At 58.0% G+C, this 69,885-nt stretch overlaps 1 protein-coding gene across 1 annotated transcript; it reads right to left on the bottom strand.

Annotated features, from left to right (window-relative positions):
• Positions 1-26,977: 26,977 nt before the first annotated feature.
• On the bottom strand, positions 26,978-49,396 carry CPZ (carboxypeptidase Z). The gene is made up of 11 exons (XM_069593276.1): positions 49,054-49,396; positions 44,386-44,418; positions 42,858-43,232; positions 40,482-40,694; positions 38,255-38,451; positions 37,368-37,529; positions 36,902-37,060; positions 33,090-33,225; positions 31,238-31,377; positions 28,102-28,201; positions 26,978-27,427 (listed from the first exon to the last, which is right to left on the bottom strand). Exons 1-11 carry the CDS (start codon positions 49,136-49,138, stop codon positions 27,093-27,095), a joined length of 1,935 nt encoding a protein of 644 aa, XP_069449377.1. The 5' UTR covers positions 49,139-49,396; the 3' UTR covers positions 26,978-27,092.
• Between the last annotated feature and the right edge of the window lie 20,489 nt (positions 49,397-69,885).

Genomic DNA, 69,885 nt, shown 5'->3' with positions numbered 1-69,885 from the left:
CTTTGAAATGGCCAGAGTTTGCTCGGTTATTTTCATGGTTGTAAGTTTTCTCGTGGACTTTAGCCTGCCAGTCGTGTCTGACCCTTGACAGCCCCATGGACTGCGGCCTGCCAGGCTCCTCTATCCATGGAATTCTCCAGGCAAGCATACTGGAGTGGGTTGCCATTTCCTTCTCCAGGGGATCTTCCTGACCCAGGGGTTGAACCCAGGTCTTCTGCACTGCAGGCACACTCTTTACCATCTGAGCCCCAGGGAAGCCCAGGGAAGGTCTTCTATTTCTTCTCAAGCAAAATTTGATAACATCGTTTTCTGGGGGGAAAAAAATCTATTCCTTCTGATTTTTCAAAATATTTGCATAAAGTTGTTTATAACCATTTCTGAGCAATTTACAACACGCTGCTTGTGGCTGAGTCTTCTGATTTCCATATTATTTACTTTTGCCCTGAGCTTCCCTGGTGGCTCAGATGGTAAAGAATCTGCTGCAGTGTGGGAGATCTGGGTTTAATCCCTGGATCAGAAAGATCCCCTGGAGAAGGGAAAGGCAACCTACTCCAATATTCTTGCCTAAAGAATCCCATGGACAGAGGAGCCTGGTGGACTACAACCCATGGGGTCACAAAGAGTTGGACATGACTGAGCGACTTAGGAGAAGCAGTCTTGGTAAAGATTTGTTTGTTTAATATTTCAAAGAACCAAATTGTATATTTTGTTGGTATTTATACTACCCACGGAGAAGACACTTCAGTACTCTTGCCTGGAAAATCCCATGGATGGAGGAGCCTGGTAGGCTGCAGTCCATGGGGTCGCTAAGAGTCGGACACGACTGAGCAGCTTCACTTTCACTTTTCACTTTCATGCATTGGAGAAGGAAACGGCAACCCACTCCAATGTTCTTGCCTGGAGAATCCCAGGGACGGGGGAGCCTGGTGGGCTGCCATCTATGGGGTCGCACAGAGTTGGACACGACTGAAGCGACTTAGCAGCAGCAGCAGCAGCAGCACACTACCCTAGGTTTTTTTTAATGTGTGTATTTATTTACATGGCTGTGCCGGGTCTTAGCTGCAGCACGCAGGGTCCTCATTGCCTCACGTGGGAGCTTTGCTTGTGGCACCCAGAATCTCTAGCTGTGGTTGTGGACTCAGTAGTTGCTGTTCAAGGGCTTAGTTGCTCCGAGACATGTGGGACTTTAATTCCCTGACCAGGGATTGAACCCGTGTCCCCTGCATTGCAAGGCAGGTTCTTAACCACTGCACCACCAGGGAAGTCCCTACCTTAGGTTTCTAACTGTTTTATTCTTGCTTGTTGAAGGCAGAGCAGGGCGGTGATGGACACCCTGGGTCCTGGACTGAATCTGGCTGCCACGTCAGCTGTGTGACATCAGGCAAGTTACCCCACCTTGCAGGGCCTCGTCTATCAGGTGAAGAGAACAGCACCCACTCTGTGGGTTGTTGTGGGAAAGTTAACAGGGAAATGCACATAACGAGTCACAAGGGTTCTTTCGGCATCTAAAAGCCAACTTGGCCAACCAAGACTGGAAGAGCACTTCCTTAGCCAATATTGAACACCCAACAAATCTGTGCAGACAGCCTGCTTAAAGGTGAACAATTCAAAACATTTTACACGTCTGGAACCAGGTAACAGAGCCTGCCTCAAGTCAGCACCACTCAGAGCGCCCAGCCAGTGCAGCAAGGCGAGACAAAGAAAGGAAACAATGAGTTTGGGGAAAGAAGCCAAGATGTCATTATTTTCATATGACATGATTGTTCTCTGCCAAAACCCGGATAATCTATAGACTAATTATCTGAATCACTACGAGATTAGCAAGGTTTCTGAAAACCATATCAGTATATTTTTTAAAAATGTTACTTTAGGGGAAAAAGTTTTTAAAAATAAAATACGTTACTTTAGGGACTTCCCTGGTTGTCTAGTGGTTAAGACTCCACACTTCCACTGCAGTGGGCATGAGCTTGATCCCTGGTCAAGGAACTGAGATCCCACGGGCAATATGGCCAAAAATAAAAATAAAAAATAAAAAAACGGTAGAGGAGAGAGAGATGCAAGCCCTTCTCCTTAAAAAACAGTAAATAAAACAAAATATATTACTTTAGGCTAGCAACAAACAGAAAATCTAATTTTTAAAATAGTCACAGCAATTATAGAACCCTTAGTAATAAATCTTTTAAAAAAGGATAGAAAGCAGCTCTGTGGAGAAAGTCGTTAAACATTATTGACAGATATTTTAGGAGACCTAATAAATGGAGAAATACATCATATTCAGAAAGACAAAGTCTCGTGAATTGCAAGATGTCAGTTCCCCCCAAGCCAACCAGAATCTACAAGATTCAGTACAATTCCAAACACATTTCTCTCTGTGTGTATGTGTGTGTGTATGTATCTTAATGAGCCAGTTCTAAAACTGTTTATGGAACAATAAACAGCCACAAAAGTGAAGACCCTCCAGAATAATACCAAGGAGAAAAGCTTACCCTCCAGATGTTAGAAAATTTCATGAGGTTACAGTTACCCAAATCGTGGTCCCAGAATTCCACTCCAAGGTATAGACCCCAGAGAACTGAACACATGTTACATACGAAATGTTGTATGTGAGTGATCACAGCAACCTTATTTGTAAGAGCCAAAAAGTGGGCCCAGCCCCAAGGCTCTCCCATGGATGAATGAATGAACAGTGGATGAGCGACATGGTTGGTCCGTATGGTGGAGTATTTGACCATCAAAAGGAGAGAAACACCGACTCAGGCCACAGCTTGGCTGAACCTTGAAAACGTGTTGCTCAGTGAGAGGGGCCAGTCACAAAAGGCCGCGGACTGTATGGCTTGATTTATATGACATGTGCTGAACAGGCAAACCCAGAGAGACAGGAAGTAGACTAGGGAGGCCGAAGGTGGAACAGGGAAGGCTGGGAGTGACTGCCAGCAGGGGTGGGTTTCTTGGGCGGGGGGTGGTTACGGTGTCCTAAAATTGATTGCGATTGTGGGTAGATTGCTGTTGTTCAGACGCTAAGCTGTGTCCAACTCTTTGATACCCCATGTACTATAGCACACCAGGCTTCCCTGTCCATCACCATCTCCTGGAGTTTGCTCAAACTCATGTCTATTGAGTCAGAGATGCCATCCAGCCATCTCATCCTCTGTCACCCGCTTCTCCTCCTGCCCCCAATCCCTCCCAGCATCAGTCTTTTCCAATGAGTCAACTCTTCACATCAGGTGGCCAAAGTATTAGAGTTTCAGCTTCAGCATCAGTCCTTCCAGTGAAGATTTAGGACTGATTTCCTTTAGGATGGACTGGTTGGATCTCCTTGCAGCCCAAGGGACTCCCGAGAGTCTTCTCCAGCACCACAATTCAAAACATCAGTTCTTTGGTGCTCAGCCTTCTTTATAGTTCAACCCTCATATCCATACATGACTACTGGAAAAACCATAGCTTTGACTATATGGACTTGTGGTCAGCAAAGTAATGTCTTTGCTTTTTAACATGCTGTCTAGGCTTTTCATAGCTTTTCTTCCAAGGAGCCAGCATCTTTCAGTTTCATGCTTCAGTCACCATCTGCAGTGATTTTGGAGTTCAAGGGAAAAAAAAATCTTTCACCGCTTCCACTGTTTCCCCTTCTATTTGCCATGAAGTGATGGGACTGGATGCCACGATCTTCATTTTTCTGAATGTTGAGTTTTAAGCCAGCTTTCTCACTCTCTTCCTTCATCAAGAGCTTCTTTAGTTCCTCATTGCTTTCTGCCATAAAGGTAGCATCATCTGCCTATCTTAAGGTTCTTGATGTTTCTCCTGGCAATCTTGATTCCAGCTTGTGCTTCATCCAGCCCAGCATTTCGCATGAGGTACTCTGTCTAGAATTTAAATAAGCAGAGTGACAATAGGCAGCCTTGATGTACTCCTTTCCCACTTTTGAACCAGTCCATTGTTCCATGTCCATTTCTAACTGTTTCTTCTTAACCTGCATCCAGGTTTCCCAGGAGGCAGTTTAGGGGGTCTGGTATTCCCATTTCTTGAAGAATTTTCCACAGTTTGTTGTGATTCATGCAGTCAAAGGCTTTAGCCTAGTCAATGAAGCAGAAGTAGATGTTTTTCTGGGATTCTCTTGCTTTCTCCATGATCCAACAGGTGCTGGCGATTTGATATCTAGTTCCTCTGATTACCCTGTGAATATCCTAAAAACCGCTGGATTGCGCACACTTTTGTAGACGAATTTTATGATATGTGAGTTTGAGCTGCACTTTTAGGAAAACAGGCTGGAGCGGGCTCAGGAGGGCAGCGCTGTGCTGGCTTGCTCCCCAGGCCCAGGCAGAGCACAGTGTCTGAGGCACGCAGACATGTGATGAAGGTTTGCTGACTGACTGTGCATGTTTGGTGGGTGAACGGGTGATTGAGCAAGGCCCGAGCAGTTCAGTGTCTGCCCGGGTCAGCAGCTGGTGGGTGGGCGGAAGGGCTGGGAGCTGAGTTCTGGCGTCCTGCCCTCCCTAGTCCGCCCCTCCGGACCCGTGGGAGGAGGGGAGGGCAGCGTGGGAGCTGGGGGTGCGAGGAAAGTCAGGAAGCAGGCTGCCAGCCCTGGGGCTGGAAAGGTGGTGAGCAGGGTCTGGGGTTTTCTGAACTGCCTGCTCTGTGCCAAGCCTGTCTGGCGTGGGTGGAGCTGGCTGGGAGGTGCCTGGGAGGGACCCCGGGGGCAACGAGGCTGGGGAGGGGAACCAGCGGTCAGCATGATGACCCCAGCAGTGCCCGAGCAGGGCCAGACCTCAGGCTGGGGTCCGGGCGGACACGGGATTAGAAGCGTGAATGCTGCCACATGGAATGATCTGTGGGAGCACGTGGCTGAACGTTTCCCTAGGCGGACGTGGGCCAGGCGGGGTGACCTCCCACCTGCACTGTTGGAGGCAAACCGGGGCCCCGGGTTTACTGAAGCCCCGACTCTGCATCCCCCGCCAGACACCGGAGCATAGGCATTCAGGGCTCAGTGGCTTCCCTCGGCCAGATCCCCTGATTTAGAAAACCTCAAGGTTGGCGAAGGAAACGGCAACCCTCTCCAGTATTCTTGCCTGGAAATGTCCAGGGACGGAGGAGCCTGGCAGGCTGCAGTCCATGGGGTTCCAGGACTGAGCATGCGTGCGTGAGGGTGGAGGGACATGGGTTGGTAGCAATAAACTGGTAGAACTAAATAAAAGGAAAAAACCTCAGGTAAAGGTCCAGGGCAGTCTCTGGTTTCCCCTGCGGCAGCTGGGAGGGAGGGGCTTTCAGGAAGGCCCGCGGACGCGGGCAGGCGGTTGAGGTCTGTGCAGCACTTACCCTCCCCGAAGGCCGGCTATTTCTGGCAGGTGCCAGGAAAGGTGAGGGGAGCCCTGCTGTGTGGTGAGCAGAGAGATCCCCTGGGGGCAGATGGCCTGGCTCTGTGGCTGGCCCTCAGGGGACCCCGGGTCGACCTCGTGGTCCTCATGTCTGGCTTTCCCCCTGTGTTGGGTTCATCTCACCCTGACCCTTGCCCAGGGTTTCCACCACTGCCAGGCTCCGTCTGGGATGTGAGCAGAGTGTGTTCGTGAGCCATTGCCTGGCCAGGCTGGCTTGCTGAGACCCTGCCATGATTTCCGCATGCGCATGCAGGGGGCTCGGGGTGTGGCTGAGGTTGGGTTTGGCCCTGGAATGTCTAATCAAGGCAGGTGTGGTACCTGCCGAGCTCACCCTCGCCAACGCACCAGGACACCACGGTTGGAGCAGTCGCTGCAGGGCAGCCCTCCTGGCCTCTGCAGGTGGGAGTCCTCACCATGTTAGAACCACCCTCGGGACGGCGTCCCTGGGGGCCCCAGTGGTAAAGAATCCGCCTGCAGTGCAGGAGACCTGGGTTTGATCCCTGGGTCGGGAAGATCCCCTGGAGGAGGGCACAGCAACCCATTCCAGTATTCTTACCTGGAGAATCCCATGGACAGAGGAGCCTGGTGGGCTACAGTCCATGGGGTCACAGAGAGTCAGACATGACTGAAGCGACGAAGCAGACAGCTCTCACGGTATAGCTCTCAGGACTCTGGATGAGCCTCCTCATGTTGGGGCTGGAACCTGGCCTGGTTCTGAGTGGTGCCAGCCTTGGGCCCTGTGGGTCCGCACAGCCCCCGCCAGCTGGCTCCTCCCACCCCCACCTCCCTCGGATCCCGGGCCCCCGATTCCCGCATCAGACCTCCCCCAACCCCACAGAGAACCCTCTGTTTCCCAGGGCTGAGTTGACGCGGAGGACTCTGGTCTATGCTGCTCACTGGATCATCAATAAATCTTCCCTGAGCCCCCATAAGTCTCTCCTCCAGAAATATTTATCACCACGAGCAGGCCCACGCAGGGGTCTCCCTTTGGAGGGATGCCTTCCTCTGATCAGTCACTTCAGCCAGGGTTCGTTCAGCAGTCAGACAGCTCATCAAGCTGCAGGCCCACCCCAGGGAGCGAAAAGAACACAAGAGCATCAGCTTCCTCTGCCTTCTCCAGTGTGGGGGCGTGTGTGGGGAGGCTGCTCCTTGCTTGCAGAGCTGGCCACAGCACCATGAAACTCCCTCTGAATGACACCTGCATGCAATGAGGAAAGAGCTGTCAATTTCACACTGAGAGCCTGGCCAGAGGTGGTGATGCTTCCGTGGGGCTTTGGAGGATGTGCAGGAGTTCATTAGAGGAAGCATATCCTAGGAACAAGAATGGCAGGAAAGCACACTGCATCTTGCCTTAATTCACTGCTATAACACACAAGCTGCTGTCACAAACCACCACTAACTTGGCGGCTTACATTTCTTCTGACAGCTCTGGAGGTGAGAAGTCTTCCAGGCCTAAAATCAAAGTGTCAACAGAGCTGGTTCCCTCTAGAGACTCCAGGGGCGGAAGCAGTTCTTGTCTCTTCCAGCCTCTAGAGGCTGCTGACCTTCCCCGGCTCCTGGCCACATCCCTCCAATCTCTGCTTCTACCGTCAGGCATCTTACCTGTGTGCGATAGTCAGGCCTCCTTCTCGTTGCTGTTTTTGTCACTCATCATGTCTGACTCTGGGATCCCACGAACGGCACCACGTCAGGCTTCTCTGTCCTTCAGGATCTCGCAGAGTTTGCTCAAACTCATGTCCACTGAGTCGTTGATGCCATCCAACCATCTCATCCTCTGTGTCCCCTTCTCCTCCTACCCTCAATCTTTCACACCATCAGGATTTTTATTAATGAGTCGACTCTTCCCATGTGGTGGCCAAAGTACTGGAGTTTCAGCTGCCAATGACTATTCAGGGTTGATTTCCTTTAGGAATGACTGGTTTGATCTTCTTGCTGTCCAAGCGACCCTCAAGAGTCTTCTCTGCCCCCTCTTATAAGGACCCCTGTGATTGTTAGATTTAGGATTCACTCGGATAACCTAGAACAGGGGTCCCCAACACCCAGGCCCCAGACTGCTACCCACCCGTGGCCTGCTAGGAACCAGACCGCAGAGCAGGAGGCGAGCGCTGGGCAACGGAACAAAGCTCCATCTGCAGTCACAGCCCCCGCCCATCACTGGCGTTGCCGCCGGAGCTCTGCTTCCTGTCAGATCAGCAGCGGCATTAAACTCACAGGAGCGCGAACCCTACTGAGGGCTGCACTTGCGAGGGATCTAGGCTGGACACTCCCTTGAGAAGCTAATGTCTGACGGTCTGATTCCGCATGACGGCGAGCTGGGTGATTCACTATGTATCACAAGGTAATAATATCAGAGCGCACAGTAAAGGCAATGCGCTTGAATCACCCCCGAACCATCTCCCCTCCTGGCCAGTTCCTGGAAAAATTGTCTCCCACAAAACTGGTTCCTGGTGCAAGAAAGGCTGGGGATCACTGCGCCAGGATCATCTCCAAATCTCAAGGTCTTCGACTCCACCTGGGAAGCCCCCTTCTCCACACGGGGTAACTCAGGTTTCAGGCACTGGGACCCGGCATCTTTGATGGTCCTTATTCACCCCCCACGCCAGTTCAGGGGAAAGGGTGGGAGGGGCTGGGGTGGGAGAGAAGCCTGGCCGGGATGGGGCTTGGTCAGGCTAAGCCTGCCCGAGGCTGGTGCTTCTACATGGCAGGGTCACAGCAGCCACCTCCCCTCCGAACTTGGTGGGGGGTGGTTCTCACTTCACTAAAGCCCCACAAGGTGACGAGCATCCTGGGACTCTTACCTCTTATCGCATCCAGAGTCTAGGGCTGGGGGTCCTTGCTCTGCCTGGGCCGGTGGCCCCAGACCCAGCAAGAAGCCAAGTCAACTTCCAGATACAGAGGAGTCTCACCTACTGCTCCCAGGGGTTCCAACCTGCACGAGTGAGCGGAGGAGGCTGGTCCTGCAAAAGGGGGACCGTCCTACAGGGACCTCTGCTACCCGCCGCCCAGGAGCTGGTGCCAGGGACGAGTCTACCTCTCCGCACCACACTGCCGGCAGGTCCGCTCCAGGCAACTCTGCCCCTGTGATGTGTATGTCACTCTCAATCAGGACGATGATCCCAAGGGGGAGGACAGGTCCCCTGGTCCTCACTCTGCACCACTTCCGGCTTGTGTGCGTGACCTCGTTAGTACTCTCAGCACAGGTAGGGTCAGAAGCACAGGGAGCCCGAGCCCTCTCCTGAGGTCACAGAAGACTAACTTTTCTATTTGCCGCGGTGAGGATAATGAACGCCCAGGTAGGGGCTGCAGCAGCCCCTCTGGGGCTCATCTTTCCACTCCAGATTTTGGGGAGCCACTTGTTAAATTGCCGCAAGGCTGTGTTGAGAGCGTTTGCCCCATGAAAATCTGCAAGTATTGCCAATCAGAGTTGATTTGTTTCTGCTTTCCTTTCTGGGGAGGCAGGCAGGCTGTCAGGCGTCCCCATCACACCAGCGCACACACGCAGACTGGCCAACCAGGCTCCCAGGGCCAGGCGCCCTCTTGGGGGCTGGCTTTGCATGTTGAGAATCATTCGTCCCTAGATCAGCACTTCCCAGCGTGTACCCGCATCACCCAGCCCGCTGCACAGAGCAGCTAAGTGTCTCTGCGGGCAGTGGACACAGCAGAACCCAGCGCTGTGCCTGGCGGTCAGACTGCGGAGGGCGTGCTCTCAACCACCACCCACCTGCTCTTCAAGGCAGCCTGCGGACCCCTGAGACAGTGGAGACCATGACTGCTCGCTCCAGGGGGGTCTAGCCCATGTCCCAGCCAGCATGGCCTCAGCTCACGTCACTTGAGGTCCAAAGGCAGAGAGGACAGAAGTGAGAGGGCAGGAGGGCTGGCCTGCCTGCAGATATTTCTCGGCAGAGAACTAGCAAGTTGGGTGGTTCTGGAAGGCTGGCTCAGGGGCCTAGTTCCCCAGGCCTGAGTCAGTCCTGCGTCCCCAGCTCCAAGACTCCAGGGCTGCAGAGAGCATCAGTTCAGATCAGTTGCCCAACTGTGTCCGATTCTCTGAGACCCCATGGACTGCAGTATGCCAGGCCTTCCTGTCCATCACCAACTCCCAGAGCTTGCTCAGACTCATGTCCATAGAGTTGGTGATACCATCCAACCATCTCATCCTCTGTCGTTCCCTTCTTCTCCCCGCCTCAATCTCTTCCAGCATCAGCATCTTTCCCAGAGAGCATGGCGGGATGCAAAGCCCAGGTCCCATCTCTTCCCCAACGCATGACCGGTGGAAAGTGAACTCAGCTCCCTGGCCTTGCCCTCCCTGTCTGCGGGAGCCATATTATCCACCTGAAGGTCAAGCAGAGTCCTGATGCTATGTGCGTGGCTCCCAGGAGATGCTGCTCAGCGCTGGATGGGGCTGAGACCTCCAGGCTGAGCCGAAGCGTTGGGGTCTACTGCCCCATGAGCCACAGGAACCTCAGTTCTCCTTGCAAACCAGCATTCTTCCCGCCCAATGCCCCGGAAAGAATTAGGCGCCTCCATCTTCTCCAGGAGGCTGGGCTTTATTTGTCTCCTCTCGCCGAGAGCTGCCTTTTCGGGTTTTCATCCTGCGGGTCCAGATGTGCAGAGGAAGTCCACTTTCTATTTTGGTAGTGCAGGATCGAGCTGGAGGCTGAGGAGCGTTCTGGTCAGTGGTCAGGAGGTGTTCGTGCTCGGCCGCTCACGGCCTGGTGGGCAGATGGCTTTGATGTGTGCTGGGCTGGGTGGGGCAAGACGGAGCATCAAGGTAGAGAAAGCTGTGAGTCAGTCTTCCTGGCCTTGACCGTCCACCTCCCTGGGCCTGGCCCCTCTCCTTCCAGCCCCCGAGACCAAGAGCACTTGGCCAAGGTCTCAGCCTTTTCATACTGTTCATGAGGTTCTCAAGGCAAGAATGCTGAAGTGCTTTGCCATTCCTTTCTCCTGATGCTGGGAAAGATTGAAGGTGGGAGGAGAAGGGGATGACAGAGGGTGAGATGGTTGGATGGCATCACCGACTCAGTGGACATGAGTTTGAGCAAGCTTCGGGAGGTGGTGATGGACAGGAAAGCCTGGTGTATTGCAGTCCATGGGGTTGCAAAGAGTCAGACACAATTGAGTGACTGAACTGAACGGAAGGTCTCAGCACATCCCAGGCACTGAGGTCCGGACTCCAGGCTCTGTCCACCCCCTTTAACTCTCTCCATCCGCTGAGAGTCGGTCAAGGAGTGAGGGATGGATGGCTCAGCTGCTGGGCACCCCTGCCAGTATCCAAACCCCAGAGCCAGGCCCCAGCCTCTCCCTGTGAGGGAGGGGGTTAGAGGAGCCTTGACTGTCCCTGAGGCCGAGCACGCGCGTGTCTGTGCTCCCCACGGCTGGGGAGGTGATGCAGCCAGCCTTGATTTCCTGCAGTTTCCGGGGGGTCGTGTGCAGAAGGGGGTCCTGTGGTCAAATGAGCCGGGGCCCTGCTAGGCTAGAGTGAGCTGGTTTCCTTGTGCAGGACTTCTCAGAGCCTTGCATGTGATGACGTGCACCAGGACTTCTCAGAGCCTTGCGTGTGATGACGTGCACCAGGACTTCTCAGAGCCTTACATGTGATGACGTGCACCAGGACTTCTCAGAGCCTTGCATGTGATAACGTGCACCAGGACTTCTCAGAGCCTTGCATGTGATAACGTGCACCAGGACTTCTCAGAGCCTTGCATGTGATAACGTGCACCAGGACTTCTCAGAGCCTTGCATGTGATAACGTGCACCAGGAATCTGCAGGTTAAGCCCAGATTTACTGGACTGAGGGTCCCCCTCCCCAGGCCTGGGCTCCGGCTGACACAGTGGGGCCTGCACTCCACACCTCGGCAGCTCCTCCACTTGCCCCCCGAAGAGCTCTGATGGTGCCTCTAAGATCCACTCTGGGCCTCTTCCTCTGGGAATCCCTCCCGGAATAGCCCACCCCACCTCAGACACACAGACTTGCTCCGTCTTTCGAGGGGGTGCACGGTGGACACGGCACAGAGTGGGGAAGAGGGGGCAGAAAGTGCACAGCTTGGAAGGTCCACTGAGGGAACCAGGAAGGGCCACGGTCAGGGTCGAGCTCACGGGCTTTTTCTCGGCAGGAGACCTGGATGCAGATTTCTTTGGGAGGATGCTGGAATGAGTATATGATTTAAAAGCCTTTCTGGGACTTCCCTGGTGGCCCAGTGGTTAGGACTCTGTGCTGCCACCGCAGGGGGTATGGATTTGATCCCCAGGGAAGGAAACTAAGATCCCACATGCCACACAGCGTGGCCGATAAATAAAAAAGAAAAGCCTTCCTTTGTCTTGCCCATGTCCATTCTAAGTTAGCCCGCGTCTCTTGATCCAGCAGGCAGACCTGGGTGCTGACTTTTGTCTGTGGGGTATTTCAAGGCAGTTTTGAGCAAGACTGAGGATGGTTATAAGCAGCTGTTATTATACTAGTTATCCCCAAGGGTAAGACGCAAAGGTGACGAACCAGGCTAATTTAAAATTTTATACAAATTGCAGGTTAAAAGGAGAGAATTCCGATGGGGGCCGCGGTCGCCTGGAGAGGGGGCTCCCATCCCGCCCCACCTGTGTTCAAGGGCGAGCAAGCAGCGACCACCTCCCAGGGTAAATGGCTTGCCCAAGACATCAGCTATGACACCCCGAGTCCCACCCACGAGGCTCTGACCCCACGTGGGAAATGGCCTCCTCAAAGAGGGAGCAGGAAGAACGCAGGGTTGTCACAGGGTACCCCCATTCCCCAAAACGCTCTGTGAGGTAGCGAGCTCCCCGTCACCGGGCTGGGGTTGGGGGCATCCTTCGGGACCTGGCCCCCCAGGATTCCGCCTCCTGGCCCCTCCCCCTCCCCTGCCCCACCTCTCGGCCCCTCCTCCTTCCCTGGCCCCTCCCCCTCCCCTGCCCCACCTCTTGGCCCCTCCCCTTCCGCTGAACATCTGGGTCGGAGCAGGAAGGGTGAGGGGCTGCAGGGCCCCCCGGGGGGCCAGGCGAGTAGCTGACACTGATGTGCTCGGGCAGCCGAGAGTCGGCCTCCCGGAGTAATGAGTCCGCTCCGGCCGCCCTGCCTCCAGCCGCAGCCTGGGAGCCGCCAGCCCGTGGTCAGCCTGTCTGGCTGCACACGTTTGACCCCGGTCCCCCCACAATCTTTTCTCACACCTAAAGAGCAGACCTCTGACCTGGGCCGGCAGAACTTGATCAGCGCCTCCAGGGTCTGTTTATCTTACGTATTAATTCTGGCAACGTGGGCTCGGCCCGGAGACGGCCTGACCCCTAATTCTGGGGGCAGCGGGGGGTGGAGGGGGAGACGGCAGACCCTGCTCTTTGACCGTCTCTCAACCCAGGAGCCTCCCTGGTCAACCCGGATGGGTCGGAACCAGCAGTTCTTTTCCTTCTTTCTACGGTTCACCACGAGTCCGAGGGGTGCCGGCTCTGGGCCAGCGCATGCTGGCGGCTTGTGGGAGAAATTCTGCACGTAGATGTCGAGGACGGAAGCCTCCAAAACCTGACCACTCTGTCTCACACATTCCATTCTTGACTTGAGCCGGATCAGAGTGGAGTGTTGGAATCCAGGTCAGGTCTGAGTCCCCTCCAGGATGACTTTTCCGAACTCTTTAGAGTCAGAAGCATTCGGATCAGAGAGAACCAGGAAGCCTCTCCCCTGGGTCGTGGGCGCTGGGGCCTCGTGCAGAACCACCAGTGGGACGGAACCTACTCCAGTTCTCCCACCTGCCGTGAGGTTTGGCGCAGGAGACACGTCACCTGTCAGGTAAGACTGGCGATCTCTGCCAGGTAGGATGGTTGCAAGGGTTAGAACAGCCAATGGACGTGAACAATACACGGACCACAGGGTCGCTCCCATCCACACACCGCGTCCTGATAGCTCGCAGCTGTATCCCCAACGCCGGGCACATCAGATGTCCTCGGTAAACATTTGCCCAATGCAGTCATTAATTACCCACTTTCTTTTTAGCCAGTTTCTCTCAGACCCTGATGCGAGGATGCTCTCTCTCTCTCTCCTGAATAACTGACATTTTAAATCTTGCAGACACTGAACCGGGCGATGATCCTATTCCCGTCTTTGGTTCCAAGTCCAGGTTTGAATTTCCAACACCCCTCAGGTGCACGCAGGGGCTTCTGGCAACATTTTGTGTGTTATCCTTACCTCTTGCTTCTTATTCTTCAGCTCATATTTTCCCTTTGTCCAGATCCCCTCATTGACCAGTTGCACCCCGCTTTACGATAGCATTTCTATCAACGACCCCAGACATTGGGGAGATGCAACAGAAATCCTGTATACACATGGATACATCTTCAGCGGGCAACTAGGTCTCAGTCATCACCTTGGATAAAGGGAAAAGAGACACGTAGCGAAGCGTCAGGCTCCTTCTCGGGCCCGCGCGGGGCAGTCATGCTCCTGGGGGCCCAGCACGTGGACAGCGGACAGCAGTTGCTAGATTTTGAGGGCCTGCTCTGAGTCATGCACTTGGTGGCTTCACCTCACTGAGTGGACGCTATGCCCGTTTGATGGGTGAGGAACCTGAAACCCAGAGATCTTGAGCACCTTCTCCAGGTTACCCCAAAAGGGAGCGGAGGGGTCGGGATCTGAACCAGAATCTCTCTCCCTGAGTTCTCCTCCAGTGTCGTCAGCGTCTCTGAGGAAGCCTGAAACCAGCGTGAGTCCCTAGCTTTGCAGGGGGACAGACTGACCCACCATCCCGCTCACAGCTCCCATTCAGAAACAGGCTATTTTCCACGTGAACTTAAGATAAACTCATCATTCCCCCTGATGTGAACTAGAGTACACGCCTACCATAGAGGAAGGCTGAGCGCCAAAGAATTGATGCTTCTGAACTATGGTGCTGCAGGAGGCTCTTGAGAGTCCCTTGGACTGCAAGGAGATCCAACCAGTCCATCCTAGAGGAAATCAGTCCTGAACATTCACTGGAAGGACTGATGCTGAAGCTCCAGTACTTTAGCCACCTGATTCAAAGAGCCAACTCATTGGCAAAGACCATGATGCTGGGAAAGATTGAGGGCAGGAGGAGAAGGGGGCGACAGAGGACTAGATGGTTGGATGGCATCACCGACTCAATGGACGTGAGTTTGAGCAAACTTCGGGAGTTGGTGATGGACAGGGAAGCCTGGCGTGCTGCAGTCCACAGAGTTGCAAAGAATCACACTACTTAGAGACTGAACGGCTGCCGTAGAGAACTGGGAACGTGCTGGGAGCGGAGATGCACGCGGTGAGCCTCACGCTCCCAAGCAGCCCTGAGGAAAGTGCGGGGGCCACGCCACCACGGGCCTCCGCCTTCCGTCTGCGCGCTTCACGTGGCCCCTCCATGCTCTGCTGTCTCCTGCAGAACAAGCGAAGAGGCTCTGCCTCGCATTTCTTCATGTGTTCCTTCTGGAAAACAGAGGAGCCCGCGTTTGATGGGCTCAGTGGCCAGCACGGAGGCGGGGCTGGATCAGAGCCACAAAGAGCCTGCCCCACGCCCACCCCTCCAGAAGGAGGATCGCGCTACCCTGACCTGCCCCCTGCCGCTCACTCTCCTAGCCCTCTCCTGTTGACCGTGGCCTCCGGAGGTTTCCAAACCATTTCTGTTCTTTGAGAGCAGTGCCTGGCCTTCCCCGTGGCAGCGGCCTCTGTATCACCTCCCGCAATGGTGTCTGTCTGCCTGGAGCCCAGAGCCCAGGTCAGGCCAGTGTGTGTGAATGCTCCTGCTGCTCTGGGGCTTTGTCTGTGGCCTCAGCATGCGCGTGCACACACACACACATACACACACACACGTGCTTGGCTGGGCTCAGGCCCACGACCAAAAATGCAGCCGCTCCGGAGGAGAGCCCCCCCAGCGGGTGCGGGCCCCAAGGCTCACGCCGCCTGCTGCCCCCTCGAGGGCTTACCTGGCGCGGCCTGCCACCGCCCGCCTAGCCAGAGCCCGCCCGTCCCATCCTCTAATGAGACAGCATCCCCCCAGCGACGGCCCTTGTCTGCGTACAGATCAATTCGTCTCCACTGAGGGGAGAGAATTGCAAAGCAAACCAATTATGCGCATTCCACTGCGCTCGGGGCATGCAGACTGAGGGGTCAGAGGGATTTGCTTCCTCCCATCTCAGCGGGATGACTGCTGACCACTGACCGCCCCAGGGAGAAACGTGATGCTCCAGGTCCTGGGGAAGAGCTGCCCAACTCCTCTTCCCTTGGATGGTCAGGTGGTCCCACTCGCAGATCCCCGACAGAGGACCAGCCATCGCTCAGAAAGTGTCTGCATTATTTCCTGGGGCGGCCTTAACAGAGCACTGCAAACTGGACAGCAGAAAGGTCCAAGCAGTCCACCCTAAAGGAAATCGACCCTGAACATCCATTGGAAGGACTGGTGCTGACGCGGAAGCTCCAATACTTCGGCCACCCGACGCGAAGAACGAATTCAATGGAAAAGGCCCTGATGCTGGGCAAGACTGAAGGCAGGAGGAGAAGGGGACAGCAGAGGATGAGATGGCTGGATGGCATCACCGACTTGTTGGACATGAGTTTGAGCAAGCTCTGAGAGATGGTGACAGACAGGGAGGCCTGACGTGCTGAGGTCCACGGGGCCTCAAAGAAGCGGAATCGACTGAGCAACTGAACAATGAACAAACCGAAAGAAACTCCTCTCTCTCGGGCTGGAAGCCAGGCGCCTGAGGCCTGGGTGGAGGCAGGCTGGACCACCTCAGAGGCTGTCGGGAGAGGTCCTCCGAGGCCCCTCCAGCTCCGGGAGACCCCAGGGTCCCTCGGTTCACGGCTACCTCCCTCCCTTCTCTGCCTCTCTTGTCACGTGGCCTCTCCCCGTGTGCCTGCGTCTCTCTTCTTTTTAGAAGGACACCAGTCACTGGATTAGGGCCCAGCCAGTCCTGCACGACCCCTACACCTGCAAGGATCCTCGTTCCAGATAAGTACCCAGGGCTCGAATGTCAGCTAAATTCCATGGGCACACACTCCCACCACCCACGAGAGCCAGCACCCTTCACCCATGGACCCTCCAGGGAGGGAGGCCAGGTGAACATTGGGGCCTCTCAGGCATCACCTCCGCTGGGCTCTCCAGGAGGGCCGTGTGACCAGGGGCACAGCCAGGCGGGGCACTCGGGGCCACAGGGAGACCTGCATCGCTGACTCCGAGCCCTTGGATGCCTCCAGATACCTGACGTTGCCCTGCAGTCCCCGCTGCAACCGCTGCACGGGGCGGGGGCCTCTCGGGGCCTAGTAGCTGCCCATAGCACTCAGCTGGGAGCCTGACATGTGGGGGCTGCTGACAGCAGAGGTCGACACCAGAAGACGCCCAACTGGAGCTCAGCTGGACACTGCGATGGAGCCCAGGCCTCAGTCTGCCCCCACACACAGCCTGAGGGATGAGAAGGACCAGGTCTGAGGCCTCCTGCCATTGCCAGCTTAGGGGGCCCCAGGCCTGGGCGGGAGCTCAACATGCCCCCCCCACCCCTGCCGTGGGACTCCCACTGATGAGGGCTCAGGCTGCCTGGTGGCCAGCTCTGCCCAGGTCCTGCGAAAAAGACGTGCTCCTGACGCTCATGCACGCAGAGGACCTCCGCCCGGAGGCCATGAGTCCACAGGCGGTTGGGGTGAGGAGGGAGGCTGTCTGAGCTTTTCTCCATTTCACCCCAGAACAGCCCATGAGGACAGTGTTATCATCATCCCATTTTCTGGATGAGTAGGCGGAGGTGGAGAGTCAGTTGAGTCACTCGCCCGGGGGTGCTCGTCAGGGAGGCCATGGAGCTGGCCCGACCCTGGCATCAGAGTCCAACCAGAAGGCTGCAGATGCGAGACTCAGCAGCCTCTTCTGCTGGTCTCAGAGTCTCTCCATCAGCAGGAAGCTGGGAGCCCTGCGGGCCGCTCCGCTCCAACACTGCACCGTGGCCTCAGCCGCGTCCCCGGAGACCCCCCCTCCAGGCATGCTCATCCTCGGAACCTCCCACGGAGCCTCCTTCTGGGGCTGGAGGCAGCTGACAAGGGGCCTCCCTCTTTGCTGCAGATGCCCAGCACAGAATCAGGCAGGAAGACACCTCTGCCCCCAGCCCCTCTCGGAATGCACGTTATCAGATAGTTAATCAGATAAGTAAAACTTCGGGGTCATCGGGGAAGGAGAAAGCCGCCCTGGCTAGGGTGGTGGTGAAGCCCCGGAAAGAGGCAGACTACACCGGGTCAGGGTTTCACAGGCCGCCACCCCCCTGCCCCGCCCCGCCCCGCAGCCCCATTTCTATTGACTATTCTTCAGGAGCCCTGACTGGGTGCAATGCAGCCAGCCCCAGACCTCTCCCGGCCGTTATCTACATCGTCCTCCTCCCCGAATCCTCCACCCAGGGAAACCAGAGCATGTTGTAAGCACCAGCTGTGGAGGCTGAGCTCCAGACTCCCAACCTCCCATCCTTCACGCCTGCGGTTCGGTTCAGCACCGCCAACCAGGTGGCGGAGCGAGATCACAGGTCTCGGTGGTGCTGGAGCCCCACACCGTCTCACGGGCTGGGCAGAGCCTGGCCGTCCCGGCACAGCTGCCATCTTGGCAAGACGTCATGGTTCCGGCTCAGCTGGCAGAGGCGCAGACTGGCTGAGACAGACTTTGATTCTCTTTATTGAATTGGGAGCTATGGGATTTATAAAACTCAACTTTCTGATGACAAAAAATATTATCTGTGTGTCCCAATAAAGACGAACGGAGCTCAGAGTTTGCTGCAAAGGCAATTTCGGCCACTCATCCAGCTCAGGGGCTGTTATCGCCCCCGGGGATGGTGTCATCTGCAGGGTTGGGATATAAAGTGCCCTTTTGGATTTTTCTTAAGCTCACATTAGAAAATCGTGGATAAATTTAATCTCGGCTAAAAGGTAAAGATAGTCCACAGCCAAAGGGCAAGGCTGGAATCACACGGCAACTGCTGTGCTTTATATCCAATCAGACACAAACTAAGAGGGGAAAATAGGGTTCTCCAGACTAATCAATTACATTTGAGTAATTGATCGTATATTATTATTGATGAAAGCCCGTAATATGTGAGTTAGAAGAAAGTAAGTTCTCGAAAGATTAGATTTGTATACGAAAATGGAAGGGAAAAAAATGACTCTCATAAAACCATTTGAGAGTGGTTTATGGTTTAATGCAGAGTGGGGAGTGGAGACTGGCCCCAGATTGCTCTCCCCTCTCCCCACGGACTGCCCACCTGGGAAGGAGCGAGCTAAACGCTTAGCAGAGGGGAGGGTGGTGAGCCCACAGGAGCGGCTGGGTGGTGGAAGCGTCCTCATGGGAAGATGTGACCCAAGAAATGGGTCCCCTTAGAGGAAGTGCTTTTTCATCATGAAAACATCGAGACAGCGATGGCGTTCCTCTAAGGGGGAGACTGTCCCACCCCTTAAGGTGTTAAAGCAAACGCTGGAAGGCTGGCCATCGGAGATGCTGGAGGGGAGGTTCTGCTTGGGCAGAGTTGTCTCTAGAAGACCCCCAAGGTCGTTTCCAGTTGTGAGTCTAGGATTCTGTTTATGTGGCAGCCTGGATGGGAGGGGTGGTCTAGGGGAGAATGGATACACGTGTGTGTACGGCTGAGTCCCTCCACTGCTCACCCGAAGCTACCACCAAGCTGTTAACAGGCTATACTCCAGGACAAAACTAGAAGCTTTAAAAAGGGGTCTGGGATTTAGAGTGGAGAAGAGATGGCAGCCCACTCCAGTCTTCTTTCCTGGAGAATCCTGTGGACAGAGGAGCCTGGTGGGCTGCTGTCCATAGGGCCGCACAGAGTTGGACATGACTGAAGCGACTTAGCATGCATTGGAGAAGGAAACGGCAACCCACTCCAGTGTTCTTGCCTGGAAGATCCCAGGGACAGAGGAATCTGGTGGGCTGCTGTCCATAGGGCCGCACAGAGTCGGACACGACTGAAGTGACTTAGCAGCAGCAGCAGGATTTAGAGAGGACCACCAACCTAAGCTGTGGGTGGGCTGCAAGGGGCCGTGAGCAGGCGCACACCCCTGGCATCAGTGAAGGCCCCCCACCGCCAGCCCTGAGCCTTGCTCAGCCCCTGCCCCTGTTCCCAAGGTGAGTCCCCCACACCCTCTCCTTCCCAGTGCCCGTCTCCCACTGACCCCACAGCTTCTCCTGCTTCACAGGGAAAACAGAGGCTCTGCCGTTCCCTGGGCTTGAGGCCGCCGCCCAACACACACACACTCCCCGAGCCTGGGCGGGACCAAGAGCCCTCAGCTCCGACACCTTGGCCCTGCCTTGTCCCCTCCTCCTCCCAGTCCCTAAGGCAGCAACCGACAGGCCAAGAGGGCTCGGGAGACGCTTGGTGAGGAATCAGGCCATGTCTCCTCCTCCTCCTCCTCCTCCTCCTCCTCCTCCGGGGAGACAAGGCCCCTCAGATGACCTCGCTCCATCCTCTGGCAAGCACCAGCACCTACCTAGGCGGCCCGGGAAAGGTCTGGCCGGCGCCCCAGGGCACCCCTAGTCCTGCCCCAACCCCCGCCACTCCCCAGGCATGTCCGGCTTTTGTCCTGTTTCCCATTCACTCATCCCTTGTGCCATGAGCATCACGGATGCACTGGCCTCTCCCAGGGGCCTGGGTCGCAGAGCTCACGGTCAGCAGGCACGAAAGGACATGTGACGGGCATCATACAACCAAGGATGGGGGTGCCCCAGGCCCCCTCCCACGGACCGTGAATCCCCTCAGCGCTCCACGTCCACCAGCGAGCACTGTCCACTGGCCACCACTCCGTCCTCAGGGCTCCTTCCCACAAGCCTTCTCTCTGCCCTTTGTGAAAAACAGAGGCAAAATTCAGATGCCGTCAAATTTATCATTTTAAAGAGTATGGTGGGTTTTGCTACGTTCCCAGAGTCGGACAAGCATCACCACTGTCTGATTCCAGGACATTCGCCTCAGTCCTGAGAACCATGCTCCTTAGCAGAACCCCCACCTCCACCCCCCCCCCAGCCCTTGGTACCCGTGTTTCCATCTTCTGTCTGGTATGTGATCTGTTCAAGTTATCGACTTCTCCTTAGGTTCTATCACTTATTTTATTTTATATCTTCAATTTATATGTTTTCCAGGACATCACCTCTTTCTCTCCAGGTCAGTTTATGGCCATCAAGTTACATGAACCTCTGGTAAAAAAAAAAACAAAAAAAAACAAAAAAAACCCCATATATATATATATAAATATCTTCCCATTTTTTAGTTACTGTATTTTTCTCATTTTCAATCATGTCTCTCTTACTCTCTGTATTTCTTGATCAGGTTTGTGAGAAATTTATATGTTTTCATTGGTCTTTTTAAAGAATCTGCTCTGAAAAAAAAAAAAAACAAGAATCTGTTCTGAGATTTGTGCATACTTTCTACTCTTCTGATTTCTTTATCTTTTTTCTCTATCATTTTCCTCTTCTTATATTGTTTTCTTTATTATACATTCTTCACGTGATAAATTAATCCCTGTATTTTTTGTCTTTCCTCTTCAAGGATCAATGTACCGAAAGCTTGTATTTTTCTCAGCTCTGTGTCCCACTGATATGCTTTCCTTGTCCCCTCTCTTAGATGAGTTAATAATTTCAGCTTTTGTTTCCATTTTCCTCTGAGAATGTAGTACAGAGTCTAATAGTCTTCCAAAATCCTTTTTCTTTCTATGGTAACAGAGCTCTCCGTTTTTACCGGACACATCCCCACCCAGGATAAAAACTACAGCTCCCAGCATCCCCTAGGCTAGGCAGCCACGTGACTGGCTTCTGGCCAATGGAATGTGAGCAGAAGTGATGCGGAACGTTGGGGACCAGGTGGTCGAGGGCAGCCCTTGGATGGTGGAGCATCAGGACCGTGGGGCCCGAGATATCGTGGACTGTCCTGCTGTCTGACCACCACCCAGCCCAGACTTCCAAATGACTTTTCTGTTGGTTCTCTGCTGTGCAGCTAAATCTATTCCCTAAGATAAAGCATAATTTGAGTGTGCTTCTTACTTTCCAAGGAGTAAAGGGTTGGGGTTTGTGGGGGCGGGGGAGGGTTGTCAAAATTTTATATATTATTTATAATTTTTCTAGAATATGGCTAGAGAAAATCTCAACTTTTCTAAAGGTTTACTCTGTGACTAAGTGCATTATCAGTTTTCATAAATGGTCAGCGGCTCTTGAAAACAAAATATAATCTCTGCATGAAGCATGAATGTTTTGTATACATCTATTACATTGCGTTTGCTGATATGTGATTCCATTTCTCTAAAGCTTGGTTCCTTTATTTACTATCTGCTAGCTTGGCCTGATTCTGAAATGGTACATTGCAAGTCCTATTGGAATTCATTATGTTCCATATTTTTAAATACCTTGGCTTTATACAGTTAGCTGCTAAGTTGATGCGTGTAGAATACAGATTTGATTATTTTATATTACTCGTAAATTGTTCTTTTAATCCTTCAAAATGTCTCTTTTCCATTTAATGTTTTTGATTTTCAGTTCCACCTGCTCTAGACTAAAAATGATGCCCTCGCTCTCCTTTTGTCTGCATTTCTTGGAAGCCTTTCAGCATCTCTTTATTCTCAAATATTGTTTACCACTCACTTGAAAGATGCCTGTTTAACAGAATGTAAAAAAACAAAGAATATATATCTGTACACATACGCTTGACACTGAATCACTCTTCTGTACGCCTGAAACTAACACAACATTTTAAATCAACTATACTTCAATTTAAAAAAAAATTAAAGAATAAACAAAATAAAATACATGCAGCCTTTCGACAGCCCGGATTGGTGGCCTCCGCTCTTTAGCAGGGAGCTCAGCCCGGGCGCAGCGCTGGGGCCTCTCGCCGTTCGCGTCCTCTGTGCTGCTCTTTCCCTTGCTGTGGGACGTTTTGCCTCTTCCTCTCTCTGCTGCTGTCCACCCCATGTCCTCTTCCCACCAGGGGTCACCCTCCTTCTCCTGCCTCCACAGTGAACGCCTGGTTCTGCGTTAGCACACGAAATCGAGACCCGCCACCAGTGACCCCTTCTGCTGCCTTTGGAGCCTCTGCTGGGGTGCCAACCCCGTGCAGGAGAGGCAGGAGCAGCTCTCACAGCCAGGAGCTACCGAGTTAGCCCTGCGATGACTTTCTCAGGTCTCCTTTTCCTCACTGAAATTCCAGGTCCCCATGGAGTGGACATGGGCTTCGGCCTCACAGTGACCAGGGCAAGAGGACCCCTGCCTTCAGTCTCCACCGTGCCACTCTGTCTCAAGTGGGTGATGTATTCCCTTGATCCTCCCCAAATCGGGGAAGCTCTTTCTCTGTGACCCATGAATTCTATCTGCAGGGAATCTAAAAGAGGGGCAAATAGCACAGACTCATCCCAAACCCTGGTTGTGTGACTGTGGGTAAGTTACTTAACCTCTCTGGGCCTATAAAACAGGGATGATTCTAATACTCATCAGTGAGAGGTGACGAATTAAGCTCATACACGTAAAGCAGTTTGAGCCTCACCAGCAGGGAAAGCTCTCTGTGGGCGTCACTATCATTATGATCACTGATCACAAGTATCCATGTCGTGTCATGTCACAAAGAGTAGGACATGACCGAGTACAATTATTCATTGTGGGAGAAATATCAAGATCGCTGGGAGAAATATCAGCGACCTCAGGCATGCAGATGATACCCTCCTAACGGCAAAAAGTGAAGAGCAACTAAAGAGCCTCTTGGTGAAGATGAAAGAGGAGAGCAAAAAAGCTGGCTTAAAACTCAACATGCAAAAAATGAAGATCATCCGGTCCCATCACTTCATGGCAAATGGGTGGGGAAACAATGGAAACAGTGACAGCCTTTATTTTCTTGGGCTCCAAAATCACCGCAGACGGTGACTGCAGCCATGAAATTAAAAGACACTTTCTCCTCGGAAGAAAGCTGTGCCAAACCCAGACAGAGTATTAAAAAGCATAGACATCACTTTGCTAACAAAGGTCCATACAGTCAAAGCTTTGGTTTTTCCAGTAGTCATGTATGGGTGTGAGAGTTGGACCATAAAGAAGGCTGAGTGCCCAAGAACTGATGCTTTCGAACCGTGGTGTTGGAGAAGACTCTTGAGTCCGTTGGACTGCAAGGAGATCCAACCAGTCCATCCTAAAGGAGATCAGTCCTGGGTGTTCATTGGAAGGACTGATGCTGAAGCTGAAATTCTAATACTTTGGCCACCTGATGTGAAGAACTGACTCACTGGAAAAGACCCTGATGCTGGGAAAGATTGAAGGTGGGAGGAGAAGGGGACGACAGAGGATGAGATGGTTGGATGGCATCACTGATTCAATGGACATGAGTTTGAGCAAACTCTGGGAGATGGTGAAGGACAGGGAGGCCTGGCGTGCTGCAGTTCATGGGGTCACAGAGAGTTGGACACGACTGAGCGACTGAACAACACCGGAGTACGGGAGTGCGAGCGGAGTCCTTGCCGCTGAGCTCTCTGCACACTGGCCCAGCGTCTTCTGGTGTCTCAGAGTGACAGATGAGAAGTCCAAGGGCAATCTGATGCCTTTTCTTTTTAATTTATATAGCTGCACCGTTTTTTTTTTTTTAATACGGCTTCGCTGGATCTTAGCTATAGCACGTGGGACCTTCGCTGCCACGTGTGGGTCTAAGTTTCAGCATGCAGGATCTAACTCCCTGACCAGGAATTGAACCTAAGCCCCCTGCACTGGGGACACAGAGACTTAATCACTGGACCACCAGGGAAATCCCTGCCTTTTAAGATTTTTTTTTTTTCCCTCTATGGAAGCTCGCAAGACTTTCACTTTTCCCTGAGAGTTCAGACTTCATCTGACTGTATCTGGCGTGTTTTCTCCACCAGTCTTGCCTTGAGCCTATGAGCTCTTTCAATCTGCCATCACAAATCCATCGTTAGCTCCGTTTTTTTTTCTACTACTTGGATTTTTCCCCTAGTATTTGCACGCGGGGCTGCTGGGTCTGTCCTCAACATCTTTTCCCTGCGGCTTTCTCTCAGTGATATATTTGTCCTTGGCCTTTCCAGACACTAATTCACAACCAAGGCCCCCAATCTCTCTCTCAGTTCAGCTGCAAGTTGTATTTTGGCTCACGAGTCATGGTTTTAAGTTCCAAATACTTTGCCTGCCTCCTTGAGTCTCTGAGCCACGCCCTCCCCCACCCCTCAACCGCTTCCCCGACATCCTTGGCTGAGTCTCCAGCAGACCAGTCTCCCGCCGTTTCCAAATCTGCCTGCCATTCTCTGCTGGCCCTCAGCTACATGGCCTCAGGATGAGTAAAAGCTAATAATCTGACCTTGTATCCTTAACAGGTTATTTCCCAGCACAAAAGCAACAGAAAAAAAAGGAAAATCTTAAACTGTTTTCCGTCATCACGTGGCCAGTGGAGGGGTGGTGTTGTCTGAGGTTAGCGTGTATGCGTTTGGAATAAAGCAAATGATTGATTCTAACAAATACAGACTTGATCTCTCCCATCGTTGTGGAAACCCAGGGTTCTCGAGGTAGCACACGGGGCCAAGTAATCCTGAGCTTGGATTGGAGCCAAGCACATGAACACATCCATACTCCCCCTACAAAGGAACCCTGTTTCCAGCTCTGTCCTCTTCAGGCTCTGGAAACTGTGATCCCCGCTCCCCCCACCCCCATGGTGGAGAAGAGGGCAGTGAGGGCTTGGCTGCAGAGCTGACATTTTCCAAACAGCATTTCCCACATTAGGAACCAGGAGACTTGAAACGATGGGAGGGACCCTGGCTCAGGGCGAGGCCAAGGACTCCCGGGCTCTCTGAAAGGACAGAGGAGCCATTGTGGGCAGACAGGGTGGGCACCAATCGGGGGCTGGGGTGTCTCCTAGAGGTCAGCCTCCCTGCCCTTGTCCTCACCTCCAGTGCCTGAAGCGTGAACTGGGCTCCAGGCAGAGCTGTCTCTGCCTCTCAGACCGACCCGGGAGGTGGCCGCGACCAGCGGAGCCGGTGAGAGACGGGGGGGGAGAGCAGGAACCCCACACGGGGTCCTGCAGGAGGGACTCAGCTGACACCACCCACACACCACCAGGTCCTGAACTCATCACACAAGCTCTCTGGGTGGCACCCGTATCTGTGCAGCAAGGATGGGGTGCCCGGGACACAGTGGGACCAAATAAACGCTGCTCTTCAGGACTGCTGGCACGGGGGGTGAATGTGGGGCAGAGGGACTCCAAGAGCCGCGGTGTCTGAGCAGAGCTCCGGATCACCCCCAGGACGCACACGTGCCTTGGTTGCAAACCGTGAAGCGCTGCATGGGACCCAGACTGTGTGACGGGAGGAGGCCCGCGCCCCCTCCTGCACACCCTCCCAAGAAACATCACCGCCTGGCACCAGAAGCATGCCCGCTCCTGTCGCCTTTGGTCCAGCCTGGCAGGACACGATCCCATAATGCTGATGGGCAAGGGCGGGGGTTGGGGGCAGGCTGATATTCAGCTGAAGTGAAGCTACTGCTCTGGCAAGACACACCTCCACTTCTGTACGGAGTCAACCCTGCCCAGGCCTGGGACTAAGGATGCAAGGGACCTCTAAGAACACAGCCAGGAGCCAGCAAGGAAACCACCGAGCTGTGGCTGGTCCTCCTCTAAGGGGTCGAATTGTGTTCCCCCACCCCGCCACCCCCCGCTCCCCAGAATTTATATGTTGGAGTCCTAAGCTTCAGTACCTGCAAACGCGACTGTATTTGGAGACAGCGGTGATCAAATCAAATGGGGCCCTCAGGGTGGGCCCCCATCCAATGACTTATATAAACAGAGGACATTGGGATAGAGAGACAGATAGGTGTGGAAGGAGCAGGATGGGAAGACACGGGGTCAGGACGGCCGTCTAGATACCAAGGACACAGGCCTGGAGCAGGAGGGGCCTGCCGACACCCTGACTCGGCCTCCCAGCCTCCAAGACCAGGAGATGAGTGCGCGTGGTCTGCGGGGCTTTGCTATGCAGCCCTAGCCGACTAGCACACCCTGTCCTCTGTTAGGCTTCCTCACTCCCCATCCGACAGATCCCAGGACGGACAGACGCACCGAACTTCAGATGTGGACCAAGAGGGGGCCCTGAAGGGACCTGAGATGCTTTCATCAGAGGATGAGGAGGGGGCTGGGGACGGAGATCCTTCCTCCCGGAGTCAGGCGCTTCTGAGGGTGACTGCTGGGCCGTGCTTCTTGCCAGCTCACCTGCCCTGGAGACTATGATGACCTTGTCACCTGCTGGGGCCTCAGCCAACTCCCCGCCCCCCAACCAGGCTCCCCCTAGCTTCCCCCCACCTCCCACCTGCATCCATATCCTCCCAGACACACAGCAGTCAACCACAGGACCCGCAGCCTCAGCTCCCAGCTCCCAGCTCCCCATCTCCGTGTGGCCTCAGGGCACCATGCCCCCTGCTGAACCTCGGCTTTCGGTCTATAACATCGAGGCCCCTCTGGATTCAAGGCCTCCCTTTCCGGGAATGGGCTGTGCACAGAAGGGCTGGCAGGGCCGCCCTGGGACGGCCGCCTGGGGGACAGAGGAGCCCGTGCCTGGGACCCCGGAGGCAGGCAGGACAGGCAGGCCTCTCTCCTCCAGCGGCCACGCTGGGCCGTGCACACAGAGCCTCTCATCACGGTGGGAGGGGCAGAGAAACACTTTAATGAGACGGAGGCGGCTTCGTGGGACGCCTCTGGAAGACGGATCAAGAGCAGGAGACGACGTGGCCTGCGCGTCTGGCAGGGCCGGGGCGCCTAGTACTTGAGCAGCCAGCGCGGCTGGTGTTGGCCCAGCGACGTGAAATAGGACCACCACCAGGGCTTGCTGCCGCCGGTCGTGGGTTGTCTCCGGGCCCCCAGGGGCTCCTGGTCGGGCTCCTGGGGCTCCCCTCCGAGCCCACCCCTCCGGGACCCGGGAAGGAACTTGTGGGGTCCAGTCCTCAGCGGCTGGAGAATGAAGTCCACGCGGCCAGCCCTCTTCATCCGGGAGGGGATGATGACTTTCTTGATGACCTTGGAGTAGCCGGGGGCTTGAGCGATGACGATGTGGGCCCCGGGGGGCAGCAGTCTCCAGTAGTCACCATCTGGGGCTGCAGACACATGGAAGGAGAGCGGCTCTCGGAGCTGGGCTCACACGGCCTTGCGACGGTGGGCACTGGGGGTCAGGGAGCATCGCCTGCAGGGCAGCAGACTCCAAGGGTGCGCTCACCTCTGTGTAGGCCTGGAACGCCCTTCCCACCGCCTCCCTCTGTCAGACTCCTATTCATCCCTCAAAGCCCTGCCTAGGCACACCTCCTCTCTGAAGCCTTCACAGTCCATCCCACCCCCACCCCAGCCCCCTACACACATAATTAACAAGCCCTTCTTTCTCTGGACTGTTTCCTCCAGGAGCACACATCACAGGGTAAGGTATTTTTCAAACCAGCTGTGAAATCCCTGAGGGCACCCAGAGCCCGCAAGGACACACAGCTGATCAGTGGGATAAAAGCTTTGGGATGTGAACCAACAGGCTCCCTCCATAAGGGTGGTGTTTGCCCAGCAGTCGCTTCTTGAGGAACACAGAATCCACGTCGATGGTCATTAGCAGTCAGGGCCTGCATGTGTTCCCCCCGCCCCCGCCCCCGCTGGGCTCAACGTTGCAGGAGATATAGCTTGAGGGGGACACAGACCCCCAGGGCTCCCCAGCCTCGCCCTCCCCCCAGGCCAGCAGTGGGCGGATGGAGCAGGGTCACGCTCTGAGCAGGAGCCCCCAGGAGATGCTCACCAGTGGTGATGTCGTGGCGAATGCCCTTGACTAAGATCCGGGCGTTCTTGACCGGCTTGCCAAACTTGTCCATCACCATGCCTTTGATGCCCCGGTGCACCTGAGGGGGCCAAGGACCAGGTGGGGATACGGTTCGTACCTGCCTGAGGGCTGACAGCCCACCCAGCCTGTCTCCAGAGAAACCCTCGTCTGTGAAGTGAGGGTGAGCAATGAGGAGCCCACCGCCAGGGTCCTCCTCCAGCAACAATCAACCCCATTCCGGGTTTGCAAACGGCCAACAGTGCCAGCTCGGGGGGTCTGGCCGACAACATCTCCTGAGCCCTGAGCGGCAGACCCCTCATGCCCACCTGTGAACACATCTGAGCCCCCTGCCTGGGTAACCAGGGCTGGTGGGGCCAGGGTCCCAAAGGCGTGGGGAGGCAGCAGGAAGACACGGGCCTGAAGGTTGGGACCCTGGTATCACTCCCGGCCAGGCACCAACCTGCTCTCTGACCTCAGGCAAGCCACCAGGGCACCTTGGCCCCTCTCCCCATCTGTAACAGAGGGTCGCTGTGCCCACCTTGGGGAGTAAGAATTAGTATAGCCGAGTTGGAGGCAGGGTGGCCCCACGCTCTCGGTGGGCTGGTCCTAAGCACGGGCAGTGTCTGAGCAGATGCCCCGCAGTTCACGCACACGTCACCATCAGGCCAGGAAGCCTTACACTTGGCAAAGAAAGCAGCTCCCGGACCCTCTGCACAGTTCTCCTAAAATGACGTGCAACGCACAAGCTGAGCACCTTGGCTCCATCGGCTGGAAACAACCAGAGGTTGATCCTCCTCGTGTTAGAGGAGGTTGGGACGCTGGGTGGGAGGGGCAACTCAGCCTGGGGGCTGCTCTGTCCCTGAAGGAGGCTGCTCTGTCCCTCTCTCCTCCAGGGCCACCCAGGACTGCCAGCCTCCACCCCGCCCTTCCTCTGCTCACAAAGCCTGACCTATTCCTCTCCCCTTTCCAGACACAGCTCACACTCCTCTTCCTCCAGGAAGCCCTCCCTGATGACCGGTCACATCGGGGGCCTCCTTGGGAAACCCACAGTCCTGGTTTCCCTTCTTCCAGCTCTGACCTCACTGTGATGTCACCGTCTGTCTTTTCCCTGCCCCCTAACCCGAGAGCAGAGGCCAGACACACAGAAGGACCTCCGGCGAGCTCTTGGTCCGTCCCTGCTCTCAGGCGGAGCTCTCAGGCAGAGGAGGAGAGACGCCCCCAGCCGCCTCCTCAACCAGAGGGAGGTGGACGCCACCCCCTCAGGCCTGGTCAGGATCACTTGCGGAAAGGCCTCAGTGGACATGACAGACAGATCCTTATCAGGAGGCTCGGGCAGCTGTCCTGGGGACCGTCCTTGGGGGCAGCCAGGCTCAGCCACAGGCTGCCCGGCCATTCGCAGTATCGCGCTTGCTATTAAATCTTTATACCCCGAACCTTCACATGCAATATCCATAGAGCGATCCCAGCCCCATTTAAGGCTCCTTAAAAGTCATTTCCACCAGACGGCCGTAAAGCGGGATGCGCGAGGGGGCCTGGCCGTGGGCCATTATTGATGCTGACCGGCCCCGGGCAGCGCGGTCGCTGGCACAGCCGCCAAGAAGGACCCCACGCTGACAATGTCCAGTTGTCATCCAGGGCTTTGCTCCCTCCCTGCTGCTGCAGCTGCTGGCTCAGAGGCTCTGCTCACTCCCCACGGGAGGAAGTTCCTGATCTTTCCAGAAGGGAGGGGCGCCGACACCGGAACTGGGGCTTGGGGCAGGCAGATCTGAGTTCGAGAGGCCGATGACATCGGACCAGTGCAGTCACTCTCTGACCCTCTCTGTCTCCTCCTCTGGCTATATCAGAGCCCCCGTGATCCCGGATGGGAGCCCACGGTCCCCCGACTGGCACGATCCTTCCCCAGCACCCTCGTTCTTCCGACTGAAAAACCCGGCAGCCCCGTCTCCCAGCCAGGCCTGGTGGCAGATTCGAGGCCGCGTGGCTGGGGCTGGGGGCAGGAGCACCAGCTGGCTCCCTCTGGCAATCCTCCTCCTTTCTTTGGACCTGCTCCTCACTGGCAGCAACACGCCATTTTTATGATTCTTAAAGATGCTCGGGAAAAAGAAAAAAGCAGAGGCTTCTCAAAAAACTCCCGTTATCACGCTGTTTTGAGTTCCCGTGTCCCTCACATGAGCGTTACCCTATTCAGAACAGCATCCCCTGGGAGGGGTGGGGAGCACGCGGTGGAGCCTGAGGGCTGGGGCAGGGCTGGGAGGGGTGGGGGGCACGCGGCGGAGCCTGAGGGCTGGGGCAGGGCTGGGAGGGGTGGCAGGACCTCGGCATTGGGTCCCCACACAGTCACTGGTCCACCGGGAGTCTCAGTTCTCCGGGTCTGGTGAGGGGTGACCTTAGACATACTATCTGAGGCCCCGCACTCAAGGCACCCTTATTTCTGGAGGCTCTCAGCCCACGATGAGGGGGTCACCCTTCAGTCCTGTTGCCCCACTCCCGCCCCAGCAGCCCGTGTCCTCCCCTCGGAGCCTGAGGGGCAGATGTACTCAGGCCCTGCCTGACGACCCTGCACCCTGCTGCCAGCCATGCCTTGCAGGCTTGCTCCCAGCCAGGGCTCACCCGTTCCCACGGCCACGCCCCTCACTCTGGCCACGGGACCCTCGGTGGTCTAAACACCCCCACGCCACCCCCTCTGCCAGAGGGTCCCTGTGCCGTGGCATGACCTCCCCTACTTCCACTTCAAGACACATCCGGGGTGCCTCCTTCCTCCAAGAAGACACCTGGCCCCCAAGGCTGGGTCAGGGGCTCCCCTGGGCTGCACCGGCCCCTGTATTCCCCTCACAGAGACCCCTGCTGCACTGGGGACCCTGATGTATGCCCCCCCTGACACCCCCAGCCACCCCGAGGCTGGGCCTAGGGGAGGAGAGACGTCTGCTGAGCCTTCACTCGTGAACGCAGAAGGTTAACGAAGAAGCAAGTGCAGAATAACTACGTGACCGCGTGGACATCGAGCCCCACCACTCGGAGCCCAGCCCAGGGGCTCGCGCGCCGCAGGGCCCCGGCCTGGGGCCCCCTCCCCACGCCAGCTCCCAGGTGGGGCCGGGGCCCCACGCCCAGAGCTCACCATCTCCATGAAGTTCAGCAGCGGCTCCTTGTTGTGCTGCCAGATGGTGTAGAGGGCCTCCTCCGGGGGGAACTTCACGCAGCCCAGCTCCACCGTGATCTCAAAGCAGTTGCTGTGCAGGTAGTTGAAGTCGGACATGCCTGCAGCACGGTGGGGTGGGGGCAGCTGAGCGAGCGGCCCTCAACAGCGGCTCCCGCGGGGCCCCGGGCTGGAAAACTGGGAGGGGCCGGTCCTATCCCGGCCTCCCAGCCGGACAGACGGAGGCAGACAGCTCCCACCCAAGGTCCCGGGGAGGGGGAACTGGCGCCCCTGTCCACAGACTCCCCTACCACCTGTGTGGCCTTCTGGGGAGTAAGGAGCAAGTCCACCTCCAGCAGAGAAGCTGGGCTCACGCTAGTGGTCACATGTGCCCCTGCCCCAGCGCGATCACTGATAACAGTGTCCATTTACCGGACAGTCCTGAGAACAATTTAGAGAGGAAAGTCCTACAACCTCCATCCCTGGGGGAGCCCAGCCCGGGGGTGCTGACGGCTGGCCTGGCAGGCCAAACAGCCTTTGGAGCAGGACTGGCTGACCATCGCCCCCTGAGGCTGCCCTCCACCCCAAGTGCTTGGGAGGTCTTGTCCAGCAGAAGCTTCTAGGCGGCTCTGGGGCCCAGACCGTCAGAGCTTCAGGGCCTCCTCCAGGCCCTGGCAGCCAGCAGCCACCCTGCATGAGTTACCGTTCAAGCCCGCAGTGAGGCCACACCCCCCACACACAGATGGCCCCTCTGTCCCTGGCCATGGCCCCTAACCCTCCTGAACTCATGCCCTGTGGGTGAGGAGCCTGGCTCACCTCTCCCAGGCTCAGCACTTTACAGACCCCACCGAAGGGTCATGATGGAGACTCGAAGCCCTCCCCCCGAGCGTCAGGGGACCCATGTGTCTGGGTCCTCGCGAGAGAGAAGATGCACTGCCCCCTCCGGGGAAGGACACACGTGCCGCCGTGGGCAGCGGGGGTGCTGAGCAGAGGAGAACATGTCTTTGGAAAGGAGCTGAGGGGCCGCCCTGTCCACCTCCCAGGAGAATTCGGGGGACAGGCAGGGTGAGTCCCAGCTCTGCCACAGGCTGAGGCCCTCGAGCTGGCCCTTTCCTTGTCTGAGTCCAATTTCCTTATCTGTCAACGGACAGGAATACTCAGCGTCGTGCCACCGTGGAGGGGTGGCCAGCAGCGCATGGAGGCCTGTGGGCTCAGCCTCGGGCGCCCCCATGACACAGGGAGTCACCTGCTCCCGCATCTCAGAGAAATAATGAATATAGCTTTAGTGTAAGAATATCCCACTTGTGTGGACTTAGTATGTATATAGTACACAACATCCTTCCTCACTTCTCTAAAACTCCAGCCTCACTGCCAATCCTGTACCCCATCAGGCAACCCTACAAAACCCCCAAAAGGCGAACTGGTCATGGGTGGGATCACGAGATGGTAAGTGACCATTAAATAAACCGCAGAAAAGGCAACAGGAAGTCTAGCGCTTCCCGGATATAGGAACTTTCTCTCTCTGCAACGCCAGTCCAGCCCCGACCCCTAGCCTAGCTCTTCCCCAGCCCAGCTGAGCCCTTGCCCAGCCCCAGGCCCCGCCCCCGTCCCACCCCGGGCCCCGCCCCCGTCCCACCCCAGGCCCCGCCCCGGGACTCTGGCCCGCCCGGTCCCCGCCCAACCTCCAGCCCCGCCCCGGCCCACCCTGCTTCCAACCAAAGCCCCGCCCCAAGCCCATCCCCCACCCAAGGCCCCGCCCCCAGCCTGCCCCAGGCCCCGCCCCGGGCCCGGCCCCTCCCAACCCCCCCCCGCCCCCCACTGCCGGCCAGCGCACCTCCGGTGAAGCTGTACCAGTCCGCCCCATTGATGATGCTGCCCCTCTTCAGGAAGTTGCCCCCACACCTGTTCTCCGACCTGTCCATCATCATAGGGTGCACGTCGGCGTAGGCTCGGGCCAGCAACTTGAACATCTGGAAGGGAGACGGAGAGGTCACCGCGGGGGCTGTGGTGGGCGCCCTGCTGGACGCCCTCTGAGCTGGCGGCAGAAGGTGAGGCAGGAGGTGCCTCCTGTGGGCGGGGCTGCCGCAGGGAACGCCTGCAGCTCGGGTGGGAGGGGGGCAGTGGCCTTACAGCGGGCCCAGCCGGTGCAAAGGACCGGAGGTGGCTACACGGGCACGTCACGGAGCCCTGCACACCTGGCTAGGGAGCGTGGGCTTCCCCTCGGGAAGGGGGCGTTCCCGAGGTAGGTCGGCATGAAGCATTTCTTGCTATTGTGCGGAGGGCAGGCCTTAGCGGGAAACAGGTGTGGGGGGGGTGGGGGCTGGGATGGTCCCATTTTTACCGCCTTCACCTCTCACGTGAACGTCTATGGTATTCACCACTTCATGTCCCCAGGGGACACCAGCCGCTGCAGGAGCCCACCCACCCTCATGACACCCCTCACCCTTGCAGGCCCCAGGTCCTCCTCCCAGACTGGACACAGCCACCTGTGTGTCCCAGAACCGGACACAGGTCTGACCCAGGGTGAAGGTTCCAAGCAAGGGCCAGATGGATGAGGGGTGCGCCTGCCCTGGGCCTGTTCAGGGCCCCCGGGCCCCAGAAGGGTGTGTCCCTGTAGGAGGACCCTTCTTTAAGAACAGGGGAGGTGGACAGGTGGGGTCAGCAATGAGCGGCTGCTCCAGGCCAGAGTGAGGTCTCTTCTGACGACTCAGACCCAGGGCCTGGGGTTTGGAGAAGGATGCGTCCAGTTTCTCGGGGTAAGGCTGCAGTTGCAACTTGGTCCCACAGACACAGCCCAAGTCCCCGAATACAAGCCCATGAGTGTCCTGCAGTCACCAAGGTCAGCAGTCAAGGACTGCTATCCTGCCAGCAGCCGCTACCACCTGTGGTCAGCATCAGCTGTTTCAGGCAGGCATCCAGGTGCTGACGGGGTTGTTTCTGGAACTCTGCCTGGGCCCCCACCTCTCTGGTACCTACTACCCATCTGAAGAGTGGGACCTAGGTTGGTTGGGCCTAGAAGGTTAGGCCAGCCCCTCTCCAAGGTCTGCACCCCAAGATCCTCCCTCCTGGTCTCTCTCCATCCTGCCCTGGGGCCGCCTCCTGTCACCTGTCAGTCAGCCCCTCAGGAGAGCGGAGAAAGTCCCCACCACTCCAGGGTGCTTGAGCCCCAGGCTGGCTGGAATCAGGCCTGCCCTGGTGGCAGGAGCTCTGCCCAGGTGCCAAGTGTGGGTGGGTGGGGAAGACACAGGGATCATGACCACTCCCAGAGAAACAAGGTGGAGCGCGGTGGGCTGCTAGGAGGGGCAGACGTGGACTGGCTGCAGCCCAGGAGCACGGGCCAGGGTCAGAGAGAAGGACCAGCCGGCCAGGGACCTGCACAAACTAGCTCCTTCCCACTGAGGGATGGGCTGGGCCAGGGAGGGCCTGGACAGCAGGATGGAGCTGGAGCCGAGCTGGGAGCAGGATTTTGGCAGAAGGGGCAGGTGTGTAGGGGGACAGAGGGGCGAGGCAGGCAGCCCTGGCTGGCCTAGGAGCCTTGAATGCTGCCCTAGTCCACCGGGCACCATGGAAGTCTGGGGGTGTGGCTTGGACACCCTGTTCAGGCCCTCCTCCTGCTCCTAACTCCCCAAGCCTCTCCTGGGACCCTGGTTTCCACAGAGACCACCGCTGGCTGCAGGTCTGAAGGATGATCGATCGGTGATTGATGGCTGGTGGGGAAGGCGCTCAGTGTTCTGACTCTGTGGGGACTCGTTGAGGTGAACTTCCCCCCTCGAGGCATCTTCATGCATTGCCCCTGAGAGCCAGAGAGTCTGAGCCTGCTGCCCAGCGGCTCCTGCTGGTGGAGGACACGGCTTCAACCAGATGCTGACCCTGCCCTCTGCCGGCACAGCCGCACCGGGCGCAGGCCAGGCACAGGGGAGACACCCAGCCACTCCGGAAGCGCTGGCAGAGCTCCAAGCATAGAAGCCAGCACCTCTCCAGGCCCTAGGGATGCGCTGGTGCAGGAGTGAGTGAGTGAGCGAGTGAGTGAGAGAGTGTATGAGTGAGTGATGAGTGAGTGAGTGTACGAGAGAATGGGTGAGTGCGTGAGTGAGTGAATGAGAGCGTGAGAGAATCAGGGAGGGAGGGAGGAAATGAATGAGAGGGTGGGTGAATAAATGAGTGGGTGAGTGACTGGGTGGGTGGCGGAGTGAGTGGGGATGTGAGGTGTGACAGAGGCTGAGGGCACCAGAACGAACGAGGGCAGGGACAGTCACCGGGGACACACAGGTGACGTACAGATGGTGCAGCCCCCCCCGGGGCTGCAGGAGGTGGGCTCAGCCCGAGCCCACTGGGCCCCCCCAGCTCCCACTGCCCACAGCCCTGAACCTCACTCCTGGGAGCCTGAGGGAGCCGCACCTGATCCTTCGGCTCCACGGGTTGGCTGGCCCTGGAGGACGCCCTTCTCAAAGTCCACCCTCAGGCTGCGGTCCACACACGCACACAGACACACACACACCCCATCCCCGCTTGTCCCCGGCCTCCCGGGCAGCCCCCGTCCTGGCCGAGGCCGCACCTCCTCGTCCTTGCCCGAGTCTGGCTCCGTCTCCCCCAGGAGACGAGGGCCCGCAGCTCAGGGCCCCGTCCTCTTCACGGCGGTTGGGGGGAGACCTGCCGCACGCTCAGGGGGCTGGGTGAGACGGGGGGACCCCTGAGGGACCACAGCACAAGACCTTAGTGACCCAGTCAGACCTTCCGGAACCTCCCCACGCTGGTCAGGGGAAGACCTGCAAGCTGCACCCTCCTGCAAGGGCAGGAAACTCCTGCTCCTGGCGGGGCACAAACGGCTCTGGGGGCTGGGGGTCATCAGGGCAGAATGCACAGCTCAGCTCCAGAGGGTGACCCAGCAAAGCTCACCCCCCCTCCCTGGCCTCGGTCTCCTCAGCTCCCATGCCCTTCCAGAAGGCCAGCTCTGGTGTCCGCCAGGGCAGGGGGAACCCCCAGAGAAGGGAAGAATGTGGCCAGAGAGGGGTCCGGCCAGCGTCCCGGGTCTCAGCCCCTGCTGCTCTGTCCGGTGGGGAAAACGGGCCTCCTACAGGCCCAGGTGACCAGAACTCCTAGTGGGACCCCACTGCTTCCCAGGGCACCTGAGAAGTGAAACAAGTCGCTCAGTCGTGTCCGACTCTTTGCGACCCTGAGGACTGTGCATAGGATTCTCCAGGCCAGAATACTGCAGTGGGGAGCCATTCCCTTCTCCAGGGGATCTTCCCAACCCAGGGATGGAACTGAGGTCTCCCACGTTGCAGGCAGATTCTTTACCAGCTGAGTCACCAGGGAAGGGCCTGACCTTTAGCAAGCCTGCCCTGCCCACAATGGGGGAGGCGCCCTCCCCTGGGACATAACACACGGGGCAGCCTGTGTGGGGAGGGCATTCAGCCAGGGTCCCCACCCCAGCAGCTCCCAGAGGAGACACTGATGGAAGGTGGGGTGGCCAGAGAAGGGAGGGAAGGAGCTGGCTGGAAGGCTTCCTGGAGGAGGGGGTTTGGAGCTGGGTCTGGAGGGCTCCGAATTGTTCAGAAGGCTGGAAGGTTTCACTCGCTTCAGGACCCGAAGGACTTCAGGCCTCCCCGAGGGCACCACCCACAGCAAACCCGCCCAGCCTCTCACCTTCTCGTCGGGCGTGGGAGAAAACATCTTCTCCTCCTGGGGATGCTTGGAGAAGTCGAAGGGATAGGACACCACCAGGTCGCCCCCGTGGAGGCTGGCCGAGAGCACGAAGGGAATGGCTCGCATCCACTTCATTACCGCCTTCGTCTCAGGGGCCACCTATCCAGGGTGGGTCGGGGGGAGGAGGAGACGGTCCTCAGGGCCAGGCACGTCCCCGCCGATCACTCAGCCCCACGCCCAAGCTTTAGGATTCCGCCCCGGCCCCACCCCACCAGCTGCTCCCAAGTGCCCATCCTGGGCCTGGAACTCTCCTCCCCCGTCTCCTGTGGACGCCACCTCCTCCAGGCAGCCCTCCCACACACCGCCACCAGGCACCTGCCAGGCTCTGGGAGCTTTCAGTAGGGGCAGGACCCCCCAAGGGTCCCGGAATAACCAGAGACCCTTGGGTGCGGCAGCAGGCTCCTACCTTACCCCACCAGTAGTGCTGGGGGATGGCGATGTGGTCGCTGCGCACGCCGCGGACCGAGGCCAGGCGGTAGTATTCGGACGTCAGGTCAGGGAAGTTCCGGTTCAGGTCCAGGTTTTGCGCATTCTGCCTGCCGCTGGTCCACCCGTTGTAGCCGGCACCCTGAACCCCAGGACGGCCCCCAGCCAGGGGTCAGCACACCCACCCTAATCCCCTGGGGGGAGGTGCAAGGCTGGGCTGAGAGTCATGGTGGGCAGCACCCTGAACCCCAGGACAGCCCCCAGCCAGGGGTCAGCACGCCCACCCTAATCCCCCTGGGGGGAGGCGCAAGGCTGGGCTGAGAGTCACGGCAGGCAGCACCCTGAACCCCAGGACGGCCCCCGGCCAGGGGTCAGCACGCCCACCCTGATCCCCCTGGGGGGAGGCGCAAGGCTGGGCTGAGAGTCATGGTGGGCGGGGTTCTCTCTGGTTTCTTGAGATGAACTGTGGAGCTCATCCGCCACCTCCCTGACCTCCGGGCTGACCCTCCAACCTCGGGCCCTGCGCTGGCCAGCTGTGCCCTGCCTGGGGTGCCTCACATCAAGGATGCATGGCCTGCTGCCCACCCCCTGAAGGCCTTGCTCAGTCACATCCTCCAAGAGGCCCTCCACTCCTGGCCCCTCCCACCCACCCATTTCATCCTGTTTCTACGGGGCATGTCACCTTTTAAGCCACCACAGAATTCCCAGCATCGGTCCCCATGCCAAGCAGGGCTTTGCCTGTTTGGATGCCCTCTGACTCCCGATGACCCAGGATGCCAGGTACACAGACCCTCCAAAGCCACTAGCGGGTGAACGGGCGGGGCATGTGGAAGGCAGCGGCTGCAGGGCCAGCGTGGGGGTGCTCACCTCTGCAGCCGCCACCTCGTAGCCGTCGGGGTTCATGGAGGGCAGCAGGTGGATGCGGGTGGTGTTGAGCAGGCGCTGGATTCGGAGGTTGCCCAGCAGGTACTCGGAGCATAGGTACTGGGCCAGGTAGATGAGCATCTCGCGGCCCGCCACCTCGTTCCCGTGGATGTTGCCGATGAGCTTCACCTCCGGCTCCACTGTGGGGAGGGGGATACAGTGACCCTGGGGAGTCATCTCCAGGGGTCCCCGGAAACTTGAGGGCCTGCGCGGCAAGGGCAGCCTGTTGTTCTGGAACCTAGTCACGCTTGTTCTGGCCCAAGGGTCTCTGTGATTAACGAGGTCTCATCAAGGCCACCACTTTCGCTGAGCTCATCGGTGACCTAGAGCCTTAAACACTAGCGTGATGGATCGATAACTGATTAATAACCCTACACACTGTTGTCGGTCTGTGTGAGTTTCATTCACGGCCACTCCTCGTGCTTGCACGGTGGAGGAGAGTGGACACTGGTGCTTAGACGGGAAGACAGGTGGCCCTTGAATGAAAGGGTGGATAGATGGAGGGATGGGTAGGTGGGTAGGTGGAAGGGAGGAAGGCAGATGGAAGGATGCATGGATGGGTGGAGGCCTGGATGGAGGGAGGATGGGTGGGTGGAAGGAGGGAAGCAACGAAGGAAGAGAGAAGGATGGGAGAGAGGCAAGAAAGAAGAAATGAAGGTGGCTGGAGTATACACGGATGGAAGAATGGGAGGCCACACGGATGGGTGGATGCGTGCAAGAGTGGACCGGGAGCCCAGCGGTCTTGCCAATGTGGACCCTGGGTGAGTCGCCTCTCCTCTCTGAGCCCCGCACTGCTCACATGGAAAACGGCATCTCCCTCCCAGGCTGTGTGCAGCCCCGTCCCTCCCACAGTCCCAGCGCACAGATGCCCCTGAGGCTGTCACAGCAGTCACCGCCCACGGCCCCTCACAGGGGACACCGCCCGCCCCGTTGTTCCACAGGTGCACCCACTCAACCTGAAAGCGAGAGTCCCGCCTTCAGCCCAGAGCAGGCGGGGGAGCCGGGCAGGGTGGGCCTTGGAGGCAGGGGCGAGGCTCGATGACCTCCGACCCCCGATGGGAGATGGGGCTCTGGGGACATGAAGTTCATGCTGCAGAAGCCACCCGGATGGAAACCAGGCTGAGCGCAGCTGGACCAGCAAAGGGGGCCGGAGAGCCACTTCGCCAAGACGAGGGCCGTGCTTGACTACTTGGTAAGGACCAAGGCCAGATGGGACTATTTCCAGACCGATCCTGTCTGACTCGCAGGGACTTGGGCACAGACCAGCTGAGGGGCCGAGGAGAAGGCCTGGGACCCTGTGCCCAGATGCTCTTGGTGCCCTGGAGCCGGGCTGGTATTCATCTTCGCCTCGCCACCCAGGAAACGGGTTGTCCCGCCAGGGCGCCGAGTCTTTGCCAGAACAGCAGGGTTCTGGGTCCAGACCCCCACGCCCCACCCCCGGAGCCCAGCGCCTTTTCCTTGACCTGCCCCTGACATTGCTTCACAGTCATTTTTTCCAGCATCTGCGCTGCAGGCCGGAAGGGCCTTCCCCGTCACAGCAGGTGAACCAGGACTGGGGCAGGGCCTGACCGCCGCTGAGCCCTGCAAGAGCGCGGCTGCAGGGACAGTGAGATCCAGCGCTCCCCACGTGGGGCCCCAGCTCGAAACAGGACGTAGCCTCCTAGGAGCTGAAATGGACTTGGGTTTTAAATAAATAGGAAGACGCTCTATGAATGCGGACCGAGCCACTGAGAGGAGGAGCTGTCAGGGGCCAGGGCCCAGCGCCCACATACCCGCCTGGCGTCCGGTGCAGCAGGGCAAGGTTGCAGAGACAACAAAACGCAGTTAAGTTTCCCACTAGAGACGCACAAGGCCAGACGGGCCTGCGGTCACTGTACACCCCTCACCTCAAGGCCCAGACGTCTGCAGCCCCCGGGGCCGTGACCCTCCTGGCTGCCTCCTCCCCAACCCCCAGCGTGGCTGAGACAGTGGGCACACACGCCTGGTGGGATGTGGCCAGCACCCCAGTGCCCCCAGCACGCCCCAAATCCCCACCCACCCCGTCCCCCAAACACAGGGGGCTTTGATTAGGACCGAGGACCTGCTCGTGTGCCCCAAGGCCAAGCAGGCCGGTGCCTTTTCCCAGCCCAGACCGCTCACCCCCCGCCGCCCGATGGCGGCAGCAGCTTACTCAGCTCGTGCTGGCCAGGCCGGCTCGAGAACTCAATGACCAGCAGGTCCCGGCCGTCGAAGCTGCGCCCGATGCTGTAGGTCTTGGAGATGTGAGCGCAGCGGGCTGCCGTCCGCCTCAGCACGCGCACCATCTGGGCGTAGGAGTGATGCGTGAACTGAATGAAGGTGGGCGGGTAGCCCGAGGGCAGTGCCTCCTCGACGTCCAGGCCTCCTGGGGGCGGGGTGGGGGTGGACATGGGCACCAGGGGTCAGCTCAGGGCTGCCGCTGCCCTCACCCCCAGCCCCGGCCCCGCCCTGGGGAGCCCGGGACGTCGGGACACACACGGACCCCTCGGACGTCTCCCCAGACATGACTGCGTTTGTAATTAAAGCTCCCTTTGTGAAACCTGACGTGGAGAGCTAATCACACCCCCCGACAGGCCTGCACAGCAACGCAGCTCCTGGCGTCAGTGAAGAACAGGCGTGTGGGGTTGGTTTGGAAATTTCGTAACATACGGAGCAGCAGAATACAGAACAGGCTCACACACAGGATCCTCAAAGAAAACCGTGGCCTAGCTGCCTTCTGACTTCGGGTGACTCTGTGTCCCCGCGCGTCGGCAGTGACGGGGGAGGAGGGGGGAAGGACGGGGGCTGCAGAAGGTACGCTTTGCCCCTACATTCGCAAAGCTTCCTCAGGAGACAGTCTGGGCTTCCAGGCGTAGGCCGGCTGTCTATCACGGCCATCCCCAGACCAGCTGGTGGGCCCCTCCTGCGCACAGGAGCACCCCAAGGCCAGCCCAGGGGCTCCCAGACCCCCTCCTGTGGGGTCTCTGCACAGGAAGACGCAGGTCCCAGCGGGCTGGTCTTGGAGGGCAGGGGCACTAACAGTGGACGCTTTTCCCAAGCGTCTCACTTGCCTTGTGGTTTCATTTCTGCTCAAAATGGTTTCTGAGGGAGAAGAAAGCAGACGGAACCAGCAATTTGGTGGCGGACTGGCCCAAAATAAACTCCCTCCAGCCCACTCTGCGGGCTTCCCTGGGGCCGGCAGGCCTGGCCCCACAGAGATGTCGGGTTCCTTTCCTCTGTCTCTTGGCTCCCACCCAGCCACGCTTCCTGCCTCTTCCCTGGCGGACGGCTCCCGTCTGCCTGCAAAGTGCAACCCATGGGCCACTGAGTCACAAAGAAGCTGCAGGTAGATGGCACCCTCATCTCCCTCCCAGATTCAGCTCCAGGATCAGCCCTGAGCTCTGCACAGCCAGTGACTGGCGGAGCGGGAAGCCAGGGCTCGCTGGGGGCCAGCCCAAGGTGCCCCTGGTTGCCACCCCCCACCTCCCTGGTTCCCAGCTGGGAGCCGTGGACACAGCAGGCATCTGAGAGCCATCAGGCGTGTGGACTGATTGACCCACCCGTCAGCGGCCGGCCTGGCTCACACCAGCCCCCTCCCTGCTGCTGGTGGCCTTCCCAGAGCCTCCACTCTGTCACCTGTGAAATGGCTGCACCCGTATTCAGGGTCACTCTGGGGTCTTAACAAGACAACACATGTGTGACGCTTGACCCCAGATCACGCGGACTTCCCTGTGAGCTTTGTGACGTCACTACATGAGACGCCGGAAGCCACCGTCCCGCACTGACCGATGTCACACACACTGGCCACGGGTGGCTATTTGCACTTAGGCTCAAATTCATTACCGTCAAGGAAAATCAAAACTTAAATCTCCAGTCACCTGAGCCACGTTCCCAGCTCTCAGGAGCCGCATGTAATGCGGGGGCTGCGGTCTAGGCCAGCATAGGGGGCTCTCCTCGCGGGCCACCAAGGGCCCCACGGCCACTAGGGCCATCTGTCTCACTCACTCTGGAAGCCCAGCTGGGGGTCAGGGAGGCCTGCAGAGGCACTCGTCACCCATCGCCCCACATCACAGCCACGTGGCCCCCAGAAGCCCTTTGCACACCCCCTGAGACGGGGGGCTCACTACCACCCGGGACTGCCCATTCCAGCTCCACTCATTCGTCTGTTTGAGAAACCAAAGCCCGTCTCCGCAGCCCCTCTGGGTGGCTTCCCTGAGCCCACGGGGTTCCACGGACCCCACTCTGAGGCGCCTGGCTGCCGCTCCAGTCAGTATCCCACGTGTGATCTTTCAGGAACGGCCACAGGTGATCACAGGATTTGCCAGGCAGGCCTCAAGAGAGACAGGCTCCCCACGCCAGCGCCCTGCAGTTCTGTGATGGGCGGGAGGAGTGCCATCCAGGACTCAGGCCCCCACCCTCTGCCCTCCCAGCCTGGCCCCTGCACCCAGGGCCTCCGCCTTGGCCGAGGCACTGCCCTCCTGACGCATGTCCTGTTCATCCACCCGGTCATCCAGCCACTCACCACCGTGGGGGCCCCCCCGGAACCCACCTCGCAGCTTCTCCAGAGGGTCGTAGCAGCCCTCCTCCGGGCCCGAAAAGTAGCGGCCGCAGTCGAGGAAGTAGGGCCAGGCCATGTCGATGGCGTCGAAGGCGGGCTGGCAGGCCTCGCGCAGCGCCCCGCAGACGTGGCGGCAGGGTCTCCGTACACGGCCGCCCTCGCAGCGCGGGGCCAGCACAGCGCAGCCCAGCAGGCGCAGGTCGGGGTTGCACTGGCCCTCCAGGAGGTGGTGCAGCACGCTCAGTAGGATGTACTCGGAGCTGGACTCCACGGCCGCCCGGGTCCGGTGCTGCAGCAGCGTGGGGAAGGCCGTCCGGTTGTAGGTGACGTCGCTGCAGGTCTGCAGCTGCAGGTCCACACACGTGGCTGCGGGTGGGGGAGGGGGGCGGGGGGGAACGGACGGCGGGGTCACCAGGGCACTCCCTCCCATGATGACCCCCCCAGGACGTGCTGCCTACTAAGTGCTGCTCTGACCGAGCTGACCCCACTCAGGACCAGAGCCCACAGGAATGGGCGGCACGGAGAGGCCTGGACAAGGCCCATGGCAGAGGGAGCCAGGGCCTTTGGGAGGACCAGAGATGGCCCCCAGGCTGACCTGTGAGAGGGCCTGGCAGGCTGCCCTGGGTCTCAGCTTCCACATCCGCAGACTGGGCCCAGGAAAGCCAGCCCAGCCAAGGGGTTGCCTCGTTAAGGCATTTGGTTGACTTCTGTTTGGCGAAAATATTGTCTTACTTAAAAAGAAAAAAATAATTCTTTACCAGCTTCCCTTGTGGCTCAGCTGGTAAAGAATCCGCCTGCAATGCTGGAGACCTGGGTTCTATTTCTGGGTTGGGAAGAGTCCCTGGAGAAGGGAAAGGCTACTCACTCCAGTATTCAGGCCTGGAGAATTCCAGGGACTGTATAGTCCATGGGGTCGCAGAGAGTCGGACATAACTGAGCAACTTTCACTTAAAAAAAAAAAAATCCAGTCCTGCTCAGAATACCCCAATGCCCAAATCTGGCAGGAGGAGCCTGGAAGAAATGCCTGCTCTGAGCACCTCTGATACGCCAGATCCACGTCCTCTCCAGCATCACCCCCAGGAGTTCCGTGCTCCCTTCCTCACTTTAGAGACAGGAACTCGGGGCCAGGCGGGGAGGGGCTTGTCCCAGCCCAGCACTCAGCAGGTGCTGAGAACACCCAGGGTGCAGAGCCAGCCAGCTCGGCACACACGCACGTCAAGTCAGACCCCAGACCTCCTCAAGCCTGCCTGGGGGGCCGCGGGGAGGAAGGGATGGAAGAGACCCCCGCAGGAGCCCAGGGCAGAGCCAGGGGTGGGAGCCCAGCTGCACAGAGGGAGGGGCCTCCCGCTCTTGTTTTGCCTGATTTCTAGCTCTTTTAATTAGGTCTGGATTTGATCGATGGGCCCTCCTACTCACCACCCACTGCAGAACCCCGGGTTCCTCCCCCTAAAAGGCTTTGACAGTGTGGAGGCCCTGCGTTCACTCCCACAAAACAAAGCCGGGCGGTCCAGGTACTTACCGCTGTCTGCAGCTGCAGGCCCGGAGCATGCACCTGCAGACAGAGAGGGCGACATCGTCAGGGGTGGGGACCCCTGCCCGTCCCCAGATCCCGCTGCTCCTCACAGGGCCGGGCCCCCAGCCCCTCCCGCCCTCCCCGCCACAGCCGCCCTCTGACGTCCACGTGGCCCGGGAGGGAAGACTGAGTCTCAGGTCTCAGAGCTTCCCTAACAGGAGGCGGAGCACTGGCTCGGAGTGCTGGCCGATCACCACGGTGTGAACACCTCCACTGTGGCCGACGCTGAGGGATGGAAGTGCAGGAAACAAGAAATCAGGAAGTGGGTGCTGGGCGGGGGCGGGGGGAGAGACAGGCAGAGCGGAACAAGCTGGGACCAGAGGGGAAATGTCCTAACCCCAGATCTCCATCTGGAACCCAGGCCTGGACCACGGTCCGACAAGGATGGAGGCTGCTTCTAGGGACTCACCTTACAGCCCGGGGTCACAGAAGCCTACCTGAGCACACGTGAGCCCCCCAGCGGGGGGATAGGAGTGGGGGGTCCTGTTAGGCTAGCTGAGCAGCCCCCTGTACACACAGTACCCCCACCAAGGACAGGGCAGCCACAGCCCCTGACCCCCGCGGACCAGCTCCCTAAGCTGTCACAGGAAGGAGACATTCAAGGTGCCCTCTCGCCAAGGACTCCAGGTGTCCCAGCCGGCCGGGACCACTCGGGCAACGTAAGGGGCAGGAGGGTAATTTTCCTGAAGCATCCAGGCAACAGGCCTGCCCCTCAGCATAACAGAGAGGGCTGCAGCTGCCCGCCACCCCGCCCTGCGCATTGGCAATTTCCAAGCACGTGCCGACTCCCATCACCTGACCCCATCACCCGACTCTGAGCCTTTCCGGTCTGAGCCATTGACAGGCTGTGCCCACTGCCCTCTGCAGCATGAGGAGGTGTGATGACGAACCAAAATGTGGAACTAAAGGAAGGGCGGGGAACCGCGCCAGTCTCTGCTTGGACGCTGCACTAACTGCCCATCTGCGTTCGGAGAAGAGACGAACGGATCCAGTTGGAGCAGGACCTCCCCGCCAGGAGCATCCGTGCCCAGCGCTCACACTCAGAATTCACACTCACCGACCCGTGCGACGCCACACCTGTCAGCTCAGGAGCTCAGTGGCTCCCGCCAAGGCCCCTTCCTCCCCACACCTGTGTCCCAATGCCAAGCCTGTGCCTGCCACGTGCCGACCCAGAACTGAGCACGGCAGAGCAGAGCTGAAAACGCACTCAGACTTGGTGAGCAGAACTCCCACTGGCCCTGGGGCCTCGGCTGGCCTCAGGAAAATGCGGGCGGAGGAGGCCGGAACACAGCAGTTACCCCCAAGCCAGCTCCTTCTAGGCATCAGACCCACTCAGCTGCCTGGACTTGAGTGGATTTGACAAGCGTATCCCTCCTGGTTGCACGTGGCTCCAAGCCTCCCCAAGTCACAGATGAGAAAGCTGAGGCTCTGGGCCTCGGTTTCCCTGTCTGTAAAATGGGGCAGTAGTGCCCACTGTTGCTCCCAGGTGGCGCTAGTGGTAAAGAATCCGCCTGCCAGTGCCGTGAGAGACACAGGTCCTGCCCCTGGGTCGGGCAGATCCCCCGGAGGAGGAAACGGCAACCCACTCCAGGATTCTTGCCTGGAGAATCCCATGGACAGAGGAGCCTGGAGGGCTACAGTCCATGGGGTCACAAAGAGATGGACACGACTGGGCGACTTAGCACCATTGTTGCTGGAGGGCCCCACGAGCTGGTGCTGATGGCAGGGTCCAGGGAGGGCCCAACACAGAGTGGCTCGGGGGCGCACAGGAAGAAGGGGGCCTGGTCCCTGTGACTCGCCCACAAGACTGCAGTGCCCGTTGCGATGGACAGGAGGGCAGCATCTACGGGTGTGCACCAGTGCTGCCAGCGTGGCTACCAGGAGCAAGAGAAAGGCGGTGGGCTCACCTCCTGGGACGGCTGTAACGAAGACCCACAGGTTGGTCGAACAGGCCTTGATCCTCTCCCGGTTCTGAAGGCCAGACGCCCAAAGTCAAGCTGCTGGCAGGCCACACCCCTCCGCAGGCTCGGGGAAGAGTCCTCCTGGGCCCCCAGCAACCCTCAGCTGTGGCCACATCACCCCAATCCCTGCCTCCGTGACTCCGTGTTCCTTCCGGTGTGCTGTGCCCAAATTCCCACCCTCTTCCAAGGACACCAGTCACGGGATTCAGAGCCCAGCCTAAGCCAGTGTGCCTTCCTGCTATCGCAGCCAAACCTGCAAAGGCCCCGGGTCCCAATCAAGCCACAGGCAGAGGCATGGGGGAGGGCGCCTAGGACTCCAACATATCTTTGGGGGACACAAAACAACAAGCCAGCCCCAGTGGGGGCCTCGGGGGAGCTCAGGCTGGGGTGGGATCGAGAGGACACACCATCCAGGGTGGTGCCCACCAGCCACGCACAGGCACCGAGCACCTGAAAGGCTGCAACTCGAAACGGACGTGTGCTTCGGGTGTAAAGTACCAACTTGCAGCTAAGCTGCTAAGTCACCTCAGTCGTGTCCGACTCTCTGCAGCCCCAGGGGCTGCAGCCCGCCAGGCTCCTCTGTGCATGGGATTCTCCAGGCGAGAACACTGGAGTGGGTTGCCGTGCCCTCCTCCAGGGGAACCTTCCGGACCCAGGGATTGAACCCGTGTCTCTTGCATCTCCTGCCTTGGCAGACGCGTTCTTTACCACTAGTACCAACTGCGAAGCCCCAATATTGTGTATATATCACGTTAAATAAGATTTGCTCTTAAGTTTAATTTCACCTGTTTCTCACTATCTCTTTTGAGTAGCTTCTGGGAAATGTTAGGCGATGTTTTGGGGGTTGGCATTAGCATGTTGGACAGCGCTGGTCCAAAGGCTGCTCTTGAGCAGTCCACACGTGACCGTTACACCTCTTGACCACAAGGTGTCAGCGTGTCTTCAACCAAGGGAGCAAGACTGCCCGGGGGGTCGTGGTATCTTAAGATGGGGAACAATAACAGAATGAGGTCAGAGAGGTCGGCCCATCTACACAGGGACATACAGTCGTCCAGGGAATACAGGATTTGAACCCAGACCTGCGTGGCCCCTCAAAGCATGGAAACTGCCTCAAATTCCAGGCTGCTGATAAGAAGGCAAGGGACAGGCCAGGGGTTGGGGCAGGGGGGTGTCTAGGCCTGCTTGCTCTGAGCCCCAGGACAGTAAGACAGGACAAGGACAGTCCTGGACATAGCAGCCCAGAGTCAAGCTGCCTGGCCCTGCCCTCATCACTGTGTGGTCTGGGAAAGGCACTGGGCTTCCACGGACCACACATGCTCACAAGGAGATCCCACCGGAAAAAGGAATTATTCTACAAAGAGGCACTAATGCCACACAGAGGGGAAGACAGAGACCCTCCCTGCCCAAGCCTCCAGGTGAGGAAGGGGCAGCCTTGGTCCAGAGGAGGGTCTGCACTTCTCCCTGGGAAAAGGGCAGGTCAGGGAGAGCTTCCTGGAGGAGGGGGTCTGTGCTCCCTGACAAGCCCGTAATAGTGGACACTTCCTGGGGTCTTGGGGGAGGCTCCATCCGTGGCACCCTCTGCATGACCTTCTGCATCCCACGTGTGCACACAGGTGTGGGCACACACTCAGACACCCAGACACACTGCCCGGCCCCAGGCCTTTCTGTAGAAAGTGGGGGAGGAGAGAGGGGAAGGTGGGGCAGAGGTGGAGAGAAAATTCAGCCTGAGCCGAGAGAGGAGAGGGAGAGATGGGCTCAGCCAACTGCAGGGGCCCTTTGCTCCTGGCACAACCCACTTGGCTGGTGCCAGCAAGTTCTCAGGTGTCCACAAACCTCCGGCGCTTGGGAGACTCAGAATCCGACATGCCCAGACCCCAGTGTGGGAGGGAACCCCCACCCCCACCGCGGTCCGGGTCACAGGTGTCTGCTGCTAAGGACCCTGAGGGCAGCGGACCAGACGCACCCTCACCTTTCAATGTGAAGGGAAACTGAGGCCCACCCAGAAGGTGTGGGGAGGACCACAGCCCAGGCCCCAGCTGGCCCCCCTTCTCAGATGCCTCCCATCACCCTCCCAGGCGCGCAGCCCCTGGACACTCCCTGAGTCCCGCCGTCCCCTGCCCCCAGAATCCTCCAGGAGCACCCCCTTTCCCAGGCAGGGGCCGCATCCGCTCCCTGGTCCTCTGCACCCGCTTCCGGAGACACTGTTGTCCACATCACGGAGCTGGGAGGGAGGGCTCAAGAGTCTGCAACGGGGTCCAGAGGCCGCCCCCTTCCTGGAAGTACCGGGGACCTCAGATGCCCTCTCTTCCTGCAAAGTCCTGGCACCTGCTCCTTAGGACCCCACCTGCAGGGCACCCCCCTGCCCCGGGCTGGCGGTGCCCAGATCGAGAAGCAGCCCCTGCTGGATGGAGCCCTGGGTGCTGAGAGCTGGGCACCTCTGCTGACCCCCAACCTGCCTGTGCACTCCACCCCGGGGTCCCAGCCTGGATGCGCTCAGCGAGTCAGGCGCCCCCTCCGGTGCAGACCCCCAGGTCCAGGGTTCACGGGGTGCCCATTTGGGGGACGTTCTCTGGAGCCCCGGGTCACGCGGGGGAAAGTTGGCGGTTCCGGGGTTGCCCAGTTCCACCCCCAGGGCCGGGCGGTCCCGCCTTACCCTCGGGGTCCCAGGCGGGCTCGCACCCGGGCCGGGCGGCGGCGAGGACCAGCATGGTGAGGAGCAGCGGCGGCGGGGGCCGCATGGTGGGCGGCGGGCAGGGCGGCCGGGCGAGTGATGTGGCACTCGGGCCGGGGCGCAGCGCCGCTCGGCTCCCGCCCCCCGCGGGCGCGGAGTCGGGTTACAGCGGCCGCGCCAGGAACCGCGCGGAGCCGGGAGCGCGCCCGCTTCCGGAGGCCGCCGCTCCGCCCCCGGGGGTAAGAGCCCCCCTTGGGGCTGGGTTCCGCCTCCCACCTGACCTCCGGGTCCCCCGCTGATGCTGCCTGCTAGCCCCGATTCCTGGACCGAGGGGGAGCCGGGGAGGCGGGGGCCCGGCCTGCCTTGGACCCGACTGGCGCGGGGCGAGGGTAGGGGGGAAAGGCCGGCTACCCCCAGCTGCGGGCCTGGGTCCCGGCAGAGGAGTGATGGAGTGTGCACTCCTCCCACCCTGTCACCCTGTCGCAGGCTGGAGGATGCACCTGAAGGGTCTCTTCCATGACCTTGGGCGCCCCCTGCCCCACCTCTGAGCCTGCACCCTGCGGAGAAGTCCTCTCCCCGCAGGACCTCGGTGGGGGGTCCGACACCCCATTTTCAGGGTGTCAAACGGTCTGCAATGAAACGTGGCAGTCCCAACTGGGTGCCTTAAAGCAGCCAGTGGACATCCAGATGGTGGCATACAGGTTCCCCAGGGTGTCTCCACCAGCCACACACACCCCAGATGCAGGGAGCCCAGCACAGACTCCCCAACTCCAGGGTGTTGGAGTGCAAACGCCTGTCTGCACCTGGGGCTGTGAGACAGCCCTTTCCCACTCCCCTCCCCTCCCGCCGTCTCCTGCCTGCATCACCTGGAGCCGGAGCCGGCTGGGCAGGAGGCCTGAGGGGCCTGGGAGGAGGGGGCCCCAGGGCCTCAGCCCTCAGGTGAGAAAAAAGGTGATTGCTAGAGCCCCTCTCTGCTCCCAGGGTCGGGATGGCTCTGAGGTTCAGCCAACACCTTTGAAACCGCGCCCTCCATGGAGCCGGACAGGTGCTCTCTCTGCTTTCCAGATGTGCACGCATCTGCCCGCCAGCCGCTTCACACAGCCCCACCTCTGTGGTCCAGCCAGCACGTGCATTGTGTACTGGTGCCTGAGCGGTGGGGCCAGACGCAGAGGTCCTCAGACCAGCACTGTCCCGGGGCCACGTTCATCCCGAGCTGGGCCACTGGCTCAGGCCACCTTGGGAGCCAGGAGCCTCTATGGGTCTCCTTTACCAACCGTCCTGGTAGGCGGGGAGGCCGGACCCTGGAATCCCATGACACGCAGTCCTGAGGCTTGGGACCAGCAGCTTAGCCCAGAAGCTGGGGTGCATGTGGGCAGAAGGCGTCACTCCATCCTGAGCTCAGAGAAGGAGCCGCTCACTCTAAGCATGCCAGCACCTCCGGAGTCTGGGAGTCTCCACGCTGCCCTTGGTCCACCAGGACTGCAGCCTCATCCTTCCAGAACCCTCTGGCCTTGCCCTGCCAGTCTCTGGACACTTTCCTTTGACTTTTCCTCTGAGGTTTGTGGCCCTGGGTGAATGCTGGACCCCAGGCTTCCTGGGTGCCAGCTGGTGGTGCCTGTTCCCGAGGAGGTGTGCTCCCTCCCCGCCATTCCCCTCTCCCACCCCTGTGTGCCAGCGTGGGCACAGATGAGCCCCCTGGCCATCCCCTCCTGCAGGTGGGTTCACTTCTAGTCCTGAGCCCTGAGCTTCACACCTCCGATTACAGCCTTCTCTTCCGGTTGGTCCTTCCGTCTGAGTGGTGCATAAAAATAGCAACACAGCTTTGAACCAGAAGCATTTCAGATTGGATGAGAAAGATCAGTGCTAGCTGTTGTTTTCAAAGACCCAGGGAGAGAATTTGGTAATCCCCTCTAGGATCACCCTCCTTCCTCCCCAGCGAAGTTGAAAGGTTCAACCTCTTGCAAAATCTTTTTAACCAAGAGAGTCTGAGCCCCCAGACGGAGCACTGGGGACAAGTCAGAGGCAAGGTTAAGCCTTTCCAAGGGCCAAATCCTCCCCACCCACTGAATCCCAGCCAGCCAACCCAGCACACTGGACAGTGGGCCAGAGGCGGGAGACCCGCGATTCCGAACGGGACAGGTGAACCAGAGGAGGCAATGGGGCCTGAGTCTGCACGGGCCCGGCTGCCCGAGCCACGGGACCAGCCAACGTGGCTGCCTGTGGAATAAGACGCCGTGTGGTGAGAAGCCACACAGGGCCTTGGAAAAGAACAGAGCCTCTGTTCTCGATGGCAGCGAGCCGTCACTCACCCGCCGCTTCACCAACTCTCCACCGACCCCAGCAAGGGGCTCTCTGTGACTAGGCAGGGTTGACCCAAGAGCCAGGAGTCTATGGGTGACTGGGGGCCACTCCCTGGTCAGTCCGGAGATCCTTTCCTGAGCGGCCCCTCTTTTAGTGCCCAGCTGAAGCATTAAGGTCTAGGGGAACCACCATGACCCCACTCGACCAACAGCCCCTCCCCATGCTGTGTCTGGGACAGCAGTGAAACTTACCATGTTTAATTCAAGCAAGAGGGCTCTCCAAATACAGGCTCGGGGCCACCCCTTCGGGGCCCAGAGAGACAACCCCACTCCCACGCATCTCTCTGCCTGGAGTTGCTGGCGGGGAAGCAGGAAGCCTCCCCCTGTGCAGGGGCGCATGGTTCCTGCCCTGTGGCTCTCAGGTCCTCCAGACATCGGAGAACTGAGTGCCCCTCCCCGCACACAAGGAGCAGGGTCCGCTCAGGGTCATCCCGGAGGCCCAGCCGGGGACCTGTGCTCTAGCCCATGGGCAGCTGGCTTCAATCTACGGCAAAGGCAGCGTCTTCTCCTTCCCAGAGAAGTGAGAGACCCTTTGAATCAAGTGTTTATTGGTTCACAAAGTTCTTGGGACAGGACGCCGTTTTGCAATACGTTTAAGTACACGTGGAAAGGATCTTTAAAAACAAAACAAAAAAAGACCACAAGCCTGGGATGAAGGACAACACAGTGAGTAAGCCACATCAGCTGACAGAGCGAATGTTCTAGAGTGCCAGGCACAGACACGGCTAACAGCACTCCTCCGGGAGGGGCCTGTGCCTGAGCGGCCTTCTAGACAATTCCACGGGGACTCCGGGGAAGGCAGAAGACGGAGAGGAAGACCCGCCCCTCCAGTAAGTGCTGTCTCTTTCCAGCTGTGGCATTTTCCACGGGACACGATACACACGTGTCCTCAAATGGATTTAAGGCTGTAAGAGCAGATTGTAACCTGGCAGAACTGTGCCCAAGTGGCACGGGGTCCAAGCCCCACCAGCTGGCATGCTTCTCCCACCCCAGAGAAGTTCCCAGGAAGAAGAGAGGGTTTAACCTGTAGGTTCACAGCCTGGTCATGAAGTCACAGACAAGGGGACTGTGCTCTCCTTTGCAAGCATTGGGGGTTCCCCAGGGGCCCACAAAGGGACTCTAGGTCAATGCGCCTACTATGAACCAGGCTGTGACCAGCGGTCACACCTGCAGCCACACACCCCCCAACCCAGCCCAGGGCTGGAATTATTATGGCTTTCATTGAACCTCCTGGGTGGTATATTTTTTAACTGCTCCCTGACCCTCCCTATATATAGTTATTATTCCCTCAAATAATTTGCTTTATTTGAATTGCATCTTATAATTTACAAAGCACTTAAATATATCCTGCTGTGGGGAGGTGCTGGAGAAGCCAGCCGCCAAAGACACCCAGTGAGTTGGAAACGAACTGCAACTAACTAAGAGCCTGGCTCCACCAGGCTCTCAACTCTTACTAACGCCTGAAGTGGCCAAGAGCGCTGACTGTCGAGTGTGCGTGAGGGAGGGATGAGCGCCTCCCCCTGGCCAGCGCTGCAGGCTGCGCAGGGGCCACGGATGAGGCGAACCGCTGCCCTCAGTCACACCTCCCACCCCTGTTTCTGCAGGGTAGGCATGGGGCCGGGAGGAAGGAAACAGCCGGGATTGAGGAGGGACTCCAGCCCATCCTCTCACTCATTCTCTCACTCGCCTGGTAGAACCGCGTCCTCCGGGGACCTACTTCTGTCTGAGCACCCTTCTCTCCTGGCACCGCGAACCGTGACAGATGGGCACTCAGCTCCTGGACACCATGCCTTGGGTCCAGCTGGAAACGATGACACAGTGGGTGGCTTCACCGGGGATGGCCCCCTGGACCACTGGGCTGAGGACGAGGCCGCCACTCAAACTAAGTCCCACCCTTGCTGGGCTTCGGGGCTGAGCCAAGGGGCTGCAGTCGGGAAGGGAGGCCTCAGCTCCCCCCGCTACCCCCCAGCTGCTGCCCTGGATGCCTGCGCTCTACCCACTGCTGAAACTCTCCTGACCACCTCGCAACCATCACTGAAACAGGGGCCTTGAGAGGTGGGGATGGAGCCCACATGCTCTTATATCCTCATCAGAAAAGACTGGGACCCAGGATCTTTTTATGTCCTTCCCCAGTCGAGCCTGGAGAAGGAAATGGCAACCCACTCCAAGATTCTTGCCTGGAGAATCCCACGGACAGAGGAGCCTGGGGCGGGGCTATAATCCATGGGGTTGCAAAGAGTCAGACACGACTGAAACGACCACCAGTCAAGATGCTGATCCTTTGTAGGAAACAGACCCCAAAGGAGGCAGACAGGATGCAGGTGTGACCTGTGAGTCCAGCCCCCACGCGTCACGAGGAATAGAACGGGAGCACAGGGAGCTGATGACAAGACTTCCCAGGGGACCCCACCCCTGCCCTCGCTGGAGCCTCCCACCATGACGTGAGGCGTGGGAGCCCCAATCTAGACTCCACGGAACTAGCTCCTGCCCCTGGGCGATGTTAATAACTAGGCTGGAAACAGCAGGCAGCTCGCCTGGGCTGGAGCAGGGGTGTCACCTTACCCGTAACGGCAGCTCTCACTTTACAGGAGGCCCACTGCTCACTGGGTACCGCACAGGCTGCCTGCTGACCCACCACCTTGAAAGCAGCACGACAGCCTCCGAAAGGAGGCGGAGAAACTGAGGCTCAGAGAGGGCAAGTCACTGCCCCGGGGCTGCCCGGCAGCCGTGAGCCCAGCCCACGTCATCACCTCCATTCCGCAGCTGCCACCCCCCATGGCCTCCACCCCAAGCCAAGCGGCCGTTCTGGGCTCCAAGCAGTGTTCCTGTGGCAGGACCCGAGTCCTGTCTGCTGGGCTCCACGGAGGCCTGCCGGGCCCTCAGTCTGCGTCCAGATAGCTGCTGTGGGTGGATGCTGGGCACGGGGATCTCCTCCACAGCAGCCCATTGGGTATGCAGCCAAGACTTAGGGGGACTGCAGGCAGAGTGGGAGGTCCACAGAGGGGGTCGGCCGCCTCGGAACTCGGGCACTTGCCCAGGATGTCGCAGTGGGCACCAACGATGGCAAAGCTTAGGAACTGATGTTGACAAAGAACACGCGCTCTGCTGGCCTGCTGGGCCGCTGAGTGGGTAGTGTGGCAGTGGTGCCCACCTTCAGACACGCACACCTAGAGGTTTGGAAGCTTCTAGAACCACAGACGAGTACAAATGGCAGACGGGACAGTTGCTGGGTGAGTGGCTCTGGGCCCCAGCACGGGTGTCCAGGGAGTGGCCGAGAGGGACTGAGTCTGGGAGAACACAGCTTAGTGTCTGGAAAGAGTTGCCACCTCCAGCTGTTGAAGCTCAAGCACCTGTGTTTAGTCGCTCAGTCCTGTCCGACTCTTTGTGACCCCATGGGCTGTAGCCCTCCAGTCTCCTCTTGTCCCTGGGGATTCTCCAGGCAAGAATACTGGAGTGGGTTGCTGTGTCCTCCTCCAGGGGATCTTCCTGACCTAGGAATCTAATAGGGTCTCCTACTTTGCAGGCAGATTCTTTACCAGCTGAGCTACCAGGTAAGCACACACACGCACGCACACGCATGCACGCACATGCATGTGCAAACACACACGCACACACATGCACACACATGCACAAACACACGTGCACACACACGCATGCACACACACGCACACACATGCACACACGCATGCACACCTGTGCACGCGCAGAGATGATCCCGGGTCACATAAACCGCTAACCCCCAGGGAAGCCTTCCTTCATTCACAAAGGCTCCCATGCGGTCTCCTCAGACTAGACCCCTCGCCAGGTTCCCTGTGAGGAAGCACAGCGCCCGGGGTCCAGGAGAAACCCACGCCGCATCCCTGAGCCAACAGCCCCAAGACTCAGCCCTGAGCACGGACTCTCACGGGAGCTTGACAGGGAGGAGAGAGCCCACTGCCTGCCACAGCAGCTCCACGGCCCCCCGGCTTGTGGAGAACGTCCAGCTCCTCCAACAACGCCTTGCAAACAGAATGGCCTGAGGAGACGGTCAGTCTGGACAGACGGACTGACCTTGCGGGAGATCCCAGGAGGACTGCGTGTGAACGAAGCCCGGAGCTGGGACCCCCATCCTGACCTGCTGTCTCCCCTGGGGCTGCCGCCTGGGCCATGGGGGACCTAGCCCCGTGAGGCAGAGGACCATCGTCTCCTCCCAGGGGGCCGTGAGGACCACCCGGCGAGTCTGGCCACACCAAGGGCCTGGGCTCAGAGTAAGAAGCCCAAGAACACAGACCCACATGGCCCTCACCGTGAGACTGCGACTGTGGTCCCCAGCGGGCCCCAGACACGTCTCTTCCCCAGTCTCCTACAAGCTTCAGGCCAGGGTCTCCAGGGAACGGTCTGGGAGGAGGAGCAAAGAGACCACTCACCCAACTGGAAGAGTCTTGCGGTCCCAGCCCAGCCATCCACCCCTCTTCCCTGAAACCTATGACCCAGGCATGCTGAGTCTCAGGCTGGGATGGCTCCCAGTTTGCCTAACTGAGTTTGAAAACTTCTCAGGATGAGAAAGAGCCAGGTGCCTGCTGGCTGTACCTGCCTGTACCTGGGTCAGTCTCCCTGGATGGAGACTGGTGACATCCCAGCCCCAGTACCTGTGTCAAGAGCGGAGAGGAAGCTGGTGCCTCAGGTGTGAGGGAGGGGGCTGTGGATTTCAGCTGCCCTTTGGGGCCCATCTGGAAGATCTCAGAGGCTGGTGAGCCAGAGGGCCCCTCCCCCTCCCCCCAGGAACTCCCAGGTCAGGGCTTGATAGCCAGGGCGCAACCTGTCCTAGGCCCACAACATATGGGGCAAAGTGGGTGATGCTCATCTTCCTAGCACCTGGGAAGCGCCTTCCCCTGGAGGCCCCACTTCTGCTCATGGAGGCAGCTCACACACACACACACACACACACACACACACACACACACACCCTGCAGAGCAAAAAGAGGGCATGGTCAGAGACAGGACTAGAGAGAAAAGCCTGACAGAGAGCCGGGTTTCTTCTGTAACGGTGGAGTAATGGAGGCCTGGTGGGGTGGGGGGGGCGGCGCAGAAAGGAGGGGTAGATCGTTGCTTCCCTCTTCCCCCTCTAAGCCCCTCCACACCTCCCTCCCATTCTACTCTTCCTTCCGCCCAGAGGTAACCAAGGTCAAGATCCCTGAGGGAGGAGCAGAATGACCCCTCGGTGAGGAGGAGCCTCCTGGACTGTCGGGGGCGTGGGGAAGGGCAGCCTGCGGCAGGGGCTGTGGGAGCTCTGTGTGCAGGAAGGTGGAGGTGGCCCCTAGCAGTGACCCCAGCTGGAGAGTCAGTGGGCATGGGCATGCTAAGCAGTGAGCAGACAGACAGAACCTGGGAAGACCCCCTCCTCCAAGACTTGAGTCCCTGGTCAGGAAAGGCACCGGCTCAGCAGAGCAGAAATAGGGCCTGTTCACATCCACACCCAGGAGGGGCGTCCTGACGGCCCCACATCCAGACAGAAGGAAGGCACCCCCTCCCCGCCGCCTTCTCCACTGGCTCCCTACAGACCTCACAGCTTGGCACAAAAGCTCCTCTCCACCTCAGACACATATTTCACTGGCTCAGTGCTGAGAACACTTTAGGTGTGTGGGTGTATGGAGCGTACAAACAAGCCAGTGTGGAAACGCGTGAGCAGCGTGCAGGGGAGGCCCGGTTCTGCAATGCCTGAGCCGATGAGGGTGCCCGCAGGCTCCTCTGGGCCCCCTGCCAAGGGAGTAACAGCAGTTCGGATGCCGCCCTCCAGACCAGGAGGGAACCACGGCCTCTGCACCTCACCGGCGCGGCGAGGACGTTGCTGCGGGGGAAGTGGCCACACACCACCCGCAACACCTTGGTGGAGGCCAGACAGCACTGTGAGCAAGCGGTGGGTGAAGCCGGTGGCGCGGAGGCCAAGGAAGCCAAGGACGCCGGGTGCTGCCGGCGTGAGGACACAGACAGCAGGCGCAGCGAGCAGGACGCGAAGGTTCCAGCAGCCCCGCCACGAGCAGGGGGAGCGCGCGAGGGGCGCGAAGGCCAGCGGCAGTCCCCACGCGTGGACCAGCAGCCAGAGCCGGGCGCAGGGCGCCACGCAGTGGGAAACCCACCGCCGGCCCCTGGTCCGCGCTCAGTGCCACCACGATCAGCGCCGCCTCGAAGGCTAAGAAAGTGTCCAGGAGGCCGACGGCCTGGCACGCGCCAGCCTCCACCGGCGACCGCCCTCGCAGCCCGCCGAGCCACAGGAAGGGTAAGTGCAGCGCCGCCGGCAGCCGGTGGCCCAGGAACGGGCTCACCAGGAAGACGCCTGAGGCGCGCGCGCACGCAGTGTGGTTCTGTGGGCGCAGAGCAGCACCAGCGCGCTGGACAGCGGCGGTGCCGCCCACGCCGGAGCCAGCAGCCCGGCCAGCAGGGCCTCTCCCCTGCCCTTGGTGCTCGCAGGTCTCCGGGCATCCCTCAGGCGCCAAGGGCGGCAGGGGATCGACCCAGTGCGAGCCAGAGAAAGCGCGGCGGGGGGAGCCGGCTCGCCCAGGGAGTCCCAAGATATGGAGGCGCCCTCGGAACGGCAGCAAGCGGCCTAGTCATGATGTGACCACCAAAACCCAGCCCGCAGGACACTCGCTTCTCTGGAACACACAAACCCAATTTAACTAGTGATATTGCACCATGTGGATGGAGTGTCCAAGCAGATTGGCACCCTGCCAGAGATGAAATAGGTGAGGTTTTGTTCTGTTTTTCTTTTCTGTAGAGAGAGAATTTATCTGCTTCTTCCAGGTATGGAGCATGATGTCAGGTAAAAACAAAAAAAAAAGGCCTAGAAAAAATTTAGGTAAAAGAAACATAAGATTTAGCAGCGCTGCGGAGCTGGGCGCCTCCGGGGAGGCGGAGCGCACACGCCGCCGCCCTGGCCACCGCTCGCGGCGCTGTCCGTGGTGCTGAACGCGCTCGCCATCCCCGCGCCTGGCACCATCCGGGGGCGCTGAAGTTAGGCGGGAGGGCGCGTGGTGCAAGGGGGCACAGAGGTCTCGTGGCTGTTGCTTTGTCTTTCCTCCTCCCCTCGTGGAGTTGGTGGGAGGGGGCTCTGCGCCTGTCTGCTCTGAACCAGGTGAGTCCCTGCCGTGGTCACACCTTCAAGGGAGGCTCCATGGTGACTCACACACAGCTGAAATGCTAGCCAGCCGGTTAGCCCCTCCTCCAATGCCCGTCACCATGCGCCTCACCCTCCTCTGAACTGGCACCAAACTGGAGGTGTTTGTGGGGTGCTCTGAGCTAGGGAGAATGAGGGCACAGGGATCTGTGCAGGCCAGGCAGAGGGTGTTGCATGGAGGGAGTTACAGAAAGCACGCACTGACTGGGTCTTGTTCCCCTTCCCCAACTCCCACCCAGCTCAGGGTCAGAGACTGCAGCCTTGCTTGCTGAATCGAGAAGCGTGGCAAAAAGTGGAAACAGGACTGGAGGAGCAGTGAGGGAAGGATGGAGATGAGGAAGGGAAGGTAAAGAGGAAGATCTTAGGAGATGGAGAGGGGAAGGAGAGAAAGGCAGAGAGAGGGGGGGTGACAACCTGGGAGGGGCGCTGCCCACGTCCTGCGATCTGGAAACACGTTTGGAGCTGCTTCTGTGGCTCTTGAAGCCCCTGGGAGGGGGATCCTTCTCTCCCGCCATCTCCTCTGACCCCTGTCAGCTTCTGAACCTTGTCACCCTGTGGGAATCTTCCAATCCCTTCAATGGCCAGTTGGCAGGGCAAGGATGAGGGAAGGTACACGGAGGTCACTGGCTCCAGGAACCTTCTTGGCAGCTTCTCTGCAGCAGCAGCTCCAACTGAGGAGCCAGAAGCCAGACCTTCATCTCAGCTTTCCCCACCCCCTCTTACCCATCCTCACCCAGAGTCTCTGCCAGCCTAGCCTTTCCTGAAGAACAAAGCATGGCTAGTGGGGAGGGGGCTCGCCCTCTGGGGGGTCTTCCTGGTGCCAATGCTGTAAAGCCTGGAGAGAAAGCAGGGGGCCCAAGGAGGCAGCAGGGCAGACTGGCCCCATCACCCCACCTCCTAACCTCAGCAGGTCACTTGACCTCCTGGGCTCCCTTTTCTCAGGTGTGTGATGGGTGTTGACAGCTAGTAATCACATCTGCTTTGTTGCTTTTGAACTGTGGTGTTGGAGAAGACTCTTGAGAGTCCCGTGGACTGCAAGGAGATCCAACCAGTCCATTTTGAAGGAAATCAGTCCTGAATTTTCATTGGAAGGACTGATGCTGAAACTGAAACTCCAATACTTTGGCCACCTGATGCAAAGACCTGACTCATTTGAAAAGACCCTGATGCTGGGAAAGATGGAAGGCAGGAGAAGGGGATGACAGAGGATGAGATGGTTGGATGGCATCACCGACTTGATGGACATGAGTTTGAGCAAACTCCGGGAGTTGGTGGTGGACAAGGAAGCCTGGTGTACTGCAGTCCATGGGGTCGCAGAGTCAGACACGACTTAGCAATTGAACTGAACGGAACTGTATGGCTGCTATTACGAGCAAATTAACAAATAGGCATAAAGGGCTTAGAATAGTGCCTGGCACACCACAGTGTCAGCCTCTATTAGGATCCCCACCTTACCATTGGGAAAGGAAGACTCAGGAAAGCTCCATGTCTGTTTCAAGGACACATAACTGGAAGCCAGGGGTGCTAGGAGTCAGCATCTGGCTCCAATCCCAACGTCCTTGTCATCCCTCTGCCCAGAGAGGCCATCAAACCAGCTCCAAGCCCAGCCTCCACCCCTTAAAAGGAGCAGCCTCCTCTCCTCCCTTCCCTCCTGTCAACCTGCCTTCAAACCCAAGAGGAGTTTTCACCAGATGAGAACGTGCACAACCCAGAATGGGATTGTAAAAGCCTTGATGACTTCCTGGGAAGAGCAGGCAGCTCTGCCACCCCTGGCATCAGTCAAGGGCACAGGGAAGGAGCTGGAACAGGCTCCTCCAGACTCGAGTGGCCAGCTGAGGCTCCGTGGATCAGCAGAGGAATTGGTACGTTCACAGGGAGGCTTCAGTTCAGCCATTTTCAGCAACTGCTCTCCCCTCAGTGTTTCCAAGGAGATTCAGATTCCAGTGAGGTCACTCGGGGGAGGTGAGACGTGAGGAAGGAGAGCTCTGCCCATCGGGATAATGTAAAGAGAAGCCATTCACTCCTCCCCAAGGACTTATTGGGCTCCCAGCATGTGTGCTTTTGTGGTGTTGGAGAAGACTCCTGAGAGTCCCTTGGACTGCAAGGAGACCCGACCAGTCCATCCTAAAGGACTATCAACCCTGAATAGTCATTGGAAGGACTGATGCTGAAGCTCCAATACTTTGCCCACCTGATGCGAAGAACTGACTCATTGGAAAAGACTGTGATGCTGGGAAAGATGAACGGCAGGAGGAGAAGGGGACGACAGAGGATGAGATGGTTGGGTGCCATCACCAACTCGATGCATGTGAATGTGAGTAAACTCCGGGACTTGGTGGTGGACAGGGAAGCGTGGCATGCTGCAGTCCATGGGGTCGCAAAGAATCAGACACAACTGAGCGACTGAACTGAGCTGAACTGAACTGACTGCGGACTCTAAGCACATCTGCAAATACGTTCAGAGCAAAATCTAGACTTGCGTTTGACTGAACAGCTAGAATCCACGTCCTTGCCAAGACAGCACGTAGCACTGGCCATCACAACAGGCCCCGCGTTTGGCCCATGACGAGACGCTACATGCACCTCCTCCGAGTCGGAGCGGCCAAGGCCTGCCTTTGTCGACCCAGCGGCCTCCCTGACCAGCCCCGCGAGGCTGAGGTTTGCACCTGGGTCTTCCCTCCAGCCTAGGAGGCGAGGGGCTCCAGGAGACGCTGCTGCCCTCAAGTGTGCGTGTGGCACCTGCCAGGCCCAGAGCTCTGGGCGGGGCCCCAGTACCCACAGCAAATCGGGAAAAGCTCAGGTCTCTTAATCTGTCTTAATTGCCCCGCTCCCTGCTAAGGGTGGGCCATATGCCCAGGTGCCCTGTGGCACCACTCCATCCATCTCTCAGCTCCAATGATAGCTTTTTCCTCCCATCAAAACGTGCCTGGCTCAGTGGCGGCTGACGCAGAGCCCCCGTGAGCCCTCCCCACTCACTTTCTAATGCGGGGTCCCAGTGCAGTATCTGCCTTCCCGGGGAGCTTCAGGGTCCCGACCCACAGGGCAGCCCGAGGTGTGGAGGGGATGCTGGGCTCGGAGCTGAAGCAGAGCAGGACCCCAGGATGCCTTCCCAAGAACAGAGCCTCCACCTCCTCTCCTGTCTATAGAAAACCTTTAGCCACCGAGGCCTTCCTCAAGTTCCAAACTCAATCAAAGTCAATCAGATGGTGGGAAAACATCGCAGCAAAGGGGCAGAGTCAAGCAAGACAAAGAAAAAAAAAGTTTAGCTGTGAAAGCAAAGGAACTTTCGTTCCTCTGTAAGGGCCGCAGATAACATCCTGAGTTGCATCCTTGAGCTATTCTGCAGATGCTGAAACCCTTCCAGGGGAAAGAAGTGACCCCAGACTGTTTGGAACCTGAAGGTGATGGCTGAGATTCCTGAGTTACCTCTTCATCAACCAGTCAGAGAATTGTGCACAAGCTAATCACATACCCCAGGACATTCTTCCTCAGGTTATCTTTAAAAGCCCTTTGCTGAAACCCATCAGAGTCCAGCCAGGTCTTTTGAACATGAGCTGCCTGTTCGCCTCTCGGTCATGTGCTGAACTAGTAATCCCGGGAAGGAGTTGGGTGAGCTGACCCCAGCTCCCGTTCATCCGCACTCACACTAAATAACCACCCACTGAGCCCGCTCTGGGCCAGGCACCCTCAGGGCCCCAGCGTCTACACCGCAGTGTTGACCTCGGGGTCCACACCAACACATCACAGAGCCGTGGCTGCAGGCTTCCCTCCAGGAGGGGCAGAGACAGATCCCAACCTTGCAGTGAGGCGCGGGTGGGAGAGGAGCAGACGGGGGCATCAGGGCAAGCTCTTAGAGGGAGGGGCATCTGCGTCAGGGCTTAGCCAGGTGAAGACTTAGGAGTGTTCTCGGCGAAGGGCAGAGCACACCCACAAGAAACTGTCCGAGAGGCACCATAAAGTCAAAGTGAAGTCACTCAGTCGTGTCCGACTCTTTGCGACCCTGTGGACTGTAGCCTACCAGGCTCCTCCATCCATGGGATTCTCCAGGCAAGAATACTGGAGTGGACTGCCATTTCTTTCTCCAGGGGATCTTCCCGACTGAGGGATCAAACCCACGTCTCCCTCATTGCAGGCAGACACTTTACCCTCTGAGCCACCAGGGAAGCCCATAGCTTGTCAGAAATCGGGCTTGATATCCAAAGTTGTGGGGAGGGTCTTGCTTTAAAGAGCTCCTTCAACTGTGGTGCCCAAGGTGGGTTGGAGGGGCCCAGGGGAACCCCCCAAGCTGGTGAGAAGTGACCCTACCTGGCTGGTGAGAAAAAAGGACCTGAGAGCTGGCGGGGAAAGAAAGTCATGAGTCCTGTTTCACAGATGAGAGAACTGAGGCCAGCAGGACCCCTTCCCACACACACACCCTCCTGGCTTCCTTTTCACCATATGGGCCCCGGGTCACGTCATTTCTCTCTATATACATCAAGAAGCCCTGGCTCTCTGAAAACCTTCTGGAGACTTGAAGTTCTTTTCTGGAACCTGCTTTCTGCCTCTTCAAAGAACACAGCGGCCACCCCCGCCCCGCGGTGAGAAGGGATGCCGGGACTCCACCCAGCAGCAAAGTGCTCCCATCGCTCCTGCCCTCTGACCCTGACACCCAGCCTAGTGGGGAAGCACGCTCAGGAAGCTTCAAAGGGATGAAAAATCTGGCATAAACAAAGTGGAATGAGAGAGAGAGGAGGTGCAAACACAAAGGCCAGTAACGTGACCCTGGAAACGTTGTCCCAATGTCCTACTGAACAAAGTTACACAAAGAAAAAGGAAAGGCTGCTTCCTCATTATTGGCTGGGAAAATCGCTTCCCAGAGGGATGGGGAAACCATCCCACCAGAGGTTATAAAGAGGCTTTGTCCTTGGCACAGAAATCCAGGCTTTTAGCACCAGGAGACGGTGGTGTGGCTTCGGAGGTGCGGCCACACAGAGGCCCAGCCACGCAGAGGCCCAGGGCCGTTCACCACACGGACCTGGAGCTGCTCCTTCCCACGTAAGTGGAGGCCGGAAGCCAGAAAACCACGGTGCGGGCTGACACTTGGGGCTCTGGGAGTCTGCCCAGGCTTCTCACTGCGTTCGCAGGAAGAGAAGATGCGGGGTCACGTGTCACACACTACGGTAGGATTTCACTGTGAACCGGGGTCCGTGCGCGTGGCTGCAGGTGGAGGTGCGTGGAGGGAGTGATTTGTCTGAACCCAGGAAACACTGATGTGAGGTTCACCAAAAGTTTCCACATTGATTTCTCCAGGAACCGGATGTGATCTGATTTTTAAAAATCCTTTCTAATCTCCTATACATTTCATTTTACATCTTATTTTTAAAAAATTCTATGTAAAAACAAAACCAAAAATGCTCTTTTCAAAACAATTCTTTACAAAATCAGCCACAGAGGAGAACACGCATCCTTCTTTCATCGCCTGCGTTGAAGCACAGCTTGCGGTCACTTCCTCTGCAGCCCCGGTGATGGGTGGCCAGATGCCCCTGCCAAAGGCTGCTTTTCCCAGCAGCCCCCTCCCAGTGCAGGGCTGCCCTGGGGGTGGGAGGCGGACTCCACGAATTGGGCAGTTGTGAAAATTCAGTCCGCAGAGCTCCGGCTGGCTGGGGGTTGGGGTGGCCTGGAAATGAGCCGGGCCCTGGGGCGGCTCCTGCGAGGGCGGGTGAGGGGACTTCATGTAAACAGGGGCTTCCGGGCCCTGTTCAGTTCTGTTCGTTGCCTGCACTGCCTAAGAAATTGTTGGTGCTTCTCCGGCAACACAGTTTGAAACCATCAATTCTTTGACGCTCAGCTTTCGTTGTGGTCCAGCTCTCACATCCCATCGTGACTACTGGGAAAACCACAGCTCATGTTGTCATCATCTCCATCTCAGTGATGAGAAGTCCACGCAGGGCTTGGCTGCGTCCTGGACTCAGGCTTTCATGCAGCCAGAATGTGGGCCCCCTGGAACGCTGGGTCCTCTTCTGAGCTCACAGGGTTGTGGACCAGAGGGCTCACTCTCCATCCTGGTCCTCCATCTCCAGAGCCAGTTACACAGAACATCCCTCCTGCAGAAGCCCTCTCTTCAGAAAAAGGAGCCTTGATGAAGTCAAGCCCAGCTAGGTGCGTTTCTTGAAGTCAGGAGTGAAATCCCATCAGATTCATGGGCCCAGACCACATTCCAGGGGAGCTGATGATCTCGGCGTGCACTCCAGGGGCGGGATTTTGGGGCCACCTCAGGACTCTGCCTTCCTTCCTCACTCATTGCTCCCACATGCAGCCTCATTGTCACCCCGAGCACTAGGCAGGGATCACAGCCCCCAGAGGAGCCTGCCCAAGTTCTCAGCCACTTAGGCACGGTCAGCAGGGTTGTGGTCAGTGCTCGTCTTTAGCCTGGCCCTGTAGCACTGGCTGCTGCCCTGCCTCCACGCAGCTGCCTCCAGTGCCGACCTGGCCTGGCCAGGCAGGGAGTCAGGGCCAGGAGGTCAGAAGGCAGTGTAATTGCAGGAACCTGAGCCCTGGGCCCTGGCTGAGGAGGACACGGTCCAAGATCCTCACTGCGGGCCACCTGCAGCCCTGAGACCACATTGACTGCCTGGAAGGCCCCCAGAACCCCTCCTCTCCCATTTTTCAAGAGCCGGAGGCCCTCCTGGAAGGGGCGGCTAATGCAGGAAACAGCTGGTCTGGAGGCTTGGCCCCACTGGACAGCTGAGGTGGCAGCCTGGCCTGGCTCCCTGGGGCTCACTCCAGCCCAGCTGCCCCAGAATCTGGGCCAGGTCCCAGTTCTGCGGTTTTGGATGTTACGGCGTGTCCTTGCCTTTGGCCCATAAAACGATCCTGTCCGCATTTTATGGGCAGGACACGGGGGCCTGAGGGTCTTTTCCTTACATGCACTTCTCATTCAATCCTCACCACCACCCTGGAAGAAGGGACTTGTCCCCTTTCAAGCCCCAGAAAGCAGATCCCCTGGGGACGATGGGGAGAGTGGAGGCCTCGGGCGAGTTACTGGTGAGTATCGGGGTCTCACTTGCAGTCAGACACTGCCCCCAGGCTGGCCACGGCTGGGCCCAGGGCAGAGAGCAGGCCCACCATGGCTCCCATCTGCAGGCACTAACAGCAGAAATGCTGGTGCAGCTGGGGGGGCTGCTTGCCAGGGACCCCTCCACCAGCAACAGGTTCACCAACGAGCAGCCCAGACTTCACTGGCCGCTTGAGGACCTCTCTGTACATCACTTGGAGGTAAATGCACCCCAGCTTGACAGATCCGGTTCCCTGCTGGCCACAAAGAGCTCGTCCTCTGTGTTTCCTGGAGACCACCCCACCTCCAGGAGTGGAGACCCCCAGAGGTCTGCCTCTCCTCACTTCCCGCTGGCTTGGGTCCTGCCGGGAGTGGACTTGATGGGTGGCACTTCTCAGCTGAGCCCTGACCCTCAGCCTCCCACCTCCTCTCCATGGCTCCTTCCCCGTGGCCACAACTGAGGCCCCACCTGAGGCTCCCCTGAGTCCCTCCCATCCAGGGCAGCCCCGACCTCCCACCACCCCCGAATCCTCGGACCACCTGTGACTCCTCTCACTCCCTTCTCCTTGGACATCAGCTTTCACTTGAATGCCTCCAATCGTGAGGAACTCACTCACGTATAAGGGAGCTCACCCCCTAATTTGCGTGTTTTCGAACTTTTTCCTCTCATCTTCAAGTCTTTGCACATGCCAGTCCCTCTGCCAGCCCATTCCAGGTTCCACTGTTCAGGCTGGCTCTGACCTTCTTCAGGTCTCACCTCCAGGAAATCACAGACCCTTCCTCAACCTAGAGGACGTTGGCCAACAATCCCAGGCACCCCACCCCTGTCCTGTCACTGCTAGGCAATCACCTGCTCACATGAGGCTCCCCGCTAAACTCTGGGCACAGGCTTCATATCTTAACAGCACCATGCCCCATACAAGGCTCCAAGCTGTCCCCCAAAACCCCAATCATTTATTCACATTCTCCCTGTGAGGGCCACACAGAAAGTCTCAAGTTTTGATTCCCAAGCAGAAAATAGCCAGCTTTCCTGCGTGCACACCCCTCCCCTTCCCAGGGGAACTGGCATTCATAAGCCAGGAGCCAAGCATGGCTAGCCACCAGCAAGGCAGTCTTCCCAATAAAAGAACTAAGTGGACATACGCTGCCCCCATTTTATAGACAAGGCAACTGTGTCTCAGTTTTTTACTTGATAATGAAAGTCAAGACACCAATTAGGATTTTGCTTAGCTGCATAAGAGAGGAACCATGTCAACAGCTCAACAAGAGAGAGGTTTCATCTCTCCCATATGAAAGTCCAGAGGGAAGAAAAATCAGGGGCGGTAGGCATCTCCATGGTCATCAGGGACCCAAACACCATCCTTTGTTTTGCTATCCTTAGAGAATGACTGACATCTTCAGTATCTCCTCCTGGCCCAAAATGCCTGCTGGAGCTCCAGCCATCGCATTCTGATTCCAGGCAGAAAGCGAAAAGAAGAGGAAAGGAAGGAAAGATGATATGGATGAATAGCCTGTGCCCTTTTAAAATTTGTTTGCTTTCTTCTGTGCTGGGTCCTTGTTGTGCAGGCTTTTCTCTCGTTGCAGAGAGTGGGGGCGACTCTCGAGCTGTGGTGCACAGGCTCCTCATCGTGGCGGCTTCTCTTGGTGCAGAGCACGGGTTCTAGGGTGTGAGGGTTTCAGCAGCCGTGGCACGTGGGTCAGCAGTTGCCAAAACTGGGCTCTAGAGCACGGGCTCAATAGCTGCGGCACGCAGCTTTGTTGCTCCAAAACTTGCAGAAGCCAGGAAACGGAGTATTTTGATAGCATGTTACCACTGGGCTGGGCGCTTGCTGCTTTGCTCCCAGTCCCACTCCTGCTCTGTGTGACGGGGACATCTCTCAGGTCCCCAAGCCAGGAGGCCTCCAGGCAGGCTCCAGCAGTGGGGGATGTGGAGAGGGGAGGGGTAGGTGGAGGAGCAACTCTGTGCTGTTCTGGTTTCACTCAGTGTCTCTGGGCACCTGGGGTGATGGCAGTGATAGCCGCAGCAGTGGTCTGCACATGTCAAGGCAGCACCTCTCTGGTGGACCAGAGCTGGCTGTGACGGCATCTCCACTGCAGGCGCGGACTCGGGGCTCAGTCCAGCCTCTGACCCCAGGCATCACCTCCTTCTCCCCAGCTCCCATAACCCTTCCAGCACTGGGACCAGCACCTTGCATTCAATTCCTTCTGTGTGAATACCTGATGGGCTTCTGTTTCCCAGGCCAGGGAATTGCAAATCAGCTTCTCATGACAGCTGAGGTTGTTTTAGGTGCAGACAGCTACAAACAAGGGCTCACAATGAAATTAGAAAGCTCCAAGTGTTTCTGCATGCCTGGGACCTAAGGGAACCAGGAAAGCCCAGAGACATCATGAAGAGGAAGGAACGTAGATCCTGACTCCATAACACTGTTTCTGAACCCCCGGCTCAATCCCTGGGCTGCATGTATGTGGGGCTGACCTACAGCAAGCAGTAGGTGGCTGAGACGGACAGTGAAAAAGCTGGCTCAGAAATCAACACTCAGAAAGCAAAGACCACGGCATCCAGTCCCATCACTTCATGGCAAATGGATAGGAAACAATGGAAACAGCGACAGACTTCATTCTCTTGGGCTCCAAAATCACTGTGGACAGTGACCACAGCCATGAAATTAAAAGGCACTTGCTCCTTGGAAGGAAAGCTACGACAAACTTCGACAGCATATTCGAAAACAGACCTGTCACTTTGACGACAAAGATCTTTATAGTCAAAACTATGTTTTTTCCAGTATGTATGGATGTAAGAGTTGGACCATAAAGAAGGCTGAGCACCGAAGAATTGATACTTTTGAACTGTGGTGTTGGAGAAGACTCTTAAGAGTGTTTTGGACTGCAAGGAGATCCAACCAGTCCATCCTAAAGGAGATCAGTCCTGAATATTCACTGGAAGGACTGATGCTGAAGCTGAAGCTCCAATACTTTGGCCACCTGATGCAAAGAACTGATTCACTGGAAAAGACCCTGATGCTGGGAAAGATTGCAGGCAGGGGGAGAAGGGGATGACAGAGGATGAGCTGGCTGGATGGCATCACCGGCTCAATGGACATGAATTCGAGTAAACTGCAGGAGTAGGTGATGAACAGGGAAGACTAGCATGCTGCAGTCCATGGGGTTGCAAAGAGTCGGACACGACTGAGCGACTGAACTGACTGACTGCCTCTCAGGTCCCGGATTGGCCACTGGGTGGTGCACACACAGGGTGAGCCACTGCTAAGACGGAAAACAGAACTGACGTTAGAACCTTGACCTGCAGAAAGCTGCTGGGTTCCTGGGAGCTGGACCCAGCTGCGCCCCACTGCCTGCTGTTACAAAATTTCCAACATTCTGTGCAGGATTTAAGCAAGACCCAGAGTCTCATAATGTAGGATTCTAAACGTCCAGCATACAATCCAGAATTACTTGACATACGAAGAACCAGGAAAATTTCAGCTTGCCTAGGAAGAGACCAGAGAAGGCAACGGCACCCCACTCCAGTGCTCTTGTCTGGAGAATCCCACGGACGGAGGAGTCTGGTAGGCTGCACACCATGGGGTCGTGAAGAGTCGGAGACGACTGAGCGACTTCACTTTGAATTTTCACTTTCATGCGTTGGAGAAGGAAATGGCAACCCACTCCAGTGTTCTTGCCTGGAGAATCCCAGGGACAGGGGAGCCTGGTGGGCTGCCGTCTATGGGGTCACACAGAGTCAGACACGACTGAAGCGACTCAGCATCAGCAGCAACAGCAGGAAGAGGCCACCAACAGATTATGAAGATTCCAAGATGTCATAACTGATTGAAGCTTCAAAGCAAGTATTGCAAAAAAATAACTCAAGAAGAAACGAGGAACACTACTGAAGTGAAAGGAAAGAATACAAGTCTAGACAAGGAAACAGAAGATATAAAGAAGAAGGAGATGAAAACATTAGAGCTGAAAGAAAAATTGCAAAATAAAAAACTCATTGCTCAGTAGCAGAATGGACACGATGGGAGAATACGTGAGTGAACCTGATGATAGAGCAATGAAAATTATCCGATACACACAAAAGAGATAAAGGAGATTTAAGAATGACCATAACATCCAATTCTCTTCCATGATGAAATCACTTAACGAGCTGGGACAGAACCTGATGAAGGACGTGTCTGAGACAAGCACGGCCATCATGATGCTCAGTGGTGAAGACTGAACGCTTTCCCCTCAGATCAGCAACAAAGCGAGGGCATCGGCTTCACTGG

Source organism: Ovis canadensis, chromosome 6 (assembly GCF_042477335.2).
Source record: "Ovis canadensis isolate MfBH-ARS-UI-01 breed Bighorn chromosome 6, ARS-UI_OviCan_v2, whole genome shotgun sequence".
Taxonomy (NCBI): domain Eukaryota; kingdom Metazoa; phylum Chordata; class Mammalia; order Artiodactyla; family Bovidae; genus Ovis; species Ovis canadensis.
This window is presented reverse-complemented; position numbering and strand designations above follow the sequence as displayed.

What these genes read in the sequence shown, in the direction of transcription:
- CPZ (XM_069593276.1), bottom strand. Translation starts at nt 49,138, where the DNA reads ATGCGGCCCCCGCCGCCGCTGCTCCTCACCATGCTGGTCCTCGCCGCC. An exon ending in AGCACTACTGGTGGGGTAAG is followed by an intron (nt 37,061 to 37,367) that starts GTAGGAGCCTGC and finishes CACCCTGGATAG; the next exon opens with GTGGCCCCTGAGACGAAGGC. An exon ending in TGCTGAACTTCATGGAGATG is followed by an intron (nt 28,202 to 31,237) that starts GTGAGCTCTGGG and finishes TGGCCCCCTCAG; the next exon opens with GTGCACCGGGGCATCAAAGG.